The sequence below is a fragment of the Podarcis vaucheri genome, assembly GCF_965113315.1.
Source record: "Podarcis vaucheri genome assembly, chromosome: 11".
Taxonomy (NCBI): domain Eukaryota; kingdom Metazoa; phylum Chordata; class Lepidosauria; order Squamata; family Lacertidae; genus Podarcis; species Podarcis vaucheri.
In genome coordinates this window covers 61,728,397-61,800,485 of record NC_138749.1, presented here as the reverse complement: position 1 = coordinate 61,800,485, position 72,089 = coordinate 61,728,397, and the positions used below count along the sequence as shown (strand labels likewise).

The following is a 72,089-nucleotide window of genomic DNA, read 5'->3' as shown; positions in this document are numbered from 1 at the left end:
ATGGCAAAAACACTGGAATGTGGGTTGACATTTGAACTTTCTGTCTCCTTGGTGAAAATCCTGTCTTCAAATTGAAAAGAATTTCTCTACATAGGGAACACAGAGAAATTCTAATGCCTTAAGGTGGAGATGGGAGACTGAATTTTTAAGGTAGAGACTGTGATTATCTTAAGATAATTTCAGAATGGCAAATGCGTTGTTGGACACCCCACTGACTGTTGGCATCTTACAGCAATTATTGGATGAGCAACTAAATTACATCAGAGCTGAGATTGATAAAATGGTGAATGGAAATAGACCAGAGAAAGATGAAATGGAAAATGAAATGTTAGATAACACAGAACCTTTGGAGAACATCACCAATAAAGGATTGCCAGAACAGGAGAGTGAGAAAGTTAAATTGAAGGCCGTAGATGATGAAATGGAGAAGACCTTCACACAGCCAATGAAACAGCCAAATGGCAGAGCTACTATACTGGAGGAGTGGAATGAAGCCATGGATGGAGAGATTAAGAGACATCCTGAGCTGGCAGAGATAGAGCTGGGAGAGAAAGAATTCTGTGTACAATTTGGAGTGAATTCAGAACAAAAAGCTACCAAGTCTGTGGTGATTCTCCTGGAAAAAGAATGGAAGAAGCGGAAATGGAAGGATTAAACTTTATGAAGATAACTACACCAAAGTATGGAAAGAGGTTAAGGAAAATATGGAAAACTGGACAAGATTACAACTCTCTCTATGGGACAGAATCTCGGTAGTTAAGATGAATATACTTCCCAAAATGATCTTTTTATTTCAAACAATTCTGATACTGGGAGGGATGAAGTGTTTTCAGGAATTTAAAAGAGATGTGGCGAAATTCATATGGAACGGGGGAAACCCCGAGAATAAATACCAACTATTAACAGATAAAAAAGAGAGAGGCAGCTTTGTACTTCCCGATTTAGAAGTATACCACACAGCCACAGGTCTTCTATGGCTCAATGACTGGATAACATTAAGAGATTCAGATGTGCTGGATTTGGAGGGATATGATAATCAATATGGGTGGCATGCCTATCTAATTTATGAGAAGGTGAAGGTCCACAGGAGTTTACTGAATCATCTAATAAGGAAATTATATAAGATCTGGATAAAATATAAAGGAATATTGGAACCAAAAATACCTCTGTGGACCTCGCCGACAGAAGTGATGACAGCTAAGAAAAAGAACATGGAGGGGGTATGGGCCACATACAGTGGTACCTCTGGATGCAAATGGGATCTGTTCCAGAGCCCTGTTCTCATCCTGAGCAGAACGCAACCTGCGTCTGTGCGTCCGCGTATGCGTGGGTCATGATTCGCCGCTTATGCACATGCACGATGTCATTTTGAGCATCTGTGCATGAGCGAGTGGTGAAACCTGGAAGTAACCCATTCTGTTACTTTTGGGTTGCTACAGAGCGTAACTTGAAAACGCTCAACCTGAAGTGTCTTTAACCCGAGGTATGACTGTACCGAGTAATATTAGAAGAAAAATAGGAAAAGACAACCCTAAAAAGTATGAAGAAATTAAGGAATATCTGACACACTGGCTGCAATGTTTTCGAGTAAATCAAAGATTAATTATTGACAGGAAAATAGGTATTGCAAAAGAAACATCAAAATTTAAAAAATATATAGGAAAATATATCTTACGAGTCTATGATCTATTATTAGAATGGGAATTGAAGGAAGAACAGGTAAAGACTGTGATGGTAAGATGGGTGCAAGACCTAGGTTACAACATTCTTATGGAACAATGGGAAAAACTATGGCAAGAAGACGTTAAGTTTACAGCCTGTTATAATCTTAGGGAAAATACTATGAAGATGATGTACAGGTGGCATCAAACACCAGTACAACTTGACAAAATGTATAAAAGCAGGTCACCCATGTTGGAGATGCAATAAGGAAAATGGGTCTTATTTACACATGTGGTGGAACTGTGTGGAAATTCAAGAATTTTGGAATAATGTATATGAAGAATTAAAAAAATATATTTAAAATAACATTTTAAAAAAACCCAGAAATATTTCTTTTAAGTATATTGCCAACTGAAATAGGAAAATTGAAAAGACCATTGTTAATGTATGGAGTAACAGTGGCCAGAATTTTAGTGGCAAGAAATTGGAAAAATACTAAAACACCTAATATAGCAGACTGGCAAACACTAATGGTAGAATACTTGCAGCTAGCAAAGGTGATGGGAAGAGTTAGAGGCCAAACAAAACAAAAAGTCCACAAGGAATGGAGAATATTTAAAGAATATTTGAAGAACCATGGTATAAAGGGTAATCTCCTGGCAGACCTAGGCTGAGCCTTGTAGTATATAAAGGTAATTGACAATTTACATAGAAATACGATAAAAAAATAGAAGAAATAAGTAACTGTGCGGTAAAGTGTATTTAACTGATAACGTACAATGAGAATGTTTGGAAGTCTTTTTTAAAATTTCAACTACTTTTTCTTCTTCCTTATTTCTTCCCCTTTTCTTTCTTTTTTCTTTTTTCATAAATTGTAGTGTCACCTTTATTGTGAGGTATACAAAGTATCTTTGCTTCAGTCGCCATCATTTTCTCTTTTTTTACAACAAAAACAGAGTGTTGTATAAATGTTGTATAAATGTATATTTTTTAAAATAATAAAGACTGAATTAGGAAAAAATAAAATAAAATGCACCCAGAATTTAGCCAATATTGTGTTGTTCCTTGTTGACAAGATGCCAATGTCTTAAGACACAAAGCTTCTTTCTTCAACTTCTGATTGATGGCAATGAGTAAGACTGCTTGCCTTTGAGTTCCACGATTGGTTTTAATTTGTTTTTATTTTAGTTTTAAAGTCAGCTTAGTTCAGCTATTAATGTAAACTGCAGCATACAGGCAAGAAGCATACAGTGGTACCTCGGGTTACAGACGCTTCAGGTTACAGACACTTCAGGTTACTCCACTAACCCAGAAATAGTACCTCGGGTTAAGAACTTTGCTTCAGGATGAGAACAGAAATCGTGCTCTGGCAGCGCGGCAGCAGCAGGAGGCCCCATTAGCTAAAGTGGTGCTTCAGGTTAAGAACAGTTTCAGGTTAAGAATGGACCTCTGGAACGAATTAAGTACTTAACCCGAGGTACCACTGTATTTGTTTTATCTGTTTGATTTTTCCTTTTACTTAGGTTTAAAAGCCATATATTTTAATTGGAAGACAGGTGTTGGGAGAGCCGCTGTTTTGACTCAGCTGATAAGGAAAGATTAGAAGCTTATCTCCACTGAAGGAGACTGCAGTTTTAACAGTCATAATATGGTTACCATATGTGCACAGACCCAGGCATCCCCAACCTTCGGCCCTCCAGATGTTTTGGACTACAATTCCCATCATCCCTGACCACTGGTCCTGTTAGCTAGGGATCATGGGAGTTGTAGGCCAAAACATCTGGAGGGCCAAAGGTTGGGGATGCCTGCTTTAGATAGATAGCCTGGAACACCATTGCCAAATTTAATCCAGAAATCTCTGCTGGACTGTTGTGAATCAACAACTGGAAGAGCTGGAGCAAGGGAGGCAGAGGTAACTGCAAAGCATTTGTGGCAAGAGGCAATTAATTTATCCATTATGGACAGCTCTGGTTCCTCACATGGTGAGGAGGTTTTTAAACAAAGATTGAATTATCATCTGCCATAACTGCTTTAGTTGAGATTCCATCATAGCAGGAGTTGAACTAGATTACCCCAGGGTAATCCAACTCTATAATTCTAAAACAGCCACAAACTACAATACAGAGCAGGCTATGGAAAAAAAGAGAGCTATCAATAACAAGAAAATTATACTAATAAAAGGCCTTTCTGTATTAAAGAGATCAGAATTTTAACATGGTCTTCCTGGAGAATAACTGTTCTTAGGAAGCTGTTCTGTTCCCATAGTATTACTTTGGCAGCACCTGACTGCTGTGGCTGGTTTTCAGCTTCAGACGCAGACACAGCGTTTCTTACCATGAAACAGATTATTGTCTGCATTTCTGTTTCCTAACATTGCTACCTAAATGGCTTCTAGGATCCGAAAAAGGGAGAAGAGGGGAATGGGGGGGGGGGAGAGAGAGAGAGAGAGAAAGTGGAAGACAACTTTGAAAAATATAATTTTTCAATAACACCCATTAACTACAGGGGTCATTGTGGCAAAAAGAACAGGATAAGAAATCCACTAAAAGCTCCAGGCTATTGGATGTTGTGACTGACAGCCCTTTCACTGAGCAGTTACAAGTGGGACTAATGGTTTAAACTTGTTAGCTATTGTCAGAAGCTCTGATTCTCAAGTCAGCTATGGATGCTATGGCAGAAATCAATAAGGCATCACTTACATGGTGAACTGCCAGACCATATAGCTTGCCTGGAGGGAAATGCTCTGTACCTTCTGGCCTTCCTGATGGAAGCAGACAGCTGAATTTCCAGGATGACTGACCTCACGCTGCCGCTAGGACAATTAAATCTTTTGTCACTTCAAGATATGATAAAGAAAAAGTTTGTGTGTTGGGGCTGAGGAGAGAATGGAAAAGTCCTATGAGACAAACAGTGAGATGATGTTCAGTTTATGGAACTGCCCTCCTGCCGCCCTCCAGCTATATAGGACAATGAAATGTTGGGGAGCAGTCAATTTTGAACAGTGATGTTCAAAGTGACAAAAATCACATTTAAATTACTGTAATGGAAAGCTGGTTTGGGGTATGGATCATGATTATTCCTACATCATGCCTTCTTTGGGATAAAGCTCTGAAACCCATAAATTTCCTCATGAGAATAGAAATCCTAATTCCTAATTTGAATAATCTTATTCTAGATTTGTAATATGCAATAACTCTCTCTCTCTGCGTGTTTGTGTGTGTGTGTGTGTTATGAACAAATTAGTAGAATTAAAATGCACCTTCCCGGAATCTCTTTGTAAGCAGGTGAGAAGAGCCTTTGGAATGAGATATTGGACCTGGACTAGGGGACCAGTTATGTTAGTGCATTTTGTAATTTTATAGGCTGTGATACTTTATTGCTCAGTCTGTTCTATTTACATGGTCTTTTATGTATTGTTGTATTTTATGTATTGCGACTTCACTAATATTTTTATTAATTATCATCTAGTAATGATTTATTGTAATAGTTGAGAGTGAATTTCTGCTTTATTTGCTGATATTTTGAGTTAATTTTATTGTGTAATATATTCTAAATGGATTATTGAATATAATTTTATTTGATATCAGTTGCTTATTCTAAAGTAATGCTTTTAATTATGAGTTTTTGCATAGCATTGGATTGTTGAAGGATGCGAGATCTTTGTTGTATATTTTGTTGTTTTGATGGCTTGTAAACCACTATGTAGGGACGCGGGTGGCGCTGTGGGTAAAACCTCAGCGCCTAGGACTTGCCGATCGCATGATCGGCGGTTCGAATCCCCGTGGCGGGGTGAGCTCCCGTCGTTCGGTCCCAGCTCCTGCCCTTAAAGTGCAAGTAGATAAATAGGTACCGCTATAGGAAGGTAAACGGCATTTTCGTGTGCTGCGCTGGTGCCGGCTTGCCAGAGCAGCTTCGTCACGCTGGCCACGTGACCCGGAAGTGTCTTCGGACGGCGCTGGCTGCCGGCCTCTAGAGTGAGATGAGCGCACAACCCCAGAGTCTTTCAAGACTGGCCCGTACGGGCAGGGGTACCTTTACCTTTACTTTAAACCGCTATGTATCGGAAGGCAGTATACAAATTAAAAGTGAAATGGAACCTCTACAACGTATCAGGATTAGACTTCCAATAATTTTGTCCCTTGGCAATTCTGAAAAGAGTATATGTAATCGGTATATGTTTGAAACGACTGCTTAATGTAATGTTGGATTATATATTTATCCATCAATTCCCCCCCCCCAATAATTTTTATGGGGTTCATTGATTTTATATCCTGCCCCTTCCTCCCAAAAGTGCCCAGTGAAATGTTGGTTAATGTATTGCCCTCTAGTTGTGTCTCTCTGTGTTATTGTATATTTTATATAAGGCAGTTTATTTTAGAACTAGGTGAGGGTAGTTGGTGGGTCTCAAACTCTCCGTGAGACACGCTGCCCAGCCTCACAACCTGAAGATATTACTTTGGTGCTGCTATTGCAGCAGTTTGAATTCACCTCTGGAGGTGCACTCCATTGTCTCTTGAGACAGACGGATACCAACACATTTGAACCATTGTGTTACTGGTTTTTATGCTTGTAAGCCACGTAGAAACCTGTTGTGGCATTAAGCAGTATAACTAAATAAACATAATAGTAAATAATAATGGCCCCTCCCAGTTTAAGCCCCCACTGGGATGCCTGAATAGGGCTATGAATGATCACTGATTTCTTTGGCTGAGTCCACATACAACTGATTTTGCTATCCCAGAGTACTAATATTAATAAGGAAGAAAAATGGCTTCATCGGCTGTGCTGCTTTGATATTATTTGCTTTGCTATCATCCTGTTTAGAGCTCTTCTTTGGGGAAAAACTTGGTTTATGACAAGCAAGCTGGCAGCCATGAAAATGGCAATCAGGAGCAAACACTTGCCACGGTAAGTTCAGGCCCGTAATTTGGTATAAGAGTAAGATAAAAGAACAACGGAGGATATGAACAGAAAGCAATACTAAGATTCACCTTTCAGCTCATGAAGCACAGGTCATATCTCTTCTTTTCTTTCTTTTCTGAAAAAAAATAAGGATCAAGGAGTGCTGGTTAAAGAAAACAACTAGGCATCAGGTTGAGACAGAATCTTCAAAGAGAAAGGCCCTCCGGCAGAAGCCAGTGCCTAGGGCTAGGCCAAGAGACTTGCCTAAATAAATATCGAAATCACTTTAACTCTCCAAGTATAAAATGAGCCAGAGAGGAATGACTTCCTCTTGGATCTCAGAGGTTCATATTCAAAGTCAGGGAGTAAAAAGAAATTTGGGGTTAGGGTTGGGGTTGATACTCGTTCTCTAAGGATTGAGCAAAAGAAACGCTACTCCAAGGCAGTTGCTAAAGTACAAAAAGCTGTGAATGCAGCGAGTTCAGTGCTGGCGCAAAGATTTTGAGAACATAAAAAGACCCCTATCAAGGCAATGGTTTTCACCGTGGCCGACCAGATGCATGTGGAAAACTCGCAAGCAGGATTCCAGCAAAAGAGCACTCTCCACTCTTGTGGTTTCCAGAAACATTGCTGCTTTGCTGCCTGAACTGAAGCCCAATTTGCCCCACGAGGGCCAAAATTGACGAGCCCATTCCCCATCTTCCATTTTATTGTCATCTCTGAAACCAGTAGAATCTGCAAGCTGAGTTCTAGATGACTCAAATGGTAAAAAGCTAAAATAGATGTAGATCCTATAACCTCCAGGATCTCAGACCATTGGCCATGCTGACTGGGGATGATAAGTCTTCATTTGCAAAATCTGGTTTTCTCATTATTTAATTAATTTTCTGTATAGCATTAAATAGAGGGCAGCTTCCCAATGAAGAAGGGCAGTGTCAACTGAAGTTAATTACATTTCCCTGAGGCTTGTAGGGTGGTATTACAGCCACAAAAATGAGGGTAGCTACAAATCGAGGGTAGCTCTAAACAAATATTGATAATTGACTCCACTCAGAATATGGTCTGAACTCCCCCATAAAGTGTGAAATGTGGGGGTGCAAGATGAGATGCTATGGGGGTTGGAAGATTCTGCCTCACCTGTTTCTAGAGATTTATGTAAGGAAGGAATTTTGAGGTTAAATAAATATAAACACGCACACACACATTTCCTAGGCAAAGATTAAAGGTGCAATTCTGATCTCAAACATATGTGGAAAAAGGAATGTGATGTCCAAATAGAAGATACAGAATGGATAAACTCCCATTTATGTCTACATTGGCATGGGCTAGGGAGTTGGGTTTAAATGTTTTTCATAAATGCATCTCTCTCTACACCCTTTCTGTTATCAATGCTGAAGTCGGCGTTTATTTCACACTTCCTCATGTCTTGAAATTCTGTTCATAAAAACTGTGGTTAATTTTGGGTTGCCATATTTCCAACAGTGAGTTGTTGAGTTTTGGGTTTTTTTAGTTTTGTCCAAAGTTGTTAAGCTTTTTGGCAAAAAAGATTGGCTCTTTTTAAGGGAAATCACCAAAAACGACACTGCTAACTGCAGTGTTCCAGATATGTCCAGGAAGTTCTGGACGTATGCCAACCCTAGGTCATCTGCAGCATTATGGCATTTCCCCGTGTTCCCATTCATTTCCTCCTCCTCCTCTAACTGGGGTTTTTAATCTCTCGTTTCTCCAAAGTACAATAGTGTCACGCAGCAGTCAACATTATGGTGGTAGCAGGAGAAGCAGCAGTATCTGTGGTTCCAGTCTGTGGGTGGTAACTTGTCAGTGCTTATATGTGCATTCTAAACGGCCTCGGCCCAGTATCTTCACCCCCATCATTATGAGGTCCAGTTCTGAGGGCCTTCTGGCAGTTCCCTCACTGCAAGATGTGAGGTTACAACGAACCAGACAAAGGGCCTTCTTGGTAGTGGTGCCTACCCTGTGGAACGCCCTCCCGTCAGATGTCAAGGAAATAAACAAGTATCTGACTTTTAGAAGACATCTGAAGGCAACTCTGTTTACGGAAATTTTTAATGTTTGATTCTATTTTTAACATTCCTCAGCAGGTCTGTTAATCCTTTAGTCCGCATATGTTCCCACTGTTCCATCTGTATAGTATACCCAAAATTTCTCGCCCATTTAATCATGGATTCTTTAACTTGTTCTTTTTGCATATCCAGTTTCAACAATCATATATACATTTTCACAATACCATGTTCATCTGTATTTCAAAATTTGTCTTTTTCTTCTGTACCAAAAATCTTTTTATCCAACTTAAATCGCTCAGCTAGTTGTAGATGAGCAAACCGTTCTTATTTTGTTTCAGTCTGAATTGTACTTATTTATGTATTCATTGGTTTATTCAGATGATAAGTCGCTCTTCAACAATAGCTCTTTGGGCACTGTACTAAGTAAAACAGGATAAAGCTACATATGATTCCCTGGTCATTTATCTTGTTTGCTTGCCTAGGATAGTTTCCCCCACAAATCATACTTACCAGTAGGGAGAAAATACATTTCTGATGTGATTATCACATGATAATCACCACCTGAATGGGTCATCTGAATCTAGTTTATGGTCTGATTAACTGAAGATGAAATTAGATCAAGTTTAATTACACAATGCACATTTGCATTTGAAATCAATGAGATTTTCAAAGCATAAAATGCCTTAAAATCAAGTTACTGACTTGATTATTTTTCAATTTAGTTTTTGTAAGGCCGCAGACTGGTCTTAATTGGAAACATGTAATCACTCTAAATTTTTGTAGAGTAATTGCCCACATTCATTCATCACCTGGTTGCCATTTTTGAAGCTGATGTCAGTTGTATGAAAATGCTTTTTGTCTGGACTGCCTGCTGCAGATAGAAGCTCCAATCTAATAGGAGGTTTATGAATGGGAACAGCCCTTTGTATCTGCTGTAAGTGATGGGAAATTGTCAACGCCCAACAATATCAGGAGCATTTATGGCTAATTCACACATGCATCTTCTCAAGGGATGGAACATAGAAGATCAAACCAGAACAGACAAAATATAGACAATTATTGGAAGAGGAACAAGGGAAACTCAGATTAAAATCCTATGAAGAGATACGGCAATATGAAGTTGACAGATGGCATTATAAACAACTAAGAAGTATATTCTACTCGGATCAAAAGAAAGGCTTTGCAAAAGAGGCCTCGAAATTTAACGTCACAGTGATACAGAATAACAATAAATTGTTAACCAAAACATATAATCTTTTATTGGACTGGGAATTAATGGAGAAAGAAGTGAAAGAAACAACGATTAAATGGTCTCAGGATCTCGGACATACTATCTATCTAGAGCAATGGGAGAAACTCTGGCGAGAAGATATACGATTTACTGCCCCATATACAATTAAAGAAAATTTTGTAAAGATGTTCTGTTGGTGGTACTTAACGCCAGTTAAGTTGGCAAAGATATATAAATTGAAATAAAATAAAGGAGTAGAAATGTTTTGATGAATATATGGCAAAATATTGCTCAAAAAAAGATATGCTAATATGCCTAGATTAAAATGTGAAGTACTGGATGGAAGAAAAAATTGTGAGGAAAGATAATAATAATATATAGATGACTTGAGAAGACTGTAGAATGCAGAGATTATTGTAATTTGTATAATGTGGAGGAAATCGAGTGGGGGCAGAGGGAAGTGGGAGGAGGGAGAAAAGAATAGTATGATGGATTGAGGAAATGTAAATGTATGGGGGGATGGGGAGGAAATGGTGTTGGCTTTGGTACATTTGTATTGTAATGTAATATGTGAAAACCAATAAATAAATATATAAATAAATAATTGAAGAAGAAGGAGATGAAACCAGAATTGGCTCCAGGTGTGATGTGACACTAGGCAAAGCAGCTTTTGGTGGGCATCCTCCTCCACTGGTGGCCCTTAGCTGTGTATAGCAGTGGCCAATAGCGCTCTGAACATGCTAGGTGGTTGGGTCTAGCCACCATTTTAATCTCTCTGCTGTACCATGTTGTTCCATGACAGTGAGAGAAATTTAAATAGTTCAGCTGGAGCCTGCTGAACTTCTACTGGTGAGGAGTTCCCCAGGGTGGGGCTTGCCCCACTAAAGACTCAGTCGCAAGTGAAGGCCAACCCAGTCAACCTCAGGGGCATGATGTGCCCCATCAGAGGCAACAAAGGAGCAATCAGGAATTCACTTTAAGCTCCTGATTGTGAGTCGAGACCCCGTAACCCACCCCCATTGATGAATAAGACACAAGGACACGGATATTAGGTTAATGCTATGGGTCAAATTTAGGACACAACTTTATTGGTTACAGAATGTGAGTGGGAAGCTCTCTGGCTCGCACCTCAGTTTAAATGGGGCCCGGCACTCCCTGGCTGGCGAATGACGTGGCCGGGAACCTCCAGGTGACACGGGACTTCGTCCCCTGCCCCCAGAGGGGAGTGGGTGGCCACGTGGTCCACCACAACTCCTCCCCACTGGGAAGTGGAGCGGATTTGTTTCTCCACAGTCCCAATGGGTACCAGTCCCATAGCTGACAGATATGAGGCAGTTGGCTGTGGCTTGCAAGGAACAGACTCACAGACTAAACTGGGACTCCTGATAGGCCAAAATTTGGGTCACGTTTCAGAGGTTCCCCAAATTTGCTATATGTCACGCAGAAATAGTTGAAGTAGTTGCAGATAGAAATGTGTACCAGAAATACCCTCCCACTGACAATATCGGCAGCCGTATGCAACAGATGCATAGTCAGCCTCTGGTTCAGCCTTCCACATCATCCTTCACATGAGTTGGGCAAAAAATGGTGCATCTAACATCCCCCCTGATAATAGTCCACACTGGCAGTCAATAATCAATGTGAGAAGCAAATGGGAGGGATTTCCTTGAGAACCTCACTTCTTTGCTGCTAATTGAGAGTTTGAAGCTATGGCATTGCTCTAATATATATTTAGGAGTAACATTTTGGCTATTATTATTTTTGCAACAGGAGGACCTTCATACTTTTAAGATTTCATCACTTTGGCCAAAAGGCTGCAAAACCTAGTGTTTAAGTATTTCAGTCCTGTCAGGAGCTTTAGCCAATAAGAAGGCTTCTGTCATTCACAGCTGGGCACATTCACGATTTCTTGTGTTACGTACCTTCATGCTGACAGCTTCAAACATCTCAGGGGACCATAGAGCTTTTCTTCTGTCTCTCTCGTTATTTCTCTTGAAAGTATTTTGAGTATTAGAAGAAGCTCAAAGGGGGAACTGGAGAATGGGAGGCTTGTCTGTGTGCGGTTCCGCTAGTCTTTGCTTCATTTCAAATAAAATATTGGCAATTTGTTCAGCCTTTCCCTTTCTTGATACTATTTAAAAGCATTCAATTAAGATTTTATAATGCGTCCAATGAGTTAAACCACCCTGTGGTATTAGAAAAATATTACATATATAAATAAAATACATCAAAGCATTAAAAAGCTATTACACACTCTGAACATAAAATGGCAGAATAATGATGGATCCTGCCAAGCAGCAAACATATTCAAAAATATTATCTTCCTGGTAATGAAATGCCATCCGTTTCATTTTAAGCTAAATACATTAGACATATCAGTGGAGTCTGTGCTGACACAGCAGAGAGTTGAAATTGAAAATCTGAAATTATATATATGATTGGACACAGTGTTAAAGTAATTTATAGGAAAAACCACAAATATGCTGGGTCTGCACCTTCTGGTGAACTCATTTTATAGAATCAGATAGAAGAAAACGCTACCATTTCTAATATGCAGTTAGAATGGCAGGCCGCCAGTGCCCCAATATATATTCTGTATAAGGGGGTGGGAAAGGAAAGAGAGATGGAGACAGTGAAAGAAAAGAGCTAGGCAGACTTGATTCAAATTACAACAATTCTGCATAAGCCATCAGGAAAATGGCATTCGTTTTCATCACTCTGACCTAATATGATACAGCAGCTGTAGGAACTGTATTAGCTATCAAGACAAGTGGGAGATAACGGGGGAAACATTCAGAGAGGGACAGCTGAGATAGGGGCTAATTTCGGTGAGGCTGCAGAGGCGTTGTGTACATTGCCACCGATTGCAAAGTGGCAGCAGGAATCATTATGGTGATCATCTGATACACAAAGATCAGGCAGCTGACTGTGATGGGGCCTCGGTGTGCCAGAAGCATGGCAACGACACAAGGCGCCGACAGCCCCTTGCCTTCTTTATTTTTAACCTTTCCCTCTCTTTTTCCTAGTGACACCAGGTATGCAGGGAACAAGCTGCTCTTACAGAGGCATAATCACTCCAAAGGTAGCTGCAGGCAGCTGCTGTGACATCTCTTGTTATTTGAAACCTGGGGTGATTTTAGTTCTCTCTTGTAAACTGGATTCAGAATGTGAAGGAGTGTATGATTTGTTTGAGCTGGGCTTGGGTACTCATCAGTTGATGAGGGGAAGGGGAAGCATCCTGCTATGGACTTCCAAAACCAGATTCTGATTTGGGGGTCCAGTGAGAGTTTGACCTGATTCTGCAGTGGTTTGGAAGGGGGAAAGCAATTCCTAGTCCATGAACGGGGATAGCACCTGTGACCCTCTAGTTGCTATAGGACTACAACTCCCATCACCCTTGGCCACTGACTGATGGGAGTTGGAGTCCAGCAACATTTGAAGGACCCCAGGTTCCCCATTAATCTCCTAGGCAGAAACTCCAAAACTCATTCTCTTCTAGTACACAAATGACGTGATTTTGCACTCTTATAGGTTATCTTCATTGGTTGAAAAGGTTTCTTCATTAGTATGCACTGTTATATATCACCACCATGATCAAACTAATAAAGCTGAAAATACATCTGGGATTGGAGCTTATTTTTCTAGTGCCAAAACTGCCCCTCAAATCCACCACCCCCAGCTGGAAGCAGCAAATTTGGGAGAGCGTTTTGCCTGTTTTGCTAGGGGAGAGGCAAAATTTCTGGTTTTCTCTGGTTTTCTGGTTAAAGTCCACAAAGGCTTCTTGAATCACATGGTTAGAAAATTGCTATACATGATGTGGGCTAAGTATAAGAACTTGCTAGAGCCAAAAACACCATGGTGGTTATCCCGACGGAAGCATTCTCGGTAAAGAAAAAAAAAACATGAGAGGTAATTGGACAACTTACAAAGATTTATTGGAAGAAAAGGAAAATAGGTTAAAACTAAAAAAAAAAATAATTGAAGAAATTCGAACTCATTCAACAAACTGGTTACAATATTTCCAACCAAACTAGTCATTCCAGAAGGACAAACCGAAGGGCTTTTCCACAAAATTATCAAGACTTGAGGAAGATCTAATTCAAACTATAAAAAACACCGCTCTCTAAAATGTACAGACTCCTCCTAGACTGTGAGGTCAAGGAGGAAGAAGTAAAATCGGTAATGGGCCAATGGGCCAAAGAATTTGATTACAATATCCAAATGGAAGCTTGGGAAAGGTTATGGAGGGAGGACCTGAAATTCACTGTGTGCTATGACCTGAAAGAGAATTTCATGAAAATGCTTTACCGATGGTACCTAACACCTGTAAAACTGGCCCAAATGTATAAAACAAGGTCAAGCATTTGTTGGAGATGCAGAGAGATGGAAGGCACGATGATCCACATGTGGTGGAACTGTAAAAAAATAAGGGAATTTTGGGATTCAATATATCATGAGCTTAAGAAAATTTTCCTTCTCCAAAAGGCCTTTCTGCTGGGTATATTGAGTAACAAAATTCCAAAAACCTAAGGAGAATTTTTATGTATGCAATAGTCGCAGCAAGAATTTTAATTCCAAAAGGGTAGAAAGGTGATTCCATCCCTACCAAATTGGATTGGCAGACAAAGATGTTAGAATATGCAGAGTTAGCAAGAATGACCGCAAGATTCCAAGATGACACAGAAGAAATATTTAATAGAGGGTGGGATATTTACAGAGTAGATCTAAAAGAATATTGTAAAAATCTAAATTCTTCCTGCAGAAGCTTCCTTCGGAAGCTGTGCCTTGGTTTCCAAACGTTTTGGAAGTCGAACGGACTTCCGGAATGGATTCCGATCAACTTCTGAGGTATGACTTTGAACAAAATAAGTGTCTTGATGTGCACCCCAGCATTCAGTATGATTTTTCACTCTTCAATGCCCCAAAGGTGGAAGGTTGAAGCTAAGGTTGTGCCTTCAGATGCAGAATATTGCCTTGAATGTACGAACCAACATTCATTCTGATGTTCATTCCTCAAAGGAGAAATTACATTGACTTTTGTACCCATATTTTCCCCCCCTGAAACTGTAGCACCCCTGCAGTGACATTCTGATACCAGGCTGGAAGAAAAGCAGATGGAGTGCAGAGGTTTCAGTATAATGAGAACTATTGTGGTGTAGTGATTAGAGCATTGGACCTATCCAATGGTGGGACACCAGCATTCAAGCTCTGAGCGTCATTGGGCGACTTTCGGCCAATCACAGTATCTCAGTCTCAGTCTAAGGTGGAATTTGCAGCCCAAATCACAAATGCATGTTTTGCTAGACAAGCACAGGGCTAGTAAATTTCCTGAACTTCCTAGAAAGGGCTCTTTGTGTATGGTCACTTCCTTTGCCTCCTTTATATGTCCTTCTGCCTGTGTGGAGACTTTCTCTTCCCACCATGCCTCCAAGCTGACCAGACATGCATGACTAAAGCTCCTGCTTTCAGCCATGTTAGCTAAAAATACCAACTTTTATTTTACTGTAATTTAGAAGTACATTTCTCTATACTTCTTTTGTTTTATATGCTGTCTACACTGAAATGTAAGTAAATCCTTTCCTCATTTATCTTCCTAAAAAATGTGTGCTTCATTCTCTGCAATAGGGGAGAAGAGGGGGAAGGGACTGAAAGGTATAAATGCTTAATTCCTAAGCTTTAATAAGATACTAAATTTATGAGTGTTTTACGCAGACAGATTACCTTTGTAGTTCTCCCACATGTGGGATAGAAGGCTTCGATCTAAATCTACAGATTAAATCCTCAATCCATTTCCCACATACATAACCGGTCACGTGGGGCTGTTGTGAGGATGAAATGGGGAGTGGGAGAACCATGTTTAGCAACTTGAATTTCCTTAGAGGGAAGGTGGGATATAAAGTGGAGACAATGCCTAGCTGTTATGGAAAAGGAGCAATGCGGCAGCGAGCTGCAGCTGGCTGGAAAGCAAAACATGATGGGAATGTTGGGGACTGTACCGTGGGAACAAAGGGACAGTCTATTCACTGTGCTGAGCACCGGATTTAGCTCAGAGTGTAATTTGACCTGTACAGGAAGTACAGGAGGTGGAGTTTGTCTCTCTGCTGTTGGAGTTTGAAGAGAGCAGACGCATTTCTCTGTAATGCTGCAAAGACAGAAATAAAGGCATGTAAATACATTTCTGTCTCTCTCTTTCCCCTCCCTGGGGGGAGCAGGGAGCAGGGAAGAATGGTGTGTTCTTCTCACGTTTGAGGAGGATCGCCGATCGTGACCTAGCCTGAATCCTGCTCGGGAATGCAGACAGGGAGGTCAACCAGGATTCAAGCCGGGTGCCTGGAGAGTGGCCAGTTTCTCCTGATAAGGCTTGAATTTCCAACACTAGCATCCTTCAAGCATTCTCCCCTATCCTCTCTGTGGCTTTCAGCTTAAAGGGTGGGACTCGGAGAGCAAAGAAGTCACAACATTTAAAATGGGTAGCTCCTGTCCAATCAGCAGCCACTGAAAGTGCCAGCCAGCCAACAAGCCCAGCCTTCCTCTCCTATGCTATACCTTCAGGTCCATCATCCAACAACCAAGCAGACCCCACCATAAGGGCAGGCCCATATTGCACCAAGTGAACCCTTTTCATGGCATTGAAAAAATGAATAAGTAACAAAGCAAAACCTGAATGGTCATCTTAAGAACAAACAAACAAAAACTGGAAAAAGATAGCACTTTCCTGAATTCTTTCTTTGAGTGCCTGAAGAGCTGGGGATATCCAGTCAAGCAGCTGAAAACTGGGAGAAATTTAAGCAAACCTGTTTCTGCATGCTGGCAGTGGAGCTAGAGCAAAAGAAGATCTGCAGAAGGCAATCTTTTGCAGGGCAGGAGGTTTTAATGATGTACAATTGTTTGCAGTTCTCAGAAGCACAATAGCAATGCTAATAGGATACCCTAGTGATGAGAAAGTTTGAAGAGTTCTGTGTTCCAAAAAAGAAATGAGTCTTTGGAAAGACCTCAGTTTTGTATGAAAGAACAGAAATACAAACTATAGGAGGATTCCATGCCCCCTCCACCACCACATCAGGCGCTGACATCTATGGAAACCTGACCAAGTCTGTAATAAGACACACAGTGCAATTAGTATTAAGAGACTGCATGCTTAAGAAAAGACTACCGGACGATTCTGAGTTCGTGTTCAAAGACACCCTCAGAATCTGTCAAACTTCTGAAGCAGAAGAAAGCAAACTCTCTATGGTGATACAGTTTTAAGATTTCATCACTCCACATCATCAGTATCTTTACATGGGACTTTGGAGGAAACAGAGATTTGCTATGCAGGAGAAATGGAGGAGTCCTGTGGGAGATAAAAGAGCTGGATAGTAGCCATGTGCTACCCCTTCCTTCCTTCCTTCCTTCCTTCCTTCCTTCCTTCCTTCCTTCCTTCCTTCCTTCCTTTTCTTTTAAAAAAATCTTGCTGGATCTTTTTGCATATCATATTACTTATTTCACAACAACAAAGAGGTATATGGGCATTACTAAACAACAGAAAAGGCTGTTAGAACTGTTGCAGTAGCCAACCAGATGACTATGGGAAGCCAGCAAACAAGAACTGTACAATGAATCCTCACCCCCCCAGCAACTGTTATACAGAGGTATTCAGCCTCTGATGCTCGCCATGGCACACGAGGTAATATATAGCCATCATGACTGGTAGCCATTGTTAGCATTACATTTTTGTAAGGGCTCTCTGAAACACCACCCTTGAAATCTATTGGGAAATGTTTTAAGTCAATTTGAAATTACATTGGTTGAAAATGAAAGTGTAGAAAATTTTCTAACATGCAGCAAAGGTTGCAGAATTATCAAGAAAGACATAATAATCATTCAAATATTATGTGGATTCCCCCCCCCCCACTGGCATACTTTGTAGAAAAATGTAGGAAAATGGTGCTATGTAAGAATGACATTTGTACTGCCATTCAGGCAGCTGCCATACTTTATATACCAGCTGGTCTTCCTCTAACCCATTTGGTGAGAAGGCAATGTGGTGCAGGAAGCACTGACCTCGCTCTGAATTGACGTTGTGACATTATTGCGATTGATTTGCTGCATGCTGTCCTGATGTCATTACATAGCCTGAATGCCTCCCAAAATAAGAAATATTATGGGTCAGGGTCCAAGTAACAAAAAGTAGAGAAATGCAGGAAAGGTAGCTTTCTCTCACTCCTTTATTATCACATTTACATCTACACAATCTAATTATCACCTTGCCTGCAGGTAAAATTAGGGAACTTTTAATTAAAATGAATTATGTGTATATTTAAGTATGTAGCTTCTTATTTTCCCCCAAAATGTTTTAGAACGGCTTTTTCCTTTTATGCAAATGACATATTATATCCCTCCTTTTTCTTCCCTTGTTATATGACTTATGTCAACTCTTATTAAACATAACACGAACATCTACACTGAAAAGTTTAAAGGATCCCCCAAACACAACCCAAATAAGTACAATCCTTTGACAGAATTAATATGAAAGATAAAATGAAGTTATTTAATGAAGAGATGTAGCTATCGTCTCACTGACTAAAATGATGTGGGATTCTATTAGGTTATCTGTCAGTGGCACTTCCGTTCCCATCAATTGAGTCATATTGTTAATGCAGAACTCACCTCGCATGGTGTTTAAAGCTGACAGACCGTTATCTCTCATGGGATTCAGGAATTCAGAATAAAATAAATATCAAAAGGGAGCACAATACACACAGCTAGAATGGAAGAAAGGCATATTTACTTTCCAAATTGGTATTTGCACTTTTAGTTGTTTAGTAAACAGTTTTAGCCATTTATAGACAGGTGAGACACAAAGTAAGGCAAAGCAATGAATTCTCTTTCAATAAGGGAAGTCAGTTCAATAGGAGGAGGGGTCACACCTGCATGTGCATCACTTGAGTGTTGAATGATGGTTTCTGATTGGCTGATAAATATATGAGTGGACTTGTTATGGCATCAGGTAAAAGGAAAGTTCTATTTGGGCAGGGTGATCACCTTTGCGTATGCAAGTCATCATCATTTAAGTTGCACTCAAATAATAGGCACGTATACATGAACAAATGAGAATGAATGCTCAATAAATAGCTCACGTCATCGAACTTCCCAGCAAACAGATCAGGATGGATGTTCAATAATGTTAAAGTCATCTAGAATTGACTTAGTTTTTCTGTTACTTTTTCTTTTTACTTCCTTCTTGGAAATCATCCCCACATCCAGACCTCTAGTTTCAAAACATTCTGTTCTGTCATCTTTGACAACTGCAAATGAAAATAATAGTGGGAGGTTTTGGCAAAATCTTAAATCATAGCTGTATTTGGATGCTTGAATTATGTTATTTGATCCATTTGCTGAAGTTAGGCTTCATCATCTCAATACCATTACTTTTTGATAATAGCTAGATTATGCCAATGAATACTTTTCCAACACTGTAAGCAGACTCAGTAGTAAAGATGTTGTTGTGCGTCAATCCCTGAAACCCACCCCATGGAAATAAAGACACAGTGGAGACAGAATTAAGTTTAAACGTTATTGGGCAAATTTAGGACACAACTGTATTGATTACACAAGTGTGACTGGTATTGGCTCAGGCATTGGTATCAAGACTATACCTGACTCTTGCCCACCATGCAGGAAGCCTTCGAAGGGTAAAGAACCAGTAGGAGGAACTCCATCAATGGTTATTGACTGGTGCTCACCTCTGGGGTTCCTGGGGGTTCTGGCTTGGTCCTAGTCCCTCCCCGGGCTTCGGACGAGATCCAGACACCCCAAATTCCTTTAAAGCAGCAGTTCTCAACCTGTGGGTCCCCAGATGTTTTTGGACTACAACTCCCATCATCCCTGAGCTCTGGCTTTGCTAGCTAGGGTTGATGGGAGTTGTAGTTCAACAACATCTGGGGACCCACAGGTTGAGAAAGGCTGCTTTAATTAGAGGGGCAGGTGATGGCCACACCTCCCCTCCCCACATTCCCCTAAACCAATGCCTAACTGCCAAACCTTACAAAGTTGTGACGATTACTAAGAGGTAGGCAAAAACCAAGTGGCCACTGCCAATCTGCCACATTGGAAAAATTCCTACCCGACCCCCGTTCCAAAACAGGCGACCAACTGAAGTCCAAAGCAAGGCCAGACACAGCCTAAATAATGGGTGGGTGGGAGGGAGTTTGGCAGCGTGAAGCAAGAGGAGGTCCTTATGTCACGCTGCCGATTAAACACCCCCAAACCCCCAGCCCCCACCATGTTGCCAATTGGCTAAAGGCCAGTGGCATGATCATGGTGCCACTGGCTGGGGCAGGGCAAAGCCCCCCTCCCAGCTGGTTGGGGAGAGTCCCCGGACTGCGTGCAACATGGACCCTCTGTTAGGAGGATCCGCCTTGCTTAGTTTTGTTTACTAAACAACTAATAGTTCAATCATATGTATGTTTGCATTGTTCATTATTATTGCTCTCAGGGAAGTATGCATAGGGTTGCAGCCTAAAAGAAGCCTTCAATTTGTGTGTGGGGGGGAAAACACATTAGAGCTAAACTTACCTGTTTTACTAGATATGGGGAAAGTGCTTATGCTGTGAGAAAAGTATGTTGCCTCACTATAAATCTTTATACAGAAGATTGTGTCTCTCATTTACTGCCGACCTATCAAAAGTGGAAATATCAAGCATATAAAGAGCTTTGAAGGAAAAATACAGCAGACCTATAAAGAGTGAATGCTATATGAAAACCAGTATTTTTCTACATGTGGAGATACCTGGATGTCTGTCTGTCTGTAGTTTTATTTCCATGGAATAATATCCTAGAACCTTTGAGGTGTGCTATTTAGTGTCAAAATGTGTGGTTTTTTTAAAGAAAAAAAACCAAATATAATTGTTGTTCAACACAATGGCATGGATCCAGAGAAGTGCCAGAGAAAAGTGGTGGGTAGAAAGTGGCATTCATCCCCTTTCCTCTCCCCAGATCCCCCAAGAGCTTCTACTGAGTGTTGGGAGATTGTCCTGAATGCGGTGGGAAGTGGCCTGGAAGGGAGGGAGAAGGAGGTGGTTGCTGAAAGTCAGGGCAGGGGAGACACCTTCCATATGCCTCTTGTCCACAAATGAACCCTGAAACACTCAGATAAATGTGAGTGCTAAACATTAAATCTGTGTGCCAGCACAGTATGGAAGTGAATTTTGTTCAGTCCACATATTCAGCTGAGTCACCCTAATTTGCAAATCCCTGACGCATGCACTAATTGGGATGCAGTTGTCAATCAGGCTGCATACTCCTGTGAATTTTCCAAAAAATGTAGTGAGGAAGATGGGCATTTTAGAATACCCATACATACAAAATGTGTTTTTGTGGTTTTTTTTTTAGTTTTTTGTGCTTTTTTTGTAGGGGAGCATCCAGTAATCCATATGTTAAAGGGAAATGTGTACTAAATACATATTTTTGGGGGGGAGGGGGGTGCCTTAGAAAAATGTGTATGTGTGAATGTTTCATGTGGTTAAAAAAAAATCTTAAGTGGAACCAAATGGAGTTATGATAAAACACATTTGAAGCTGACATGGAACAGAAACAGGCTTATTTATTCACCACTCCTATTTCAGAGGTTTTATTAGATGCTAGAATTCTGACACAATTGCCTAGGTTGGGATGGCAGAAGGCAATATTTGATGATGTCACACATACAGTATTAATAACTCGCCATCCTATTGTTGAAGCGCGAGCTCTGTCCTGGTTTAGACAGCGAGAGCTGATAAAGTAAGAGAAGAAGCCATATTTAAACAAATGTTCTTTTCATCTGATGCACCACTACCATTGTCTGAGGCACTTCAAAGAGGAATCCTTCAAAGGTGAGTGATTCCTCAGAAAGATTAAAGGAAAAAACCCCACAAGCAGGTTAAGGAGTTCTCAAAAACCCTGAACTCAAAATGGAAATGCACCTCCAGTTTTGTGAGAGACTGAAGTCTCCTGTGGTTTGAGAGACCAGCCTTACAGTAGGTTGTCCTTTGTGTGAACAGCAAAAATGTCACACACTTGGCTTAGAAATAAGGATAGGAGGACAATCAAACTGGAGCTGATCTGCAGATATGTGAGGAACATTTTTAATGACCTTCCCTACCTCACCTGGCACTGCCAGGTCCACCCCCTTTTTTCTAGAGAGGAATCAGGTTTTGCAGCAAATTGGGGGGGGGGGCAAAATACAAGGGAAAAGAACCATTGAAAACCATAACAGACACCAAGTCAAATAATATATTACAAGACAAGTTTACTGATTCTCAGTGTGTGACACAAATATTTGTCACTTTCAGGAACTGATTTTAAACGCTAATCAGCCCATGAGAATATTTCATCAACCCTTGAATAGATGACCCAGAGTAATATTATAATATAAATGAAAAAGGAATCCTGGCTTTAACTTCCCAGAGTAACTTATGATGTGTAGTAGCAGGCAAAGAGAGCACATACAAATTTACATTTGCTTTCTTCTACATAGTTTTCTATTGTTTGTAGTGGCTGAAACAAGAGGGATGTATTTCAGCTTGCATGCGTACAAACAATTCTAAGCGTGTGTGTGTGGGGGGAGATATTTCCCCACAACCAAATGACTGGCACGCAATGACTGGCATGCTAAGTAGTCATATGATGTTGACTTGATTGGAAAATAAAACTGGAGGGTGGGTGGGAGTAAAATAATCTGTCCGAACACCTTAAATCTTACATTAACCTATGTTGGGTTGTAGAAGGGCTTAGCTCAGTAGTCAAGCACCTGCTTTTCACACCTGCTTAGTCGTTTAGTCGTGTCCGACTCTTCGTGACCCCCTGGACCAGAGCACGCCAGGCACTCCTGTCTTCTACTGCCTCCCGCAGTTTGTTCAGACTCATGCTGGTAGCTTCGAGAACACTGTCCCACCATCTTGTCCTCTGTCGTCCCCTTCTCCTTGTGCCCTCCATCTTTCCCAACATCAGGGTCTTTTCCAGGGAGTCTTCTCTTCTCATGAGGTGGCCAAAATATTGGAGCCTCAGCTTCACGATCTGTCCTTCCAGTGAGCACTCAGGGCTGATTTCCTTCAGAATGGAGAGGTTTGATCTTCTTGCAGTCCATGGGACTCTCAAGAGTCTCCTCCAGCACCAGAATTCAAAAGCATCAATTCTTTGGCGATCAGCCTTCTTTATGGTCCAACTCTCACTTCCATACATCACTACTGGGAAAACCATAGCTTTTACTATACGGACCTTTGTTGGCAAGGTGATGTCTCTACTTTTTAAGATGCTGTCTAGGTTTGTCATTGCTTTTCTCCCAAGAAGAGCCGGGAGATACTTTTGGTCTAAAACACTGAAGATTTGCTGTCAGTCAGTGGAGACAATACTGAGCTCAGTGGCAGACCTACATTTTGGGGGCCATGAAGCTTGAACTATTCTGGGGGGCCCTTTGCAACCAGCGACAAGATCTGGGTAACCTGTTATCTTCTTCAATGGGGCTGTTCCATGACAGATCACCACACCTTTACAACATCTGTGCTACTGACTCTCTAATTTTGAGATATATACTACAAAAAAATTAATCAATTTGAGCTGGGCGACTCCACTTGGGTCTCCTAAACCCAACATTTGAAAGCAATGTGGACTAAAGTTGCTTCTGGGGCCCCCCAGGATCAGGGGCTCTGAAGATTAAGCTTCATTAGTTTCCTAGCAGATCCACCCCAAATGAGCTCGGTGAACCGTTGGTGTGACTTGGTTTAAGGCAGTTTCCTCTGTTGCTCTGATCCTGGACAAGGCTAGTCTGGCAGAAACTCTGAAGAAGCAGTTCTGTGAGGATACAAGTTAATGTTTTAGTGGAGGTTTCACTTGTCATCTGTGCTACTGGTATATCAGGCATGTCCAAATGAGCCAACATACAAACAGGTCTAGAATAAAGACAAGGAAATTTACAGGGGAAATCTGGACAAAGGCTTAGTCTACAAATTCATCTGCTTCATTAAGTATGAATGCAAGAGAAATGAGATTAAAATATTGTGAGTGGGTGGTATTTCACACCTCTACAATTTAAACAATCTAAAGAATATAGATTATATATTTTTTCATCTCATTATATATCATTTCCCAATATTCTTTGACTATTCTGCTTGCCCACCACATATGAAAAAATGATCCTTCTACTTCTTTGCATTTCCAACACACATCAGATTCAGATTTATACATCTTTGCTAATCTACTCAAAGTTAAATACCATGTATGCATCATTTTCATATGATTTTCTTTCAGTGTTTCTTCCAGAGGTTGAATTCTATATTATGCCCTAAATCTCTTGCCCAGTGAATCATTATTTTACCAGTTCATCTTTTGTTTCCCACTCCAATAATAACTTATACATGTTAGATAATAATTTTTCATTATTTTCTAATAAATCTCTTTCAAATTGAGAGCTTTGGTCCATAAATTCATTTCCCCTCCATCTTAAATTGTTCATTTAATTAATAATATTGTAACCAGTCTGCTATTTGGTTCTTTATTTCTTCCAGTGTCTTCAATTTGGGTTCCCTCTTTGAAAAGTCCAGAAGGTCTCTGTATGTCGCCTATTGTCTATCCATATTAGTTCCATATTAGAGAGCCAGTGTGGTGTAGTGGTTAAGAGCGGTAGTCTCGTAATCTGGGGAACTGGGTTCGATTCCCCGCTCCTCCACATGCAGCTGCTGGGTGACCTTGGGCTAGTCACACTTCTCTGAAGTCTCTCAGCCCCACTCACCTCACAGAGTGTTTGTTGTGGGGGAGGAAGGGAAAGGAGAATGTTAGCCGCTTTGAGACTCCTTAAAGGGAGTGAAAGGCGGGATATCAAATCCAAACTCTTCTTCTTCTTCTTCTCTTCATAGCAATGTATTCTATTGGCGATAGTCACAAAGGCGTTTTCCTTTCCAACAAGTTCTTATATTTGTCCCAGACTCTATATAGATTCTTTCTAATCACATGGTTTGAAAAACTTGTATGTATTTAGCTTTTCCATACACTAGACATGCATGCCAGCTGAATTTAAGATCATGACTTTCCAAATCTAATAGGTGAGTGTTTTTCAACATAATCCATTCTCTTAGCCAAGACACACTGCCTCATAATATAGTTGTAGATCTGCCGAAAGCGAAACCTCTTCTTTCTTTACTGTCTACCATTGACCATTGGGATGGACTGAAATAAAAACAACATTTTAGGTAATACATTCATTTTAATGGCTGATATTCTACCCATAGGAAAAGCTTCATTCTTCCCCAAATCTCCAACTCTTTTTTAATCTCTTTCCACACCTTTATATAGTTATCTTGCAATAAATTAATGTTCCTCATGGTCAGCTACATCCTAAATATTTCACATTTTTACCAATTTTTAAACTGCTTACCAATTCCAGTTCTTTTTTCAACTGATCATCCGCGTTTTAAACCAACGTTTTTGTTTTCTCTGTATTTATTTTTAAGACTGCTACCTCCCCAAACCATTTTATTTCTTCTAATACGTTAGGGACACTATCTAATAGTTGTTCTAATGTTAAGGCCACATCATTGGCAAGTGCCTTTAGCTTATAAGTTTGTTGCCCCACCTTAATTCCTTTAACCTCCCCATTCTTTCTTATTCTCTGTAACAATACTTCTAACATCAATAAAAATAACAACAGGGATAATGGACAGCCTTGTCTAGTCCCTTTCATTATTTTATATTTTTCTGAGAGATTATTATTTATGATTATATTCGCAGATTGCTCATATAAATTCCTTGAATCACAAAGCCTCTCTTCCTTACAGAGGGGAGGAGTTGTGAGCAGGAGCCGTTTCCTGCGTTGGCGGGGCGTTCCAGCCCCTGCCCAGCTGGCTTGGCTGCCACGCCCCCGGGTAGCCAACCAATCAGGTGGAGGCTTGAGGGTGGGGTTTTGCTGCTCCAATGTGGCCGCGACAGCACTTCCCTTTCATTCCGCTGCTGGTTTTTGTCGGATCGCCCACCCTCCCTCCCTCCCTCCCTTTAGTTCATTGCTTGGTTCTTGACCTTGCTATGGACCTGTGGTTGGTCGCCTTGGTTGTCCAAGGTGCCTGGTAGGAATTTTTATCCAGCTGGCAAATTGGCACCGGCCACTTGGTTTTCTGCCTACCTCATAGCAACTTTTAGGTATTGGTGGTTAGGCATTGGAAAATGTTTGTGTATTGGAGGGCAGGGTATGGCCATCGCCTACCCCTCCTCTTTATGGGTATTCCAGTAAAGGAATCTGGCGGTCGTGGATCCTGTCCGACACCTTGCTGGTGGCTAGGGTCATGGCACGACCCCCGGTGACATCAGGGGGTGCTTCCAGTTGTATTTGCATCAACAGGCTCCTCCCACTGGTGGTTAACTCTTGTTAGACTCACCCCTCCCTCAGGGGGTGGAGTCACGCTCTGTTGTTTTATCCAATGCCTAAGCCAATACCTCTCAGATGCTGTAATCAATAACGTTGTGGCCTTTTTTAACCCATTAACCCAATATACTGTGTCCATGTGTCTTTCTTATCCCCAAGGGGGTGGCGGGTCCTTGAATCACAAGTTGCTTTAATTCCTGTTAAGAAAAAGTTTCCCATTTCCATCTTCTCTAATACCTTTGTCATAAATAACCAGGAGATATTATCAAATGCCTTCTCTGCACCTAAGAAACTTAACGCTGCTTGTTTTTCGTTCCTGACTTCCAGGTAGTCAATCAAGTTTATTACATTTCTTACATTATCTATTAATTGTCCACCTCGAAGGAAACCTGCTGGGTCCCTACGTATAAGTTCTGCCAAAACTCTTTTTAGCCTATTAGCTAAAATTGCAACAAATAGCTTATACTTCTAACTGAAGATATATGAGCAATTATACTTCCATTAAATTAAATCCCAAGTCCTCTTAGCATTATTCAGTTCATTCCGTACATAAGAAAGAATGGGGAAGAGTCAGCTCTAAGTTTCCATCGTAAACCTTTTGCAAAATAGAGCTTGCCTCCCTTTTTCCTATTTTTTCACACACAGTTCCATTTGATGTTATATGCCATATTTATAATCCAATTTCCTTCCATCCTCGCTTGTACAAATATAATTTGAACTAACATTCAGAAGAGGGTTGCTAAATCATAAATGTAGAGAATAAAACTTTAAATAAAGAAACTGTAGGCTCCCCTCCCCTCCACCTTTTGCACAGAATGAAGTCTTATCTCAAGATAAAACCTTAAAGTCCTTGTAGTTGGTTTTGTTCTACAGTTTGTGATATCATCTCTTCCAGCATGCGCCTGTACTTTAGTCCAATTAAGTTCTAATTAACAGGAAAACCTCTGTTTCTTAATGGCGGTGTTGGAGGGCTTTCAGCAGGCAAAGTGCTTTTGCGCTCAGTGCCTCCCTGCCTCCAGCAATCCATGCTGGAGTGAGAGCAAAGTACTGAGATGAACTACGAGTGAAGCCGTTTCCCCCTGTCCCTGGGGGGAATTTGCAAGGATACCTACCCTCAATCATCCTTGTTTTTCCTTCGCCAACAATCTCCTGCTGTCGTGGGGTGTGCCTCCATTAAGGCAGAGCAGAACCGGAAGCCCCTTTCTAGTTTTGTCTTAGTTTGCGATAATCCTACCTTCTTCATCTTTAAATATAAATTTTGGGTTTAATTTGGGGTTGACATACAATATCACCCCCCTCTTTTTTGTTTTATCCGAGGATATAAATTATTTTCTAAGTCCTTTATTTAATAATAGTCCTATATGCTGTCTCTTTATGCGAGTCTCCTGCAAACAAATGTCCAATCTCTTTATGCGAGTCTCCTGTAAACAATATCCAATTTCTGCTTTGCCAGTATATGCATTACTCTATTCTTTTAGCTTTGTTGTTTAGTCCATTTACATTCCCCCTTCTTCCCAGAAGCACCTTGCTCTCCCCCCAGAGCAGTTACCCTGGCAACCTTCCAAATCTATGTAACAATGAGTGGGGCCTGCAGCAAAACACTGGAGTGTGGGGTGCTTCTGATCATCATTTTTGTCAGCCAGCCATGCTGTCCTCCACAATATTCATTTCCCCCTCTCATTGGTTTTTCATGCTATCCCTCAAACCCAGTTAGCATTCTATGACCACCATAGGTGCCAACTCCAAGGGGTCATGGGTGCTTGGGCATCCAAAAGAAAAGAGGGTGTGGGCACCCACAAAGTCAATGAAATAAGCTGTCAGGCTGCAGTGGTGCTGCCTCCAAGAGAAAAGCAGCTCAGTTCTGTCCTTTGCAGCCAGCCAGCCAGCCAGTGAGGCATCCTTTTCCAGGGGTGGGGCTCAGATGCAGTCTTTCTGCCCCTGAGTCTGAACCCCTCCCCACGAAACAAGGTGGCTCACTGGCAGAGGATGAAGAGGAGTCGCCACCACTGCCGGCCACCACAACACTAACAAGTGACTGCGTGCAGGCGTGCACATGTGACATTGCACATCCATGTTGCGGTAGCGGGCACCCACAATCCTGAGGGTGAGATGGCACCCCTAATGACCACAGAGCCTGCTCATTCCTTACCAGGGTGTTTTGATGCCCTCCCTTTCAGGTTTTTAAAATAATTTGCTTCTGTACTTTTACAAGTATTTCTCCCAAGCCTGCTGATTCCTCCACTCTTGTGATTGGCTGCTGCCATTTTGCTTTCATTAAGCAATGGCATGCATAGCCTGGGCATTGCAAACAGAGAGAATGATAATGGAAAAATATCAAACATCCATAGTTTTCAAAAATTCTGGACATTGCTGTTGTGGAAGAACTTACCCATCAACATTTTAAATGGTCTTACAAAACATCTAAGTTTTTTATTTATTTACATGGACACCATTTATATGTTAAACAGAGCTTGGTGGAGGATTAATGGCTAATCCCTTAAATACAGCTGAACATACATTTATTGATTTAAATGCAAATAGGAAGTATGAGGAAGAAAAACTGCTGAAGAGGGTAATATGGATAGCAAAGGAAAAACTTGTTGCGTAAGGTATGCGTGATTTTGAAACATTTTAATGGGTTTCATAGCTTTACTTTATTTCTCACATTGTACTATATTTGTTGTAGTGTAACATATTGTATTTTATCTAATTATTTGTACATATTTATTACATACATATCGAGTTGTAATCACACGTGAAATTGGAAGACAGCTTTTGGCAAAGCACTAATTCTGAACATATAACAAGGTATGTAACTATTAATAATACCAAAATATATTCAGACTTCTTTCATGTGACTCTTTTGTGACTTAGACATAGACATTGTTTGCACAGAACCAATTGCTTTGCCTTAATTATTTTCTATCTTTAGTGTTTTATTAAATTCAGGCTGTCTCACTGTGTCCTAGTATAAGCAGGTTTTTCCCTTTTTATAGCAAAAGGCGCTTTCTTGTCTGTTTCTTACATTCTGTTAAATATTTCTTATTCCTTCAGACTACACCACAAGGACCATTTGACTGTCCCCTCTGGCTTTGGTATCTTGCTTCCAGCATGAACAGACAGGTAATAACCATTCAGCAGGGCCATTACCTCTTCTAAAGACTATTATCAAAATGGTCATTATACATAATGGAGATTATTATAGGCAGCTTGAGAGATTTTTTTAGATACATCTCCACAGAAATAGGTGGCCCTTTTTAGCCTTAGACGCTGGTAGAAATAATACCAGGGCACAAAAATACATGGCAAATGCTCCTTCTTACCCAAACTTTCTTCACATTGAATGCACTCACAGTACTAGTTTCAGCAGGTAAATTATATTTATTCAACAGATATATTTATCATTCATGTTAGAGGGAGGGAAAGGAGAGAAATTGGTGCTAATTATTATATTGAAAATAAAATGCTAAAGCCTAACAATGGTTCCCTTCTGCAACCTGAACCACTTTGTTCAATTTGTATGTGATTCTTATAATAAGCTGTGACGCTACTTTTTTATTATAAGGAACATTTCAATATTTTCAGGAATTCTCATCTTAAATCTATTTCATCACATTCCTACTCTGCCTATCAGTTATTAGGGTTCTAGTCCTCCTTCTTAAGGCTCTTCACTTTTTGGATCCCACACTATAAATTCTTCATTATCTCCCTGTACTGTCTATCTCACTTTCTGAGCCTTTGCATTCCTACACGTCTTTCAACCATTTTCGTTTACAACAGGCTGCTCCCACCTGTTCTCTATTCACTAGACTGCCTTTCTCCCCTGGTTCAAGCTTTTCTTTGGTCTACTCTGTCTCTACTCAAGCCTAATCATAGCTACTACTTCATTGCCTTTTTGTACTTCATTGTCAGTCCCCAACCTCTTCCTTCCATCACATTGTTGCGGTAGATAATGCAGATTACAGGAGCTGCACTGCTTGTGTGTTCTGCAGAATGCCTAGCAAAAACAACCACTGATACTAAATAAATGTCTTGTTCTTGTAGTTAAGTTCATTCAGTTGGTATTTCTGCTTTTTTTCTCAAACATTAAATCATATTGACTTATCTTAACATCAAAAGCTTCCTGTAGAAACTGCCTAGCATCTAGCATAATTTATTTGACACCAAACATCCACATATCCTTCCTCCATTGCTGTAGTCATCAAACTTTTTCAGTCTGTGGGTACATTTGGAATTTTGAGAGAGTGCCCTGGGTACCACTCTCATTGGTTTGCTTCTCTCCTCAAAGTCACACCTCCAAGAAGGTGTGCACACACACACACTTCACTTCCCCTGGGGTCCTAGCAAAGTCAGATTCAGTAGAATTAAAATATATCCTCTTGAAATTGCACAATTTTACACACTATTCATCCATCAAGCCATAAAATCAAAGCTTAAATCAAAGCAAGCGAGTGCACAGTAAAAAGAAATCACAGATCCACTACATACCAGCAGTAGAAAAAGCCATCCATTTTTCATTTGGTATTTGCACAACTAGGTCCATTCCCATGGCATTTTTGTGTACAATAGATTGCCATATTCTAGTATTATTAGACCTTTGAAAATTGAGGAAGCTATGCCCTGAGAGAGTGGAGAGAAGTTAACAAAGATGTGCTCTATTGCTGCTAGTTTCCTGTTTGCTTGAGTGGAAATGTCTGGGTTTAACAGGAAACCTAACAGCTGGTTGAAGTGGTACCATGCGGGTGGCGCCGTGGGTTGAACCACAGAGCCTAGGGCTTGCCGATCAGAAGGTCGGCGGTTCGAATCCCCGGGACAGGGTGAGCTCCCATTGTTCAGTCCCTGCTCCTGCCAACCTAGCAGTTCGAAAGCACATCAAAGTGCAAGTAGATAAATAGGTACCGCTCTGGCAGGAAGGTAAACGGCGTTTCCGTGCACTGCCCCGGTTCGCCAGAAGTGGCTTAGTCATGCTGGCCACATGACCCAGAAGCTGTATACCAGTTCACTCGGCCAGTAAAGAGAGATGAGTGCGGCAATCCCAGAGTCGTTCGCGACTGGACTTAACTGTCAGGGGTCCCTTTACCTTTATGGCTGCAATGAATTCTTTTTGTAAGGGGATACTGTTTGCATAAAAATCGTTTAGTCTATAAAGGCCCACCTGTTCCCAACCATTCCAATCTAAGTATTGTCCCTCTTCTTTAAAAGATGGGTGAAAGTGAAGAGGGATAAGAGGAGAAATTAGGGGAGCCAGGTTTTTTAAACTTTGTTTTCCATACATTTAGTGTGGTGTGGAGGAAAGGGTTCACAATGGTACAGGTTTTAGTGAGTGAGGAGGGATATGCTCCATATACTGGATCTAAAATTTATCTACTCATAGTTTACCTTTTTGCCTGTGGATCAGTGGTATCAAATGCTTTAGCTGGAAGGCATTGTAATAAGTTTGGAGATGTGGGATTCCAAACCTGCCATTTTTGACACTTCCATATATAATTCTGGAGCCTAGTTGTGCCCCCCCTTCATGAATAAACTTGTTTATTGAGCACTGTCAAATTTTAAATTGTTTGGGTGCAATCATAATTGACAGCACTTGAAAGAGAAACAAAAAATTTGGCAGGATAGCCATCTTTACCGCAGCTATGTGTCCTGACAATGATGAACGCAGGTCTTTCCAAAATTCAAGACATTGTTGTACCTGTCAGAATACTGGTGTGAAGTTTGCTTTCTTTAGAGCCAATAGATTTTTAGTTATCTGCACTCCCAAATATTTTATTACCCTGTGGCAGGTTTTAAAACCTGTCTTTGAATGATTAATTGGTCAGGTGAAGGAATGCCTATATACATTATTTTTTATTTGGATTTGTTGATTTTGAATCTGGCCACTTTACTATAATTATCTGGTTCTTTCATTAATACAGGTGTTGCAGCTTTTGGGTTAGAAAGCAATATTGCTATATCATCTGTAAAAAGGCTTATTTTATGCATTTCTAATGGAGATGGTGGTTCAATTGATAAGGGAAACAAGAGGGGTGACAGAGGGCGTCCCTCTTGCAATGGAGTCTATACCATTCACCCTAACCTGAGCATATGAGTTCTTATATAGTCTCATGATAGAATTCATAAAATATTGTCCCATGTTCATTTTTGATAACAACACTTCTAGGAACTGCCAGTTGACTCTACCAAAGGATTTACACACTTCTAGTGATATGACTGCTAGTGGTAAACCTTTGCTTTTGCTATGATGAATGGCATTTAGTAGCCAGCGAATTGGATCACAGATCTGTCCTTGGGGTATGAACCCAACTTGATCCGTGGTAATGTAGGAAGAAATAAACGTGTTGAGTGTTGCAGTAAAGATTGCTGTAAAGATTTTAGCATCTTGATTTAAAAGAATTATTGGTCTAGATGATTCTACTGACTCGGGATTTTCGCCTGGCTTAGGTATAACTATTATTTTAGAGTGTTGCCAGGAGGTTGGTACTTGACCACCTGAAAGATTGTCATTAAATAGAGAGGTTAATCTTGGGATCAAAATCTCACTGAATTGCTTATAGAAGTTTGCAGTGTAACCATCTGAGCCCTGGGCTTTATAGCCCTTCAATTTTTTGATTACTGCTGCTACCTCATCAGGTTCTATAGGTTGGTTTAAGTAGTCCCTGTGGGTGTAATTTAGTTTAGGTAATGGAATTCTTTCCAAGTATTCTGTAATTGTTGGGAGGGAGGGGATAGTATCAGCATATAAAGAGGCATCAAAATCTCTAAACATATTACACTTATCATTATCATCATATTTAAGGATACCTGTCTTATACCTTAGCTGGTTTACTTTCTTATTGTTAATTGTTTTCCGGATACGGTTAGCAAGCATCTTAGAGTTCTTATCACAATGTTCATAATATTTTTAGTTGAGGAAAAGCAAATTTGTAGAGATTTTTGATGTTTCCAAGGCTGCGAGTTCTGCTCTCTTAGCATTCAAGGACCTTAAAGTCTTCTTCCCTCCATCTCTTTTGTGCCTTATCTCCAGTAGTAGACGATCTGATTCTTTGGCGGTCTTTCTTTTGATTGCTGTCACCTTGCTAATGTAGGTTCCCCTGATGACCGCCTTCATGACTTCCCAGACTGTTGTAAGAAGCATTCTGTCTGTGGTTTTAATACCAAAGTACAGTAGTTCTTTAATTCTGAATAGAGGTGGTCTGTTCCCAGCTTGTTCTGTAGGAGAATTGCAGGAAATATCCAGCCAGGCGATGACTTGGGTTTTTCTTGGAGATGTAAGGTGGCCCACACTGGAGCATGGTTGGAAACAGTGGGACACCCAATCTCTGATCCAACAATTCTTTGAAAGTCATGACAAAATTGAGACACAAGTATGATGAGTAGCAACTTGGGGGGGAGTCATTTGTATTTGGATGGAGCTCTCTCTGTATGTCTGGTAGGCTGTGTTCGCGAAGTATGGATTCCAGTGCTGAGGGCATTTTATGTGAGTTGGTTACAGTGGGACCTGTTCTGTCCAGTTGGGGGTCTTGTACAAGATTTAAATACCCTCCTAATAGCACCATGCCTTCCTGGAATCCAGATAGTTCTTGCATAGCGAGTTGGAGAAATTGTAACTGTCCTTTGTTCGGAGAGTAAAGTGAGACTATAGTTAGTTGATGCTGTTACTTTGGCCTTTGACAAATACATAGTGGTCTTTCTCTTGTCTGTCAAAGTTCCCTTGAGGAAAAAATTATGACTGTTGGGAATTAGCACTGCTACCCCTCTTCCTTTTGATGAGCCAGGAGATTAGATCTGGACATCAAAGCCTTTGGGACGAATAATTCTATCCATTTGCTTCTTCGAGTGCGTTTCCTGTAGGCATATTATTTTAGGTTTTTCCCGCTTGAGCATTAGCTCAACTAGTTGGTGTTTCATCGGTAAGTTGAGGCCATTGGCATTTATGATGAGTATTTCTATAGTTTTCATATCAACCATTGGGCTAGCTTAGTGTAAATTGGCTAGGAAATTATACAAAACTCTTTAACTTAGTTATTGTTTTGATAGGTGACATGAGGTAGGTCAGAGCAATAGCATGAATGGGATGAAATCCAACAGTAAAACACAAACAAACAACTTACAAAGTTCTGCGAACATGGTCTTGAGAAGAGGTGATCTCTCCTCTCGATGTTTATCACCATTCATTTTTTGAGAGTAAATAGAAGTGGACGTTGAAGTAAAAAACTTAGTCAATTTAACAATTCTTTAAATTTCCCAGCGCTTGGTTGCTTCATTCACTTTGAGTCCATGTGTCTTGATGCTTCCTTGTTACACTTGCAGCTAACAATGCACAATTGTGTGTGTGTGTGCACGTGTGCGTGCGCTATTTCCCTGTTGTTATTTAAGAGACTAGGTATTCTGATGACTACTGCTCTGGTGTCTTCTTACAGCTCCCGGGACATGGCGAGTTTCAGTATACTGAAAGCGGCGCTTTTTAGAAGGCTTTTTTGTTGATCTTGCTGCTGCTGCCAACCTAGTCCTATCTCATCATCCGATGAGTCTGAGTTACTAGTGCTAGTTTTGGGGTTGCTTGGTAGAGACAGTTTTAGAATGCTCAGGAATTGTCTTGCCTCCTTGTGTGTTGATCTTCACGCTGTGCCCCGTCCAGCGGCACTCTCAGATGGGATGGGTAGCCCCATCTATAGCAGATTCCAGCGTTTTGAAGTATTTCTGTACACTATATGGCTTAAAGGCACGTCTGCATTTTAAGGTTGCCAGACACAAACCTTGCATAATAAGAGATCTTCTGGTCCTCCCATTCTAGACTGTCAAGTATACAAAATTCCTTTAAAATTGCCTGCTTAGTAGAAAGGCATGAAAGCCTTACAATAATGTCTCTGGGGCTGCAGTTGACAGTTTGGAAGCACTGGCCTGCTCTGTATGCAAACTCTAGATCAGAGGCCTTATGTTCAAGATTAGGGAATACTTGATTAAACCAGGAGATCATAAAAGAGAGTAAATCTTGGCTTTCCATAAATTCTGGTAGGCCTCTCACCTACAGATGGAAGTGGCAAAAATGATTGCCTGCTTTCTCCATATGAAGCTAGTTATGGTTGCTGGTTTTTTGATTTTTGCCTCCTGTCTGATTCCTAACTTTAGAGCTCCATTTGCAGTCTTTGAGTCAATTTTTTAAGGTTTTCAACTTATATTGGAGGTTTGATAGCGCACGGGTTGTTAGAGCAAAAGAATTAGGCAGCAATCTTGCTTGATGACATCACACACACACACACACACACACTTCCTCTTTCTTGACAAGCTGAGGGATAACTACATTTGTAGTTTGCAGCAGAAGTTAGTCTTCAAGATGCCATAAGACTAACATATTTATCATGGAATAAGCTTTCACAGGCAAGACTCAGAAGCCACAGCCAGTAGTTGGGTTATTTTCTTGCTTTTACAGCACCCCTTGGTTCTGAAAGAAAGGGGAAAGAATGCATAAGGAGCTGCTAGCTATTTGTGAAGAAAATGTTCCATTTTTTAAAAAAAGAAAATCAGTAGCAAGTGTAATTTTTGTCACATGCATCTGTTGCTATCACCTCTCACTTTGTGCTGAAGTGTTCACCAGAGCATTTACAGAAGTGATTCTTCCTCCCACCCCTGACATCTGCCACCCAGAATCCTACATTATTCATCAGCGTGCTAATGGCAGGTGATGAGATCTTTTCACGCTACATCCCTCTCAGTAGGTGTTTATTACTCTGTTCACCAGCAGCCCTGCTATTACTGCAGGGCCAGAAGAACTCTACATACTCGCTTGACAGGTAATAGGAAATGTGCTCTGCTCACTTGGCTCACGAGTGTAGATGAAGGTTATTATGAGGGCAGCCGCAATATCATGGGTCCTAAGATGGCGGTCACCTTAAATGAACAGCTAAATTTTGGAAATCCATACAAATCATGTCGGCAGCATGATAATCCATCTTCTTTACCTTCTATCATTTCAGCAGTCATCATGCTGTAATAATTTCCTTTTGCTTCACCTGTGGTCTCTCTGAATAAAGGGGGTGGAAGGCTGGGGGTGGAAGAAGCAAAGAAAAAGAGAATGAGTTTGGCTTAGTGTCTGAAGATGAGGCTGGCAAAAGCGTTATCTCTATCCAGTAAGCAGGAATCTACTGTGCGCCCGTGTAGTGGAGTGTGTTGTGTGTGTAATAGTCTAATAACCAGCAGTGCATGGTCTTGCCTAATTTCTTAAGAAATAGCTTGACAAGTGAGGCATTGTTTCTAATGATTTATGTGGAGCCTTGTGACAAAAATTACAGACTGGAAGCATACCATCTCATGGCAGCAGTTGAAAATGAGGAATTATTTTTTTACTTTAGTGAACACCATTCACTAAAACGATCTCCTGTTGTTGCTGTTTCTCTCAGTTTTTGTTACAGGTAGGCACACTTCCTAACCATGGAAGGATGACACATAAAGGGGGTTTCACACAAAAGAATGTGAAAATAATTTGAAATTTCAAAAAAATTGAAAGAATGAGTGGGGGCATTTGTGGGACTGCACAGGTTAGCCATTCCCACAGCTGTCACCCTCCCTCAGTGCCCATACATCTCATACATGTCGAAAGCAGTTCTATACATGTACAGATGCACACATCCACTCCTCAGTGTGAGAAAGGATACAAGCCAGTCATTGACTTGTTTGGGTCACTCTTGCATGTTTCTCTTTTTCCTTTGCTAGAATTTTCAAAGCAGAATTCTAATTTTATATGAGGGAACATTCTCTCCCACATCAAGGCCTCTCTGTCCACCGCGTTGGTAAGGACCTGCTGTGAACATAGGTTGTGCATACCATTGCTGCCCATGACTAAGTCTGGAGTTGTGGCTCCTAGCATTTTGTCCACAACAAACGTCTTCAGTGTTTGAAGCAGAATAGGGTATGGCATAATCTACACCTCCCCTTTTGTGTGATGAATGACCCACTTCTAAAAGTGTAGTCAAAATTAGGAGGTTTGGAAACTCAACCAAAGTCAGTTTTCATAAAAGCACATAAGATACTTTTTATTTTTTTTGAAGACCTTGTTAAAAAGAAAGACTTCAAATGATTACACAAATTAAGAGAGCTCAGAAGCCAAGAAAATAACAAAACTGACTTATCTAGCTGGCTAACGCAAAACACACAAATTGTAGCAGGCTGAGCAGGAAGGAAAATTTACGTCTAAGGCCCAAACAGGCACTGATCATCCCTTCACAATGAGAGCTTCTCTATACCAGCCCCAACCCAGATTTAAAGGGATACCAACTATGGGTGTTCATCCCCTCCACGCCAAAGGAATTAACACCTGTCCCCAATCATGGGTATTTGATTAATATTCAACACTGGCCTTGAGACCTTAATGAGGAACATCTGTGTTTAAACTCATTATTCCAGGATCTCTAACAACCTCCCACAGAACCCACATGCTAGCCTTAAAGGGGACTGTATCACAGGGTTGCCATACGTCTGGGTTTTCCTGGACACACCCTCTTTTGGGGCTGCCCTTGAAGCTGACCCAGAAACTCCAGCGGGTGCAGAATGCTGCAGTGAGGCTCCTCACGGGGTCTCTGCCATGGGAGCAGATTCACCCAGTGCTTTTCAAGCTGCACTGGCTCCCGGTAGAGTACAGGGTCAGATTTAAGGTGCTGCTTTTGACCTTTAAAGCCCTTCACGGCCTAGGACCCTCGTACCTACGGGACCGCCTCTCCCGGTGTGCCCCACGGAGAGCCTCAAGGTCCATAAATAGCAACACCCTAGTGGTCCCGGGCCCTAAGGAAGTCAGATTAGCCTCAACCAGGGGCAGGGCCTTTTCAACACTGGCCCCGGCCTGGTGGAACGCTCTGCCTCATGAGACCAGGGCCCTGCAGGATCTGATTTCTTTCTGCAGGGCCTGTAAGACAGAGTTGTTCCACCTGGCCTTTGGCTTGGGGCCAATTTGATTCCCTCCCTCTCTTTCTTTTTTCTTTTCCTTCTCCTCCTGCAATGAGGCTATCTTTTAATATTTTAATGCTCCATTATTTTAATGTTGTATTTTATTTTTGTTTTTAAGTTGTAATCATTCATCTTGTTTTTATTATTGCTTGCAAGCTGCTCTGAGCCCGGCCTTGGCTGGGGAGAGCGGAGTATAAATAAAAATTATTATTATTATTATTATTATTATTATTATTATTATTAGGGGGTGGTTTCTGTCTGGGTGGATTTTTAAGGTTTGGCTAAATGTTTGGTGCTGGCTGCCTGCCAATGCCGGCTGACCAATAGGAGCATGCATTGGATTCTAGGCCCCGCCTTCCTGATTGAATGCTCCTTCTCTGCTCTCTTCCCTCCCTTGTGAGATGCCGCTCCTTCCCTCCTTCTGGCATCACTCTGCCTTGTCCTGTTCGCTGCCTTGCATTTGCTTTGCCGTTTCCCCCCACCCCTTACTTCCAGGTGCCCTCTCTTGGCATGGCTATTGGCTGAACCACCTGCCACTGGCACCCCCCGCACCTTCCTGGAGTCTGATTGGCTGCTTTCCCCACTCTGGAGAGTTCCTCTGCCTCTCCCTGCTCCTTTCAACATGGCTGTGCTGGAACCTCTGATATGCCTCCCTCCTCTTCTCCCACCCACTCACTGACTTGGTCGTCCGTTGGCCGGCGACACTGTCAGTTGCGCCTGTCCTCCCTTCTGGCTCACCTCTGCCTAGCGGCGGGGGGTGGAGACGGGTGTCAGTCCTCGAGGGGTCCAGTGGGAGTGCCATTGTGTCTGTGGGATGGTGGGCGGGGGATAAGATGGCTGGTCTGGTGTCGGAGGTCACAAGGGCAGGGGGGATGTGGGCAGGCAGCAGTGATGGCAGGGGGATGGTGGCAGTGGTCTTGTTTCTGGTCAACATGGGGCGTCCTGCATGGGGTATGAAAATTCATCTTTGAGTGTTTCATGGCTGAAAGGTTGCCTATGGAGAGAGAAGAGAGATATGCGATAAGGATAGTGGCTGCAAAAGACAGCAAAAGATAGCGGCTTCAAAAGACACCTCTGTTTGAGGAAGGATGCCCTCACTAGAGTTTATTCTGTTTTGACTATGACTTGAATGAAGAGTAATTTTTGCAGGGGTTGAAGCTAAGTACCTAGACTCTGGGGGAGATATGTGGAGAGGTGAATGGCTTGCCAGATGGAACAATCTCCCCAATCTTCCTCCTTTGTGCTGGCCCAAGGGTTTTGGGGCACGGGTGGCACTGTGGTCTAAACCACTGAGCCTCTTGGACTTACTGATCAGAAGGTCAGCGGTTCGAATCCCCACAACAGGGTGAGCTCCCGTTGCTCAGTCCCTGCTCCTGCCAACCTAGCAGTTCGAAAGCACGTCAAAGTGCAAGTAGTTAAATAGGTACCGCTGTGGTGGGAAGGTAAACAGTGTTTCTGTGTGCTGCTCTGGTTTCGCCAGAAGCAGCTTAGTCATGCTGGCCACGTGACCTGGAAAAACTGTCTGCAGACAAACGCTGGCTCCCTCGGCCAGTAAAGCGAGATGAGCACCACAACTCCAGAGTCGTTCGTGACTGGACTTAACTGTCAGGGGTCCTTTACCTTTTAAGGGTTTTGAAGGGTGCATGGGTCGGGTGGGGGAAATCTCCACTGTCGAAGCCCTTGTGTAGGATTCTGCTGGTTTTTTGTTGTTTTTTAAATGTGCAGTGGTGCCTCGCAAGACGAAATTAATCCGTTCCGCGAGTCTCTTCGTCTAGCGGTTTTTTCGTCTTGCGAAGCAACCCTATTAGCGGATTAGTGCTATTAGCGGTTTAGCAGCTATTAAAGGCTTAGCGGCTATTAAAGGATTAGCGGATTAGCAGCTAAAAGGCTATTAGCGGCTTAGAAAAAAGGGGGGAAAGCGGGAAAAAATCGGAACACTTGCAAGACATTTTCTTCTTGCAAAGCAAGCCCATAGGGGAAATCGTCTTGCGAAGCAGCTCAAAAACGGAAAACCCTTTCGTCTAGCGGGTTTTCCGTCTTGCGAGGCATTCGTCTTGTGGGGCACCACTGTACACTGTTCTTCATCTGAAGATCACAGAGTGGTTCACAAAAAAAATAATACAAAATGAGAACACAAAATTATTATTATTATTATTAACAATAATAAACACCCAAAAACCCTTCCTGTCACAAACACATTAGAGACCATAGAATGTTAATCAGCCAAAGGCCTGGCTAAAGAGAAATGTTCTTGCCTGGCACCTAAAGATATGTAATGAAGGCACCAGGTATTGGTGTGATAAACATCAACTGTATTCGAGTGGTAAACTCCCCAGCCGCTGAGGCAGCCCTTTGTATAATGTGCTGTAGTAATCTGATGGGAAGTTTTTCTTCTGCACATGAGTCTGGCAAACTGCTCTAAGCTGAAACATCCCTTCCTAGAATGTTCAGTTCACATTGAGTTCATGAAACATACCCTGACCTGTTCTTAAAGCATGGTTGACCACATCTATGGAATACAATAGTTATGCCCTGTTAAGTTTTGCTATATCAATCACTAGTTATAGTTTAAGTCTTGCTATATCAGTCATTAGTAATTGTTTAATTACGAGGTCTTCACGCCTGTCCAACTCTGTGTTCCTTTTCCCAACCTTTAATCTATTGATGATTAATGTCTTATATGCAACCCTTGCAATGTATTTGTGTTAACCAATCAGCAACAAGCACATACGTGGCAATGCTGTAATAGTCAATAAAAGGGACTCCCCGAGACATGCTCGGGAGATGCCTCCCATATGACACTTGTCATTCGTCTGTCGTTTATTTCAACCCAACAGTAATCTAACCTAGAGGTTAGCAGAGCTTAGACAACAGAGGATAGGTTATCCCTGCCCAGATAGGGGTGCAGCTGGGCCATCAGCTGAAGCTGGTAGAAGGCAGTCTGTGCCACCAAGGCCATTTGAGCCTCAAGTGACAGCAAAGGACCCAGATGTTTCCCCAAGCTACGTACCCACTCCTTCAGAGGGAGCACAACCCCATCAAGAACAGGCAACCTCCAATCCATCCTGTCTAGGGAACCACCCACTAACTAACAGTGCCTCAGTCTTATCTGGATTGAGCTTCAGTTCATTGGCTCACATCCAGGCTATTGCCGAGCCAAGACAACGGTCCAGCATATCCACTGCCACATCTGCAGACAGAAAGCAGAATTAGCCTGTGTGACATCAGCATATTGTTGGCAACATACTCCAAAAATTTGGATAACGCCACTCAGTAGTTTCATGTAGATGTTAAACAGAATAGGGGGTAAAATTGAACCCTGCACAATCCCACAATGAAGGCTCCATGGGGTCAAAGAATACTCTCCAGGCATCACCCTCCAGTATTGACCATCCAAGGAGGAAAGGAATCACCAAAACAGTGTCACTCACTCCTAACCTGCACTGCTGCTCCAGAAGGATGCCATGGTTGATGGTAAAGAAAGCTGCTGAGAGGTTGAGGAGAATAACAGGGACATACCCCCCCACCCCCAACAGAAGTCATCATACAGGGTGACCAAAGCAGATTCTGCACCGAAACTGGGCCTATACCCCAAGTGTTTCCTCCAAGAGTGCCCAAATCTGGTCCATGACTCAGGAACCTTGCTCAAGAAGAGGAGATTGGCCATTGGTAAGTAGTTACTGAAGTTTTCTGAATCCAGGGAGGGTTCCTTGAGGCATGGTTTTACCACTGCCTCCTTTAAGTATGCAGGGACCATCCCCTCTCACCAGGAGGCATTCACCTCCATCGCCCATCCTGATGTCCACTCCCCCATTAGTTTTTATCAGTCAAGAGGGGCAAGGGTCCAGAGTGCAAGTAGTCACCCTGACTGATCCAAACACCTTATCTACTAACTGAAACTCATCCAGCACAACAGGACTAAACAGTGCTCTGGTCACCCATTGAGTTTCATTTGCTGTAATAGTGGAGTCAATATCCCTGTGAATGCAAGCAATTTTAGTCTCAAAATGCTTTGCAAACAAGGCAGTGAGCTACCATTGGTTCTGCTACCTTCTTCAGGACAGACTGTAAAAGATCTTGCACTACCCAGAAAAGCTCCACCAGATGGTACAATAAGGATGCAATGCAGGCAGCAAAGTAAGCACTCACCAGTGTTTCATTGCATTCGACTGGAGTTTTCCTCCAATCATGTTTGAGCTGCCTCCCAGTTTGTTTCCTCATTCTAAGCTCTGGAGTATATCAGGGAGCGAAGCAGGAGAGGGTGCTTGGGATGATTGTGCCATATCAACCAGAAAATCCCCCAGTGCTATCTGGAAGTCCATTGCATCCTTCATCCTCCATACCAATAGGTCCCCCACCTCTGAGGAGGGGATGTGGTGTTGAAAGCCTAAATCGCAACTGGAAGTGATCCGAACACAACAAGGGACTGATGTCACTATACCCACTTTTAAATCACCAGCCCAGTGAAAACAGGGTCCAGAGTGTGGTCTGCCAAATGTGTTGGGCGGGTGACATGTTGGGACAGCCCCATGGTTGTCATGGCAGCCATGAAGTCTTGAGCTGTATTAGAGCCAGTCTCCTAGACAATGAAGTTGAAGTCCCCCAGAACCAGCAAAATTCTCATCACTGCTCTGATTAGTTGAATTGCATCTGTGGGTGTGGATGGACACTCTCATCCACTCTAAGATACTGTTTGGATGTACAGTGGTGCCCCGCAAGACGAATGCCTTGCAAGACGGAAAACCCGCTAGACGAAAGGGTTTTCCGTTTTGGAGGTGCTTCGCAAAACGAATTTCCTATGGGCTTGCTTCGCAAGACGAAAATGTCTTGCGAGTTCCTGCGGGGTTTTTTCCCTCCCCCCCTTTTTCCCAAGCCGCTAAGCCGCTTATCAGCTGATCCGCTCAGCCGCTTAACAGCTGATCCGCTAAGCCGCTTATCAGCTGATCCGCTAAGCCGCTTATCAGCTGATCCGCTAAGCCGCTTATCAGCTGATCCGCTAACCCGCTAAACCGCTTATCAGCTGATCCGCTAAGCCCGCTAAGCTGCTAATAGCGTTAATCCGCTAAGCCGCTAATGAGCTTGCTTCGCAAGACGAAAAAACCGCAAGACGAAGAGACTCGCGGAACGGATTCTTTTTGTCTTGCGAGGCACCACTGTATCCCAAAGGTACAATCCAGTAGTAATGTGCTTTGTACCTGCCCCATTGGAATGAATGGGAGTGTTTTTACAGTTTCCCATTCATTTCAATGCAAATCTTTGCGCCTAAATCATTTTTTCATTGTCAACACAGTGATTAATAGAAGCCCCTATTTCAAGGCTTTCAAGAGCTCTACAGCAGGAAGTTTAATAAACCATTAAAAATGTCTTACTGGACTGCCATAAAAGTATTCAGAGGTCAAAGTAATTTTTTTATCTTGTCAAAGAAATGAACAGCCTTGTTTTTACCAGCGCAATGTTTCATTTTCTAATATAGTCTTTAAATTAGCATGATAGGGACAAGCTACATAAACATTCATGTAGACATATTTAGAAGCAGAAGCCCGTAATTAAATGCAATAAATGATAAAAGGGTGGGGGGAAAGAAAAGTGACAACTCATTGACATTAATGAAGGCTGGATGATCAAAGAAGGGAAATGTCTCGTTTAGTAACTGATAATGGGAAGTATCCACACAGGGGAAACTTCTTTGTTCTTACAGCTTTCGGTATATCTGAAATAAGACAAAACGTTGCATTTAAGTTGCTGAAGATGCCATTCCAAAATACAGGGAAATGTGTGACAAAGATGTCTTTGAAATTTTGTTGTTTTATTTAAAAACACCTAGAAAGGAATGCTGTGATCACCAATAGTCAGCATGGATTTCTGAAAAATAAGTCATGTCAGACTAACCTGATCTCGTTTTTTGACAGAATTACAAGCCTGGTAGATGAAGGGAACGCAGTGGATGTAGCCTACCTTGATTTCAGCAAGGCATTTGACAAGGTGCCCCATGATATTCTTGTAAAGAAGCTGGTAAAATGCGGTCTTGACTATGCTACCACTGAGTGGATTTGTAACTGGCTGACTGACCGAACCCAAAGGGTGCTCATCAATGGTTCCTCTTCATCCTGGAGAAGAGTGACTAGTGGGGTGCCACAGGGTTCTGTCTTGGGCCCGGTCTTATTCAACATCTTTATCAACGACTTGGATGATGGACTCAAGGGCATCCTGATCAAATTTGCAGATGACACCAAACTGGGAGGGGTGGCTAACACCCCAGAGGACAGGATCACACTTCAAAACGACCTTGACAGATTAGAGAACTGGGCAAAAACAAACAAGATGAATTTTAACAGGGAGAAATGTAAAGTATTGCACTTGGGCAAAAAAAATGAGAGGCACAAATACAAGATGGGTGACACCTGGCTTGAGAGCAGTACATGTGAAAAGGATCTAGGAGTCTTGGTTGACCACAAACTTGACATGAGCCAACAGTGTGACGCGGCAGCTAAAAAAGCCAATGCAATTCTGGGCTGCATCAATAGGAGTATAGCATCTAGATCAAGGGAAGTAATAGTGCCACTGTATTCTGCTCTGGTCAGACCACACCTGGAGTACTGTGTCCAGTTCTGGGCACCACAATTCAAGAGGGACACTGACAAACTGGAACGTGTCCAGAGGAGGGCAACCAAAATGGTCAAAGGCCTGGAAACGATGCCTTATGAGGAACGGCTAAGGGAGCTGGGCATGTTTAGCCTGCAGAAGAGGAGGTTAAGGGGTGATATGATAGCCATGTTCAAATATATAAAAGGATGTCACATAGAGGAGGGAGAAAGGTTGTTTTCTGCTGCTCCAGAGAAGCGGACACGGAGCAATGGATCCAAACTACAAGAAAGAAGATTCCACCTAAACATTAGGAAGAACTTCCTGACAGTAAGAGCTGTTCGACAGTGGAATTTGCTGCCAAGGAGTGTGGTGGAGTCTCCTTGTTTGGAGGTCTTTAAGCAGAGGCTTGACAACCATATGTCAGGAGTGCTCTGATGGTGTTTCCTGCTTGGCAGGGGGTTGGACTCGATGGCCCTTGTGGTCTCTTCCAACTCTATGATTCTATGATTCTATGAAAATAATCTGGAAAAAGATCTGAAACAAGCTGTGAAGTGTGCAGTCAGTCTAAATCACTGATGGTTGCATGTAAAGAATGCAGGCTTTAAGGGTTGTGATTCATATCTAAAACAGACCTGGGGCACAGTGTAATTGAAAACAAAAATTTTCAAAAACTGCAGAAAACTTCAGGTTCTCACAGAATGATAACATATGCTATGTGTCCACCATCACAGGTTCATCGCAATGCAACAGAATGGATCTTTTAAATTAACTCTACTGTTGGTGATCTATATATCTATTACAATGAATATTTGTTTCTCCTGCCACCAACTGGATGTACCCAGTGCTCTGTTTGTAACATTGAACAATACTTGGATCCTTTAGCTGGCAGATAGAGCAACAGCAAATAAACACTTACTGTATCTCCAAAACTCTGCTAGCCAAAGGTAGACAATCCCTTCTAAAGGAGACTTCTAAAGCTCTATGATAAACAAGTGTATTTTAAGCGTATTTGAAATATACAAAGCCCTACTCTTGGCCCCCTCCAATGATAGCGCTCCTTTTCACCAGCGGAGGCTAGCAGAAAGAAACATGAGGTGGTGGTGGGAGGGCTTTTCCTTATGCTGGTTTTGCAATATCAGAACATACATGCCAATATGTGAAAACAAACATGCAGAACACAAGTGTTCATGAGCCACAAGTAATCTATGCTTAAATCTCATTAATTTTGATCGGACCAAAGTGTATGTGATTGTGCATTGTAGAAAGATATAGCACTGCTTTTAGACTAAGATGGCAATTCAACTCCAAATTCAACTCCAAATACCTGGGAGTTTCTAAAAGGACAAATATTGAAGCCCCAAATGCAGACAATTCCAATAACAAGAAAGAATAGTGGGAGGCATCTAAGGCAACTGGTGTGGCAGCATAAGGAGTTTACAGATGAGCTGAGAGTTAAGAAGGCCATGTATAAGAAATGGAAGAAAGGGGAAATCACAAAGGAGGAGGATACACAAGTAGTCAACAGTTGCAGGGTAAAGGTCAGGCTGGCTAAAGCTCACAATGAGTTGAGGCTTGTAAAGAGGTTAGAAATAAATTTTAAAAGCTTTCTTCAACTATGTCCAAAGCAAAGAGAAGAACAAGCAAGTGGTAGGTCCTCTACGTGGAGAAGATGGGAGAAATGCTATTGGCTGACAAAGAGAAGGTGGAACTACTAAACACCTACTTTGCCTCAGTCTTCTCCCAAAAGGAAAGCGATGCCCAACCTGGTGATAACAGAATAAATGATGGGAAGCTGCAGCCCAAGATGGGGAAAGAGGTGGTAAGGGAACATCTAGCTACTTTGAATGAATTCAAATATTCAGGGCCTGGTGAGCTGCATCCAAGGGTACTAAATGAGTTTACAGATGTAATCCCAGAGCCTTTGATCTGGGATTACATCTGCAAGCTTTGAGAATTCTTTTTTTTATATATATAACATTTTATTGGTTTTTCACCAGAATTCTTGGAGAATGATCTTTGAGAATTCTTGGAGAAAAATCTTTGAGAATTCTTGGAGAAAGATCTTTGAAAATTCTTGGAGAATGATCTTTGAGAATTCTTGGGGAAAGATCTTTGAGAATTCTTGGAGAACAGGGAAGGTCCCTGCAGACTGGAGGCAGGCAAATGTTCTCCCCATATTCAAAAAGGTGAAAAAAGAAGACCCAGGTAACTACCGACTGGTGAGCTTGACATCGATACCATGAAAAGTTCTAGAACAGATAATTCAACAGTCAGTCTGTGAACATTTAGAAAAGGATGCTGTGATTTCTAAGAGCTAGCATGGGTTTCTCAAAAGCAACACTCTGATTCACAGAATTATTTTTGTATTCTGTTTTTATTCTTATTCCAAGCAGCTTTGAGTGGTGTTTTTATATTCACAAAAAACTCGTAATAGGCTAGGCCAAGACACCCAGAGGGAACTTCATTATTAAGTAAGATTTTCAGCCAGGGTTTCCCACATTCAAATTCATGGCTATGTGAAGACCATGCTGGGGTTGCCATATTTTACAGAACAAAAAAGAGGACACATTTGCCGACTTCTACATTTAACTAATGGCGCTTTGGTCTAAACCACTGAGCCTCTTGGGCTTGCTGATAAGAAGGTCGGTGGTTCGAATCCCCGCGACAGGGTGAGCTCCCATTGCTCGGTCCCAACTCCTGCCCACCTAGCAGTTCAAAAGCACAGCAAGTGCAAGTAGATAAATAGGTACCGCTTCTGCGGGAAGGTAAATGGCGTTTCCGTGCGCTGCTCTGGAAGCCGTCTATGGACAAATGCCAGCTCCCTCGGCCTATAGAGCTAGATGAGCACGCAACCGCAGAGTCGTCAGCGACTGGACCTAACGGTCAAGGGTACCTTTCTTACTTTTAACTATGGCTCACTATGACAATTTTACCCACAAAGAAGAGTATGTGTCTTGGAAAAAGAGGACATATGGCAACCCTAAATGGCACAACCCAACTTAGTATAAACTAAGCTTAAATCAATTTATTTCTGTTCTATTAGCTCTCCACAGGACCATAATCTTTAAAAAATACTTCATTTTGAACACAGAAAATGACACGGCAGAAGAAATAAAGGTGATTTATAATAAACAATGGATTGTTTCTAATTGTGCTCTTCTACAAATGTAGTAAGTTCTATCATCCATGGAAGATTTTGATCTAGTGGCCTCAAAACACAATGAATGATACCAGGGATAGGGATTAAGAAAAACTGGATTAAAGCCTGCAAATACACAAAAGGGATGCATTACGTTAAATAGGAAATACCGTTTAAAAAGAGTTACAAATGCTGTGGAGAGTTCTGTTGCAAGTTTCCAAGAATGGTTTGTTATATTGCAACTTGTGAAGGTTGCAATGTAAATACCATACTCTCGTTTCAGGCTACAAACCACCTTTCTCACCTCCCCAGTCAGTGTAGTGAAGCAGTATCAAATACTCCCTGAGGAAGTGACCGCGACACCAGCGCAGTATATGGCGCTGCATTCAATTGAAATGGAAAATAGGAGAAGGTGTCTTTGCATATAAACCTTGCCTATTGAGTTAAGAAAACGCAGGTTTGGTGGTGGGGAAATCCAGAGGAAGTATTTAAAATGTGCATAGTGCATGAAATTGCCTCACATTATAGGGAATACATGCCTTGTAGCAATTATGTCACTTATCCTTATACTAATTAAGTGTTGATGTGTGAGTACTAAGTTGCAATGATGTTGTTAACTAATGTACATAAATATTCCCTTTAAACTGTAATTGCACTTTGCCATAAGTTAAAAGGAAGCACATTCAATTTGGAAGCATGCAGATCAGCACCTTAAGAAATGGATTATACTCTTCAGGATGTCAGCACATACAACACGAGAATATCCATTAAAAATAAAAGCAAGTAGGGGAAGATTTCTGCCACGGGGGCTGGAGTTTACAGCCCTGTGAAGAAGAACATTCACATTTTCTGTATACACAATGGCAGAGCTGCTGGGCTGAAAATTACTAATTCTACCCACAGGGGTTGAATACATCATACCAGAAGGATGTAATGTGACTAGATCCACAGCTGTCTCCTCCCCTCTGCGCTGCTTTTCTGTTAAAAAATGACCTATGGAAAACCGGTAGTGTTCTATCCAGTTGTTCAGCTCAAGATTTATGATTGCCCAAAGTTAATGCAATTTTATTTTTCTAATATTAGAATGAGACTGTTTGCCACCTTGAAACATGTACTGTGGAACAATGAGGACACATGACAGAAGGAAAGGCTCACTGGCTCAGAGCAACAGCCCAGCATTTTTCTGCTACCCTGTACCCAAAAGTAGACTCAGTTTATATGCTTCAGGAGGAGTATAGGACAGCAGCGGACAATAAATTCAAACTCCTTCAATTATCTGCTTTTAACTTCTGCTAGGAAAAGGATCAGTTCACACATGGTAACTGGATATTTATTTTCTCCAAACAATGACTTTTGTATGTAGGATTGCATGGAGAAATATCTGCAAGAATCATAGCCATTTCTGAGATGGTTTAAAAAAAGGGCTGCTCCAAAGTGGTTTATGTGGTTCCCCTCTTTCCCACTTTATCTTCACAGCAAATCTCTGAAATAAAAATGGCTGAGAAATGGTGACTAGCTCAAGGTTACCCAATAATTTCACAGTTGTGGAGATTGATGCCCTGGTTCACCAGTTCTTAGTCTAACATTCTAACTACTACACCACCCTGGCTGCACACAATTGTAGTAGTCCAACTCAAACTGAGATTTGTCCATACAATTGCATCAGGTGGAATGGTGGGGTGGCAGCGCTCACCTGACCTCCTGACAGCTCAGTTGTCACTGCTTACTGGGAGGAGAGAGGGAGAGGAGGCCAGCATGATCCAAACACGCCAGCAGGAGTGTCAGCTTGGCTCTACCAATACAGAGCCCAAACTCCCTGTCAAATGCATATATTAGTAAAAATAGAAGTAAAAAATGCTTTACAAAAATGTGAATATTATCAAAATTGCACACACACATGCATATATTCAGTTAAGTTCATGCACACCAAAATCCTTATGAATTTTCATGAGGACCTAAAAACACAAGAATTTACAAATGTGGAGAACTTAAGATTGGAAAAAATTAGAAACTGAGAGAAACCAAAATGGTCAGATATGCTCTGCATATTAGTCAGGATATTTGATTTCACATAGGAAGCAGCAAAGACTAAATTCTTCAAACAGTCTTGCTTCATTTCAGTTCTTTTGGTTTCTCTTTCAGATGACCGCTGCCCCCTCCAGTTATCCCCAGGGGCTATGGCCAAGCCACATCCACCCACCCCATAGTTTTCTCCAGGAAAATTTTCCCCATATGAACATCAGTACAAATAAGCAAGTCCTGCCACTCAATGGCATAATGGAACTTCACAATATAGACTTTGGTGCATCTGCCAGAGGACCTCCATCAAAATAACAACTGCAATTTGCTTCTGTTGAGACCTGTTGGCAACAAATGCAATATCCACTTTGTATTTTTCTGCTTTCTGTCCTCTGTGTGATGCTTCTCATTTCTCTTCCAAGGTAGTGTATAATAACACTTTGTTTCAGCCTGTCATGTTAGATTAAAACAGAATGACAGTGACAACACTTTTGCATGCAAATGTTGAAGCTGCTTGCTGTACGGCCCTTGCTGAATTTCTTTCCAAATGCTCATTCTCTCCTCACTCTGCCTCCTGTCATATTTACTATGACTTCCCCTGGAAAATACATGAGAAACAGAAGCTCATAGCCACTGGACTTGGGGTAATTCTGAAAAAAAGATAAAGACCTTCAAAATGTCTGTTAATGTATGAAAAAGCAGTAGTTGGAACAGCTTGACAGCAGCTGTAAGTCGTGATGGAGGAGAAATTTGATTCAGTCATTATTCAAAGGCGAACTTACCTAATTCTCTTTCTGAAACAATACAGTAGGCGAACAGACACATAGTATTTTTAAAAATTTTCATTGAAGTAAGTCAAACAGAGCAGTACAATAAAAATAATAGAAGTACAAATTCAAAAAGAAGCAGAAACAGCACAGTATATCAAGAAGAGACTAAAGAAAGCTATTTTTTGAAATTCACGCTTACCTGAATTTTGCAATGCACTTTTCCAGCCAAGTAATGTGTACAAAAATTCACATGCTAGCATAAAGTGTGCATACAAACACACACCCCTCTCTCTATGTGTAATATGCATTATATTAGATGAAATTGCATTGCAAAAATGTGAATATTAGGCAAAATTGCTTATACATATGAGAACCTAGTTATGCCTTTGAATAGTGCCCTTGGGATTCATCTTCTCACAAAACCTGTGGATTCATCCAAACTGAGACCATGGTACAGAAAAAGCCTTTCCCCTATATCATTTCCTCACTGGAAATCTCACACACCGCAAAATAAAGTTACAAGGGGGAAGTAAACATAGCCAACAGTAAGTCAACAGTAAGAAAACAGCAGCAAGAGACTCTTTCAGGTGGTTTGCAATCTAACAGAATCACCTTTGCCATTGGGGCCTGGAAAGGACCCCCAGATCTCCTGCAATGATTTTGCAAAGTTTTTTGCAGATAAAGTCGCTCAGTTTTGGAAAGAGGTAGACTCCACTGTGGGAGCAGGGTCGCGGCGGAAGAGTGCTAGAGTCCTGTCTGGTCAAGTTTCATGGGATCGATTCCAATCTGTTACCTCTGAGGATGTGGGCAGGCTGCTTGGAGAACTGACCACCTGTCTCATTGACCCCTACCCATCCTGGCTCATGAAAGGGAGCAGGGAAGGGCTGGGCGATGGGCTCTGCGGGGTGGTGAATGCTTTCCTCTGTGAGGGAGACTTCCCAGACCTGCTAAAAGAGGAGTTATTAAAAAAAACATCATCGGACCCAGCCAACATGGCTAACTATCACCCAGTCACGAATCTTCTATTCGTGTGCGCCCGCGATTTTCAGCGTCTGCGCGTGCATGTCCGCTATTTTCGGCACCATGGAAGTGAGTCGCCACACCGCGCCAGGGGCGGCTCGTGGGCCAGTCAAACGACCTCTGTGGACTGCTTCCGGCCCATGGGCCTTAGGTTGGTGCCCCCTGGTCTACCTCCACTGCCAAAGGTATTCTGCTTCTGAAAAATGAGTTGGTAGGTATTGCAAAAGGAGGGCAAACTCTTGCACTCAGGCCGTGCTTGTTAGCTTTCCATAGGCCACTGTGGGAACCTGATGCATGTTGATCCAGCAGGGCTTTTCTTATGTTCTTATGAACAGAAGTTATCTTACTGATTCGTTAGAGAAAGATTTGAAAGATTTACTTCATTTTTTTCATGTCCCTTTTCATATTCTGATACATTTTCCACTTGACCACTAGATTGTGGGTCCACTGACGTGTAATTATACTGTATGTCTGAAAGTTCATACCAGTATGGCTAATCCCTAACAGCTTTCCATCACAGACAATAACAATTTATTTTTGAAAAGTTGTAGCACTAAAGCTATTTCTAGAGAAAGCAATGAGCTGCAAAGTTGTGCAAATCATCACAAATGTTATGGAAAAAACTTGAACATTAAAAAAAAATCCCCTGAATACAGGGAAATTACTAATTCAGCACCCCAATTATTTCTAAAAATGGATCTAAAGGCAGAGTGGAAAATTGGGCCAGTCAGTTTGACATCAGTCGTTTAAGATTCAGTTTTTATAGGATCAAATGCTGGTGCATTTAAGAAGCACAGCTTGATAAGAGACAATTAGTGTAGCATCAGGCCTAACCTAATGAGGTCTAAGCAGTGTGTGGTGTGTGTGTGTACAAAGAGCACATGAAAATCTTCGGGGATGTGTGCACATCCAACAAAAATGCTCAGATAAAATGTAGTAATTTGATTACATGTCTTTTCAATGCATAATAAGGATTCTATAAGACAGGAGAGAATGTAGCAAACTGAATTGATACCTGGGTAAAATTAGGCAGAAGAGCAAAAGTCCTGTCTGAGATCCTCAGTGGATTTGCTCCATTTCACAAAGATGAGTCATCCAGAGGGACCAGACAGCCTTGGCAGACATTTCTGATAGCATCACAGGCTTTTCAAAATCTTCTGTGACAGATCTGGTCTTGCGTCTCAGAGGTGTTAAACACAGAGTAGTAAAAAGGAAAAGAAAAAAGTGCCATTTGTTTCTGAGGAGGGGGAAAGTCCTACTGCAGTAAAAATCCATTTATCTAAAATGTTTCAGTGACATCAAAACCATTCTGATTAATGTGATGGGTAGATTTCATATGGAAGTGAGGGGTGGAGGATGGATTGAACTGGAAACAAAAACAGCATTATGCACCATTGCAGAAAATTGAGAGAGGGTGAATGCTTGTTTAGTTTGGGTTTATCTTGTTCAGGATTACTTGATTCTCACACTATCCATCGTCTATAGAAATATATATCCAGATCTAAGAAGAAAAACTTGCTGGATAAAAACATTTAAGATAAAGTTGAATATCTTCATATTTAAGTGTTATGCTCACATCTGTAACAGCCATATGAGCCAATTAAGGTAGCATTTGGGATTTGACCTAACGCCAGTGAGGCTTCAAATGGTTAAACTCAAGAATCAGTTTTGACTGGCTCTGGGGTTTGCAGCATGAATATGTAATATGAAATGACGAGCATGACTCTTTCCTCTCTCTGGCTACAGGAATTACCTAATCCAGGCTGATTTCCATAACACGTGATATATGTTTGTAAACTAACTACAGCACATACTTTATTTATTTATTTATTATTGCAAAAGTTTCTTTCCATTAAAGTGCCAGGCATACCAATACCAGCACAATATCAAACTTCTTACTTTTCCACATAAGTCTACTGAGATCCTGCAACACGTCTTCCACAGAACACCAGCACGTTGCAAAGGATAATTGGGGGACATATCCCAGGGCTCATCCTTAGCTAACACATAGGGCTTACCAGGCCCATTCAGCCTTATGGTTGTCCAGTACGAACTAAGGATGCAAGAAGACATCCTTTTCCATTCTGCCCTGTACCCATCACATACAGCACAGTTTCTGTCCAACTGTTCTGTTTCTGTTTGATTGCAGTTTGTCTTCCAGAAAAAAATGTCATTCGGCTTAATATCTGCTGTGGCAAAATTCTGTAACTTACGTAATTTATGTAATTCGTTGTGTAAATTATGTTGCCATTACATTATTCCACCCCATTCATTTCAATGTAACAGAAACTTAATGCAAATGGCAGGGGAAATAATCAATTACATATTGTCTGCAGGCTGAAAGCAGCAACAACAGTGAATGTATTCACTGGATTTATTTGGTTCCAGACATGGGATGAAGAAGTGAACATTGGCAATTCAGTCCTATTTCCATTGGAATTCTCTATCCTTTCTTGTTTGCTGTCCCTTGAGACTGTGATCTGTAGAGCAAGATTAGGTGTTGTGTCTGTTAGTTTCTGTTTCCTCACTGAGCAGCTGCTTGCAGTCACAAGACTGTGTTTACATTCCACAGTGTCCAGATACTGTTGGATTCTCATGGGAAAGGGAGACTGGATGTGACGTTCACTGGTTTCCTGTTTCTTTGTTCTGTCGTTCTGTTGTTGAAGTTGCTCTCTGCTCTCACAGAGGCAAGATGTACATTTGTGTGTTCTCGGTATAGCGTAGAAATAAAGTTTAGCAATGTAGCCATACCTGCTTCATCCTTTCGTTTGCGGACACTGGGATTTTACTCCACTGGGCTCAAGTCAAGATGAGCCGTATCAGCTCAAGGGCCAGAGCTGAATAAACTAACAGTGTCTCTCTCTACCTATCAATCTTCTTATGTCAAACAATTAACTGAACACTTATACACCACCAATTCTGCACACAAGGCACTTCCAATAACGAATGAAACAGAAAAAGAATCGAAAACAAATGCAAAATCAAGGAAAACATAAATCAGACAACAGAGAATCATATTTTCAACATGCCTAATGCCATTAAAAAGGGGGCTAACTGAACCTTTCTAGGAAATGAGTTTCACAATCTGGGTGCCATAAGAGAAAAGGCTTCCTCAGCCAACCACACGTCCAGTGGCAAGGGCCCAGATAATGAACACAGAAGGTGGGAAAATTCATGCAGGAGTAGGATTGTGGAGGAAGGCCTGAAAGGCCTGGTTCATTAAAAATCAAATGATTCTGTCATAGTGGCCTGCCTTCCCCAATACATAGCCTCCTCCATGCACAGAAACTGTTATTTCTAATGACCCTTTCTACAAGGGTAACTGTCAAACTTCTCCACTGATTCTGCAGTGGAGAGTGAGAATTATTTCCTATGAAGATTTGTTTTTCTTCTGAACATTATGAGAGACATTTGTTGAGCCATGTATCAAGTTGGAGACCTCTTAAGTTGCTCTCTAATTGAGGATTATTTGGAGATTTGCCCGCTTTGTTTCTTCTGTGTTGCCTGCCATATTTCCTTCTTCCTTTTCTATTGGCCCTTCCAACCCTAACTTTAATACACTTTGTTAATTCTGGGATTTGGCTGCATGGACGAGTCAGGGAGCTTCCCTCTGTGTGCTTTGACTGAAGGGAGATGAGGGGATAGCAGGCTGAGTGTGAAAACAGTGACTGGGTTCCCACCTCCCAGGCTGAAAGTTAACTTTACTTTCAATATTTTTACCCTGATCTTCATCAGCAAGAAATCCAGGGAAGGGCGCGTGTTAACAATAAAGCAAGTTAAGAAGCCTGCAACACACATCTGTGTGGGCCCCAAACTGTCAAGAAGCTTGCCTGCCATGACTGCTCCAATTCAGGAATGCCAACCAGCTTCCATGGAACTCTGATCTTTCTTGGAACATAGTTTACGCAATAGCACTACGCAGTACCTTACAGGAGGGTACTGGAAAACAAGGTTTTGAGGCGGTCTTTGCAATGGCTAGACGTTCTGCTGAATTTCACCCTGACCTGAATGCTTGAGGGGAGCCATATGGCTGCCCTCCATGACCGAGGAGGCTGCTGCCTTCTGATTCAGTTGAGTGTTCAGATTTTGAGTCGCCTAATTAAATCTGACCACTTCTCCTCATGGATAATGATCAGTTCTTTCTGTTACTCATGTTACAGCACAACTTCCCCTCTCAGTGACTTTATTCATTTCAGACAGAGACAGCAGGTGCCAGATGGCAAACTGTGCTATGTGCCGCGGCACCGTGTGCCTAGCGCTCACCTTGCTCCTGAGTGTTTGGGTGATGGGGGGAATGATTGCCTTGGTCTGCTCTAATAAGCTTTGGAGCAGTGGAAGCTAGAGTATGTCATAGCACTGAAGGAGCAGTTTAAAGGCTATGAAAGTTATTACTGTCTCTATAAAAAGAGACTGCCAATAGCCTTTTTGGATTTGGAATGAGGGGCGCAAAATAGCTATTGTCTGCTTTACACCAGTTTCCAGCCTGAACAAGAATATTAAGTGTTCTTTGGGTTTGACAGCAATTTACCTAAGGACCTACGGTCTCAAGGTTAATTATAGCCAATGCTTTTTTAAAATCTGAAAGCAACCTCCATGCAAATTGTCTTCATCCACTGGCTTGGTGATGTTGTCAGCATCAGGATGAATTTGTAATGGCTTGCTAGAAGGTGCATTTTGCATTTATCTTTAATTTTTCTTTTTCAGTCACAGAAACTGAGAGTGCAGGGGGGAGGATGATCAGTTTTCTTACTGAAATTGTAAATTACACAAAAAAGGCGACACTGAAGCCTGAATAGACAAATACTTTGTTTATTTATTGCCAGGAGAGACCCATTAGGATTCAGCACTGGTGTTTCCATGGTATCGCAGAGACATAAACAGAAAACACGGGCTAATGCATTCAGTTAGACCAAGATTTTAAAGTCTAATGCGCAATCTAAATATATATCACATATAACCGCTATTTATTTAATCTACTGTATATACTGCTCTGTGACTGGCTAACTAATCCATTTATGAATGTAGCTACTGAAATGCTTTGGTACTTGTGGTGGAAAGTACACAAATAGTTTTCATAGGACCACTTCTTGGTTACTTGTGTAGCCTCACTTCAAAAGGATTCACCTGCATCATTCACTCTACCCCAAGATTTGTATTCAGTCAAGGAACCCAAATCTGGTCAAATCAGAACCAGTGAAGGCGGTGAAGGTCCTGTGTGAGTGCCTGGAGGCGGTTGGAGGATGGATGGCGGCTAATGGATTGAGGTTGAATCCTGACAAGACAGAAGTACTGTTTCTGGGGGACAGGAGGCGGGCGGGTGTGGAGGACTCCCTGGTCCTGAATGGGGTAACTGTGCCCCTGAAGGACCAGGTGCGCAGCCTGGGAGTCATTTTGGACTCACAGCTGTCCATGGAGGCGCAGGTTAAATCCGTGTCCAGGGCAGCTGTGTACCAGCTCCATCTGGTACGTAGGCTGAGACCCTATCTGCCCGCGGACTGCCTCGCCAGAGTGGTGCATGCTCTGGTTATCTCCCACTTGGACTACTGCAATGTGCTCTACGTGGGGCTACCTTTGAAGGTGACCCGGAAACTACAACTAATCCAGAATGCAGCAGCCAGACTGGTGACTGGGAGCGGCCGCCGAGACCATATAACACCGGTCTTGAAAGACCTACATTGGCTCCCAGTACGTTTCCGAGCACAATTCAAAGTGTTGGTGCTGACCTTTAAAGCCCTAAACGGCCTCAGTCCAGTATACCTGAAGGAGCGTCTCCACCTCCATCGTTCTGCCCAGACACTAAGGTCCAGCACCGAGGGCCTTCTGGCGGTTCCCTCACTGCGAGAAGCCAAGTTACAGGGAACCAGGCAGAGGGCCTTCTCGGTAGTGGCGCCCTCCCTGTGGAATGCCTTCCCACCAGATGTCAAAGAGAACAACAACTACCAGACTTTTAGAAGACATCTGAAGGCAGCCCTGTTTAGGGAAGCTTTTAATGTTTGATGTATCACAGTATTTTAATATTCTTTTGGAAGCCGCCCAGAGTGGCTGGGGAGGCCCAGCCAGATGGGCGGGGTATAAATAATAAATTATTATTATTATTATTAATTAACATACCATTAGTTAAGAACAACATAAACTTTCCAAAGTACAATTTACTGGCATATTACCGCTTTAAAACTAAGGATCAAGGATGCATTTAGATGCATGTACACACCGATGTGCAAAAATGGCTGTATAAAAATATGAAAGGAGAATTATTTAAAAGTTTTGAAAAATGTGTATTATTGTCCTTGTGATTTTTGGATACAGTTTTAACACATGAGGCCAACATGGGGAAGGAATACAATAAAATGTAGCAGAAGGTATTCCTTCAGCAGGAAATGATGCTTCAAGAAGAAGAAGAAGAAGAAGAGTTTGGATTTGATATCCCGCCTTTCACTCCCCTTCAGGAGTCTCAAAGCGGCTAACATTCTCCTTTCCCTTCCTCCCCCACAACAAACACTCTGTGAGGTGAGTGGGGCTGAGAGACTTCACAGAAGTGTGACTGGCCCAAGGTCACCCAGCAGCTGTATGTGGAGGAGCGGAGACACGAACCCGGTTTCCCAGATTACGTGACTACCGCTCTTAACCACTACACCACACTGGCTCTCAAGCATAATGTATTCCAACTGCCTATTATTTTTAAGAGGAAATGATGTTGTGTATGTTGTTTTCAGCTAAGGCGAGCCTCTTCCATGTGGAAGTGAGACTTTTTTGGCTTGCTCTTTGCTTTTTAACAAGATAAATCTTTTCACCCCTTAGGAAAGTGAAAGGGCATGAAGGTGGCACCGGGCAAAGAAGGCAGGAGAGCAATCCTATTTTAAGTTAGGCTTAGTTAGGCTGGACCCAACATGAAATGGTGCCAAAGTTTCTGAGTGGGTGGGGTTTGCTTTTCAAGTTCCCCACCTTCAAAGTCCCATACTATACCTAGTCCTTAGCAGCCATAGTAAGCTACTCAACAATCCAACATGTTTACTTTCCTCCTTACTTACCTTTTAGATAACAGTATGACTCCATTGCGACGCGGGTGGCGCTGTGGGTTAAACCACAGAGCCTAGGACTTGCTGATCAGAAGGTCGGCGGTTCGAATCCTCACGGTGGGTTGAGCTCCGGTTGCTCGGTCCCTGCTCCTGCCAACCTAGCAGTTCGAAAGCACATCAAAGTTGCAAGTAGATAAATAGGTACCACTCCAGTGGGAAGGTAAACGGCGTTTCCGTGCACTGCTCTGGTTCGCCAGGTGCGGCTTAGTCATGCTGGCCACATGACCCGGAAGCTGTACACCGGCTCCCTCGGCCAATAAAGCAAGATGAGCGCCACAACCCCAGAGTCGGCCATGACTGGACCTAATAGTCAGGGGTCCCTTTACCTTTACCCATGACTCCATTATGTACAAGTTGACATTTACCTGCAAGACAGAGACATACTTGTTATAGATCAACTATGCTCCATTAAAAAAAAATATCTTGCTACAAAACTCAGATTAAAAATAAAAGATAAAAATGTAAGCAAGTAAAAACCATGCTTAAAATGCTGCTATTATTAGACTGCAATCCAATCCTCCCTTGGGTCCATAGGATAGGCCAAATTTCCTCCTCTGATGCCAAGACAGAGCTCTAACATCCAAGAGGGGATCCAGTATCAGAGCACCCCTTTTCACCACTGCCTGATCCCCTGATCCTCTAGTTCCCTGGCCCAACCAATGGCAGAGCTTTGAAACTAAGAAGGCTAAAAGGAAGGGGTGCTGGGGGAAGAATAGGAAGCAGCTTAGATCTGCAAGATCCAAAGGTCCCCTTACATCTCTCCCGCCCTCAAAGTGGGGAGATGGATAAACTCAGGAGTTCTCCAAATTCCTTCCCTCTTGACCCTAGTGGGAAGGAATCTGTTAAAAATACCCCATTTTAAAGACACAAAAAGGATGGAGGAACCTTAGCACAGGCATAGGCAAACTTGGCCCTCCAGGTGTTTTTGGCCTACAACTCCCATGATCCCTAGCTAAGAGGACCAGTGGTCAGGGATGATGGGAATTGTAGTCTCAAAACAGCTGGAGGGCTGAGTTTGCCTATGCTTGCCTTAGAGCCTCTGTCCTCAGTTGAGCCTGGTAGGGTGCTTAGACTGCCTTTGAGCTTCACTCACACTGTAGGATTACAGCTTAAGTATGCTTGGTCATTTTCTGTTGTTCAGCTTTGTTACCTGTATTGGGTTTACAGACAGCTTTAAGGTGCATGAAAATCCAGGTAGCCATCCACTGTAACCTAGACCTCCCCAGTGATTAAAAAATATAGATACTAACATGAATTAAATAACAGTCTGCTATCTGAGGCAGATGGTAAGGTTGACCTTATCGAACTGGCAAGGTGATTTAAATGGGCAATGTTAATGATGGGTACCTTCCCTGGTGAGATTTGTCTGTTCCTCTCTTTGTTAACTTTCAGGAAGACTTTAAAAACATTCCTGTTTACCCAGGCAGCTGAAGGTTTCTGCTCCTGGCAACTTTGAAACTATTTGCTGCGAGTGTGTGTGATTCTTATTAGTTTTTAATTTTTTAATTTTTAATTGTATTGTTGTAACACTGATGTGATTGCCACACTTTGCAAGGAAGGGTAGTATATAAATTTCTCTCTCTCTCTCTCTCTCTCTCTCTCTCTCACGCACACACACACACACACACATACACAGAGCAAAGTAGATGGAAATTAACTTACTTGCCTACATGCCTGCCCCACTTTGTGGACTTTGTTGTTGTTGTTTAGTCGTTTAGTCGTGTCCGACTCTTCGTGACCCCATGGACCAGAGCACGCCAGGCACTTCTGTCCTCCACTGCCTCCCGCAGTTTGATCAAACTCATGCTAGTAGCTTCAAGAACACCATCCAACCATCTCATTCTCTGTCGTCCCCTTCTCCTTGTGCCCTCCATCTTTCCCAACATCAGGGTCTTTTCCAGGGAGTCCTCTCTTCTCATGAGGTGGCCAAAGTATTGGAGCCTCAGCTTCACGATCTGTCCTTCCAGTGAGCACTCAGGGCTGATTTCCTTCAGAATGGAGAGGTTTGATCTTCTTGCAGTCCATGGGACTCTCAAGAGTCTCCTCCAGCACCATAATTCAAAAGCATCAATTCTTCGGCGATCAGCCTTCTTTATGGTCCAGCTCTCACTTCCATACATCACTACTGGGAAAACCATGGCTTTTACTATACGGACCTTTGTGACTTACAGAATTGCAACTGAGGAGAAGACACCCAATGTTTATAGGCAGTTCTCTTTTTCAGGGGAGACGCAGGAGTATGCATGCCCCTAAACATTTTGTGAATCTAAGTTTGGCCTCATTGAGGGGCAGTATTTTTTAAAGAAAAAAAACACTGTTTATAGGTCCAACTGTTAGTATCTTCGCTCACAGTCAGAGGTACCTGGCCTCCCCCAGGCAATTGAGCGAGATACTGTGTTTACCTTCCGTCTGCGACCCCCGGCAGGCGTGAGAAAGAACACACCCTCTGCTTCTCTCTTTTTCTCTCTCCCTCCCTGCATTTTCCCAGGGAGGGGAAATGAGACAGACAGGAGTCCTTTTTACATGTTTTATTCCTGTCACTCAGCAATACATAGAAATGCAACTGTTCCCTTCAGACTCCATCAGAAGAGAGACAACTCCTCCCCTGTACATCCAGCACAGGTCACATGACACTCTGAGCTAACATCCGGTGCTCAGTACAGAGAATAGGCTCCACCTTTTCTCCAACAGTACATCTGCAAAACACAACATCCTGTTTTGCATTCCAGCCATCTGGAGCTGGCTTTTGCCTTGGTGCTTTTTCCTGACACCAACTGCAGGTTTAAGTGTCCTATTGTATGCCTCCAAGCTGACTTCCTTGGCAAAAACAGCTACATTGATTTCCCCTAGCAGCTCCAATGTAGTGTTGTTCTTCAGCATTGTTGGAAATTTAAACAGAGACTCACTTCCCAGGCACCGACTGGTTGGAGGGCTTAGGGCAGGTATCAGAAGTGAGCTGGAGCACTAAGGTTTTGGCAGCTCCTCAAGGATACTGCCTGCTGACACTAGGTAGGCATGGCTGTTTAAAAGGAAGGACTATATGACATTTGATCCAGGTGGGCACCTGTGGAGGCCCACACTCAATGACAACCCGTAGATTTATTGTTCGCTTTGCTCTTGCTATTCGCTGCCTGTTCACCTGTCCCCTACAGTGTGCCCTTGCCTTGTCCCCTCTCTCCGGACGGCTGTGTGGCCTGGGCCAAAGGGAGAGGGCAAGTGGCACCACAGAGGGCATCATGCCCAAAGCCCCCCATGCCCACCCACACTCCAAAATGTGGATCTAGCACTGGTTCTTGGATTTGTAGTTTGGTAGCTAAATTGTTCTTACTTCTCCAAGTTGAAGGATGACTCATTCTCTGAAACCTTCTAATGACAATGTACATGCATTATTACAATGAAATGGATAAAAGAAGCAAATCTATGTTTAAAAGCTGAGAGCCTGTGGGAGACTGGGGAAGAGAACTCAAAATCCTTCCCCTCTTCAGCACTTCCTTTTGCTGCTGCCATTCTCCTCTGCAAGGAGAGATGAAGGAGCCAAATGAGAATTATCTAGCCTGGTGGTGAGAAGGCTCTGCAAATTCTGAATGATATTTAAGCCAGGAGTGAAGTACAGTAAAACTAGCACCTGGAACTGTATATATTGTCTGTTAAGTTGCTTTTTTTGCTCTATTTTAATGTATTTAAGTCTAGGTTCTTTCTTTTGTAATACTGAGTTTATTCTATGTTTGTTGAATGGTTCTTTTTGTCCTATTTGAATTTACTGCTATGTCAGTATTTTGTTGTTTCATAAACGAGTGTTTGTTATAAACCACTTGGGGCATAGTTCAATGTGGAAAAGTGGCTATAAATAAACTCAACCAACCAATAAACCTATCAGTCCTTTGAGGAAGAGGATGAGAATCAGAATTTTACTACCTGTCAAATAGTTTTGGGTTTGATTTTTGCTTGTTTCCATAACTTTGTTTACTGAATTGTATGACATCAGCATTTCATTGGCTGCACATTACATTTCACTATAACAATGATATCCCATTTCACAGAAGAATATTCTAGAACGCACTGCTAAGTAGGCTTCTGGAGAATGTCAGGGTTCAGTGTAGAAGAGGTGAAGGAAATAAAAAATGTTGATGTTGATGCAGAATATTGTTTATGGACTGTATAATAAAAAGAAACCAATCCTGCCTCCAGACAGAACATAACAAACATAAAAAATAAGGGGGACGTGAACATGCACAAAGAGCGTTTGTTCTAATATTGAACCTAATAATGCTAACGTTTTCTAAGGTCCATCTAGTTCAGAATAGACAATAATTACTAGTAGCAGTTCTCCATAATTTCTGGCAGAAATATTTCCCAATCCCATTTGGAAATGCCTGGGATCATACCTGGGAGCTTTTGTGTGCAAAGCGTTTCCTCTAGCCCTGAGCTATTGCCCGTTTTGTAGATCAGAACCTACAAAACTGAACTCCAACTCCCACCAGCCATACCAAGCATGGCCAATGGCCAGGGATGATGGGAGCTGTAGTTCAGCAACATGGGAAGCACCAAAGGTTCCCCACACCTGCCACAGCTCTTGGCCCTAGAAGATGTGAAGCAAATGAAAGTAAAGACTGGCCCTTAGGATGTGCAAAACACATGTCCCACATTGCTGAGTATTCACAGCAAGCCCATTTTCACACTATAACTTCCATTAAACTTAGAAGGTGTGGCTTTCACATAAGCTTTTGAGTGCTCCCCTTCTCTCTGCAGTGGACCCACTTAGAAGAAACTAGCGGTGTATCCCTTTAAAGAGGCAGCGGCAGCGTTTCATCATTTAGCTTGTGTTTCATTTCTTCATATTGGCTCCTATCAGACATCTAACAGCTCAGGTGTCTTCTGAGCAGTGGGTAACAATACCGCTGTCTGCACATCCAGTTCCTGGGGGCTTTGAGATCATGCTAGCGTTTTCTTTTCTCAGGGAGAAATGGTCTGACCTTGTGAACTGACCGAGTCTAAATAGACAAATGCTTTCACTTACTACAGGTTTGCCAAGTTTACAGGGAGCCCAGGTGCATGCAGGAAAATGACCCTGACACTATCAGAGGAAAAATTACTTTAGCTGCAATAAACCATGTAGCTATTATTAATCTGCTTTCCAAATGAGATCTCTTGGATGCCGTTAGCTTTCTGCTGTCTGAAGCTACGCCAGCTCATGTAATATTGGTAGTTCTTTATTCTCTCTCTCTCTTACCCTTGAAGAGAGATTGTTCGCTAGGATTACTTTACTTTATTGTCCAGAAATATCAGCTATGATTAATACCCTGCCTGAGACAGTACATCATATTTTCCCTTTGGGGCATGGTGTGCAATGTCCTTTCATGCACCTTCCTGTCCCAACAAACAGGTTCACCTATATTGTGTTTACAGAAGGACATTTTTTCCCAGTGCCTATTGGCTGCACATATTATCCCACCAGGCTGTGGGGGCTGGCACTTGAGATAAATCCTGTTCAAGCAAGACAGGACTATTGCATCTGCAGAAAGCCAGGATTTGAGAAAGGGGGAAAGAGAACAAAGTTACTGGCAATGAAACAAATAGAAAGCCAAGGTCTGAATCAGATAAGCTGGGAAGGGAAGGTCTACTGCTTATTGCTACAGAAAGAATTAGAGAAGTATTTCTGCATCTGTTCTGATCTGGTCTTTTGAGAGACCCTGACTATGGAATGTCCGTGTGCCCTTTTAACTGACACACCCACTTCTTCCAAAATGCTACAATATAGAATCCATGTGCGACAACTTTGGGAAGGAAGAAGTAGGCACATGTGTATCCATATCTTTCATCATCTTACTTAATCCTCTTTGGAATAATGTGAAAACACGAGCAAATCCTTTAAAGAAGCATACGATTGCTTTAGATATGCTTTCTGAGGTGATACTACTTAGCCAAAAAGCAGCTACTATAAATGTCCAACTCTATTCAAGCATGCAGCCTTATTACATTTAACTATTTACTGGTGAAGACATGTCTGTGTGACCTGTCCTAGTCAGAACATCTATCATGTAGGTGCATGTTTAAGACTTGAGGGCCACATGGCACATCATGGAGGGTGTTATTTCATGAGTCTTTATTGTTTCTCCGTTTGTTACCTTTGTTGAACAAGATATGAGTGAGCTCTTTCTTGGGCATGGAGGTGAGAAGTAACTGGAGGGTGTTGAATTGATGATGGGATGCTGTTATAAGTTGCTCCTATCAGTCCCAGTACAAAATTAAAATTCCTGACACCCGCAAAGTTATTGAGCTTTTTAAGGAAATCTGTATGTATGTATGTTCAATCAGCCAATGCCAAAGGATGTATTGGGTGGATAGAAAATGGTAAAAAGGTAAAGGTAAAGGACCCCTGACAGTTAAGTCCAGTTGCAGATGACTCTGGGGTTGTGGCACTCATCTTGCTTTACTGGCCGAGGGAGCCAGCATTTGTCTGTGGAGTTTTTCTGGGTCAGCATGTGGCCAGCATGACTAAGCCGCTTCTGGCGCAATGGAACCCTGAAACCAGAGCAGCGCACGGAAATGCCATTTACCTTCCCACCACAGTGGTACTGATTTACTTGCACTTTTTGGCATGCTTTCAAACTGCTAGGTTGGCAGGAGCAGGGACCGAGCAACAGGAGCTCACCCCATTTTGGGGATACGAACCGCCGACCTTCTGATTGGCAAGGCCAAGAGGCTCAGTGGTTTAGACCACAGAGGTTGGGGGTTGGAACACGATTTATCTGTATCTGTTGTCCTTCCACACCCATCTGTCTTTTGCATTTGTCTTATACATGCAAAAAATCTAATGTTGAACTCAGGAGAAATTTGCACACGCACATATATTTTTCATTAACATGGCCCTTAATGTCTCGTCACTCTGTGACTTGTAGCTGAATGTGTGAACTTTCTCCATCAGAGACAGTGAGAAATAACTTTGAGGAGGTGAAATCATGTGACAGTTGTAACTGTTTTGCCTGATATGTGATTATTTGATCTGTGACGACTATTTCACATATGCAAATCAGCACAATGCTCCAGTCACTGAGCAATGAACATGCATATGTGAGATCTTCCTTAGGCTATAAGAATGTGGGACATCAAACTCTGCCTCTATTACTTACCTATTGCTGGTGGGATAAGCCAGGTCACTGTATTATGGTGTGGGGGAAGAGAAATTTGATTCAGTTTGCATTTAAAGGTGAACCTCTCTAATTGGAACTTTCTGAAACAGAGAAATCCATCCTTTGGAATTCACACTTTTATTCATATTTCCATTCAGTTCAACCACGTTATGTGTTCAAAAATGCATGTAATGTGTGCATAAAATGCATATATTAATGAATATAACATACGAAACTGCATTATATTATGGTATGTTGGTGATTTTTCATGGGGACTTAAGAAAAGATAACAAACTGATGTGGAAATGTAGAGCAGTGAATTTAAGAATGGAAATTGAGAAACTAAGAAAACCCAAAATTGACAGGTTTGCCTGTCCCTAGTCAGGAACAACCAGGGTCAACTGAGAACCTCTGGCTCCTTCTGCAGCTGTCTCATGTGGAAACTATTCCAAACAGATATGGAGCATTTCAACACAACCCCAGAATGAGATCCCAGCATTCTGCTGAAAGAATAGGAATGGCAAGCTCACATTTCATTGCTTTTACAGCAGCAAGCCCATGATTTCCTGCACCACAACCATTTACACTCTCCACTCCCTGCCCCTGGAAATCTGGTTGGCTACTGTGTAGCTATAGGTGTGTGTTTGTGAAAAAGAGAGAGGAATATTAGGGAAGGAACAAAGGCAAGGCATCAGGACAGGCAGTGGCATAGCGTGGGGGGCCGGCCGCACCGGGCGCAACATCTGGGGGGGGGCGCTCACACTCGCAGCTCTCTGCCCCTACTAAAATCCATGGGTTAGGGGGCACAAATTACTTGCCTTGCCCCGGGTGCTGACAACCCACACTACACCACTGAGGACAGGGGATAACTGTGCTGGTGCCATGGCCGCGGCAACGAAACCATTGGCCACTGAGTTGCCTCTGCTTGTTCTGCCTCTCGGAGACCCACCCAACACAACCCAGCATCTGAAAGAGAAGGAAACATGACTGTAATGTGATCACGTGATGCCAATGTTTAAATCCTCTCAGCTCCTCCCTCCCTGTGCCCCTCCTCTCGCAGCAGCACTGTCACACACACAGTTGGGACCAGCAACCCCCTTTGCCCGTCCATAACATTCCTTGTTGAGTCCCCCCCCCCCCGCTGAGTTGCCTTTCTCCCTCCCCCACTTCCTCACTCTCTCCCCGTCTCCCTGGCCAAGGGAAGTGACCTTTCATCACTTGCACTGCCGCTGGGGTGCAGCCTCTCCCAGAATTTATTATTTTTAAAAAACCTGAAAAAAACACACACACATACACAAAAATCCAGGTTGCCATACATCCTGGAAATTCCTGAGATCTCTTAAAATTCAAAAAATTTAGGCATCTGATTTCCTGACATGTCTGGAATTTTCTGGACATATGGCCACTAGTTGGAATGACAAGTTGTAGTTCAACAACTCTGAAGGGCATCAAGTTGGAGAAGGTTGGCTTACAGGGAGTTTTTACACTTTCTATCCCTTCCTTTTCACCCACATGTGTATATGTGCACACACTCTCTCTCACTGTTGCACATGCATGCACAGACAATACTATTTCATGTATTGGCAAGCTGCATGATGTGACCCCTAGGCGTGTGTGCAAGCTGGTTGGTCTTCTGGTCATATACCCCACCAGGGTAGGTGGTATTAGCCTCACACGCTACAGAACTGCTTGGCAGACAAGCCTGTTGCTCAGCTTGGTCAGGGTGCTATTCATCTAGTGAAATGTAGGGTCATCATATTCCAAAGAGCAAAAACCCAGACACACCCCCTTCCACCATTGGGACAATTCCCCATCACACATCTCCATAGTTTGCTCCCTCCCTTAGGGTTGTTGGAGGCGGAGGAGGGGCTGCGGGGGCTGGTGTGCACAAGAGAAAGAGAGAGCAACATTGGAGGGCACTGGGGAGGGATACGGCTGGCACGAGCCGACCCCTGCTGCCAGCAGGAAAGGAAAGTGACTGCTCTGAGCCTCTTCTGCTTCCGGGCCACAGAAACCCCCCCCAGACATTTTTGCATATTCCAAAACAACAACAACAACTCAACCCAAAATGGACAGAATTTTTTACTCCTAAAACCCAGAAAAATGGAAAATCCAGATGATTGGCAACCCTACAAACGTATACATTGATATTTGGCATCATTGCATAATAAATAACCAAACCTGAAACACAGGTGGTTTTAGATGTGTACAATTAGGTATATATTTTCTAATTCTTGATAATGTTGAGGAGTTAACTATGAAGTGGAGCTGTCTTTTTATGCGAAAGCATATTTAGTGTTAAAAGGGGGCATTTGGGGAACCCCGAAATATTATCCAAAAGATTTTCCTCACTCATATTTGCTTGTGGAGTGGAGCAGCAGTGCTTGAATCTGCTCACCATCTTCCATGCGTGGTGGAAGTTCCTGGTTTGACTGCAGCTTCTGAAAACAGTTGGAAAACAGCTGGAAGTCGAGAAGGAAGAGAAAGAGATGCTGAGGATGAGGGTCCTTGGATGGGGCAGCAGGCTACAAATAAGAAGGTGAGGAAGGAAGAGGAGGAAACAAGAGCTGAATAAGGGTATAGAAGAGTAGGGCAGAGAGAGAAGGAAAGAAGGCACTGTGACATCAGCAAGACCAACAAAAGCAGAGCTTTCCAAACTCTGTGTGTGTTGGCTGCATTGTGTAGGTGTGTCACACAAACACGCCCTATACTCCCCCTGGGGCTTAAAAGGGGGTCATTTAACCTCTGGTTTGCTAGTAAAAGGGACACGGGTGGCGCTGTGGGTAAAACCTCAGTGCCTAGGACTTGCCGATCGTATGGTCGGCGGTTCGAATCCCCGCGGCGGGGTGAGCGCATGTCTTTCGGCCCCAGCTCCTGCCCACCTAGCAGTTCGAAAGCACCCTTAAGTGCAAGTAGATAAAAGGTGTTTCCATGTGCTGCGCTGGTGCTGGCTCGCCAGAGCAGCTTCGTCACGCTAGCCACGTGACCCGGAAGTGTCTGTGGACAGCGCTGGCTCCCGGCCTCTTAAGTGAGATGAGCGCACAACCCTAGAGTCAGACACGACTGGTCCGTACGGGCAGGGGTACCTTTACCTTTACCTTGCTAGTAAAACTGAATTACAGTGGAACCTCGGTTTTTTAGCATCTCGGAAGCCAAACGTTTCGCTTTTCAAACGCCAAAAACCTGGAAGTAATTGCTTCCATGTTTGAACGCACCTCGAAAGTCAAATGGCTTCCACTGAGGCCCCCCCCCCCAATTTTATCCATTGAAATTGCAGACAGCCCTTTGTGCCTCAGTTTTTGGGTCTTCTGGAATGGATTAAGTTCCACTGTATGTGTTGTGAAATGATGCATGTCTAAAAAGTGTGTCACCAACATAAAAAGTTTGGAAAGCTCTGGCTTAGAGACTGTAGGAGCTCATGAGATAATGAGGAGTTAGAGAGGCTGGTGTGATACCATAATGGTGCTAAGTAGCTAATCACATCACAAAGCCCAATCAGAGTGAGGGCAAGGCTTCCTGCTCTCATTTTCAATGGGAGAACTTTGTCAACCCATTTTGCAGTCTCTTCCCCTCCCAACACATGATTATTGCAGATATAGGTGGGAATAACAGTGAGTGAAAATATGCTCCTCTCTTTCGCCTCAAGACTACTAAATATCACATTGCATTGTAATAGTACTTTTTTTCACTCTCTCATTCCTGACACTGCTCTTCCTTTACTTTTAGGTAACAAGTTAGCTCATGAAAGATGCATGAAATTGAGCCCCACATGCTCTGGTTCAAACAAGCTTCTACTGCAATTTCTCCTTTTCCCTTCAAAACTGTTTGCCTAGTTGCTGTATTCTATACAGTGTATAGTGTCTTTTTCTTACACTTGAAGTATAAACAGCTGTTTTAGAATTAAGTTTTTTGATGCAGAATGCTGACAGACTCTCTTCTCTAGTACTGCTTAAGAATGCTGTTAAAATAAAACTAACCAATTTTTAATTCTTGCAAATTATATGTACACCTCTTACCTGTGGTGATATGATGGTGTTCATGAGTTGGTATTGCTAAAAATAAGCCCTTTAATTTTTGCAAATTGTATACACTTTGCAAATCAATAATGATATGACAAAAGGTAGGAAGCCTATTTAATCACCACCATAATCAGGATGCATGCCTGTGCTACAGAGGCCCAATTGGCCCCAACTAAAGTCAGACATGGCAGGTCCCATACAATGAAACACTCTTCCAGCAGAGATTTGGCAGGTTTCCTTGTTTTTGATTTTCAGGCATCTTTGGAATACAGTGGTACCTCGGGTTAAGTACTTAATTCATTCTGGAGGTCCGTTCTTAACCTGAAACTGTTCTTAACCTGAAACGCCACTTTAGCTAATGGGGCCTCCTGCTGCCGCTGCGCCGCCGGAGCACAATTTCTGTTCTCATCCTGAAGCAAAGTTCTTAACCCAAGGTACTATTTCTGGGTTAGCGGAGTCTGTAACCTGAAGCGTATGTAACCCGAGGTACCACTGTACTTGTTAATGTTGACATACTTTTGTAGCTGTTCATTACTTATTTAAATTAGCTAGTCAGCTTATTGATTACCTGAATTTTTATTTTTTTAATAGTGCTTTATGTTTTAGCAATGTACACTGCCATGATGCTATATGATATCGTGGTATAGAAACAATTTTATAAATAAAAAATAAAATAATAGCAGTTTCTAATAAATAATATTGGGGAAGGGCTTCAGCAGCCCAATCATCTTTATACATTCGATATTTCTATTCAATATTGCAATGGTTAGTTGTTTGTCACGGAACAGGAGGGAGACAATTGTTTCCATTAACACACTGGCACATCATGCCTACATTGCTAGATGTCCTTTTAGAACCAGTGATGGGGCAGTCTTGACTAGCTCTACCTAGCACAGTCAGGGAAGTTCCACTCTTTTTGGTCTCCTCTTAGTTTGCACAAATGCTGTGGATTCCAAATTAGGCCTAAAATATATGAAAGGCCTCTACAGCTCTCCATGCTCAAAAATTATCAGTGCATACTGCTCACCTCCAATGGAGATAAACATAGAACTGTAGAGTTGGAAGGGACCCTCTGTAATGCATGACTTGATCTGCCCTAGGAAGGGTCTTTAGAGTTCAGCCCACTTCCTGATAAGATGAAGTCCTCTTTATCTCCATTAGGTGATTCAATGGAGATGGGTAGCAAGGAGGTCCAAGTTCATGTTGGAAGACATACCTCAAGTTTCTAGGTACCTCTGCACTCCTTATGACATTACGGGGAGGGGGTGGGGCCCTTACCAAATTTGGAAACAACGTAGGATGAATGTATTCCCCTATCCATTCAGTTCTTTTATTGTTCCTCTTGTTTGCTACGTTCTTCATTTCACTTCTCCTAAATGGTAGTTTAACTTGAATACTCCAGAGAATTAATTTCAGGGTTGGAAATGGAATACAAAAGTTTTCTACAGTTTTATGTTCCTTTATTTCATATGCATCATCTCCCCCATGTTATCCATGTGTATCTGAATTGATAAAATAGTGCAAACAAAATTAAAATAGAAGCAATCTTGACGTGATGGAATGCATCAAATTGCTTTTGAAGTGTTTACTTTTTTAAAAGTATATTTTTATTCAAATGTTATAAAATATTACTTTTATCCAAGCTAATAAAAACAAAATGAGAGTTTGAGTGCAAATAATACATGCTCTTAGACACTGATCAAACATTGAACAAAAAGAATATTGATCAAATACCACACAAACACACAATCATGATAAAACAGTTTAGCAGACTGCTAGAAATTCTGCTTTCTCAATATTTTTGCCCTTAAACATTCAAACTGATAAAGCAGTTCCAAAGTGCTGAGGTTTTCCTTGCCCTGAAGGTTAATCCAATTTGGAGGGGCATTAATAATAATGTCATTATTTGTACCTCACCCATCTGATTGGTTGCCCCAGCCAGTCTGAGTGGCAATTTTTGTCTTACTGCCCAAGAGTGGACAATGAATACCCTTTGGCCCATCATTTACTGAATCACACCTTTTTTTTTTACGTGGAACAATAGACAGTTGCCACAGACCCTCTTGTGCACATGGAGCTCTTGAAAGCATTCCCATTCAGTTCTGTAGCTTCATGTACAGATCCAATTGCACATATGAAGTCGCCCTTTCTAATGCATTGCACAGGAAACTTTCAGATGTGGAACTCCATGTTTGCAAGGGCTTGCTGA

The 72,089-nt window shown here is 42.1% G+C and overlaps 1 long non-coding RNA gene across 1 annotated transcript; it reads left to right on the top strand.

The window, feature by feature from the left end:
• Positions 1 to 28,925: 28,925 nt before the first annotated feature.
• On the top strand, positions 28,926 to 50,026 carry LOC309542798. Its single transcript, XR_014224445.1, has 3 exons — positions 28,926 to 28,996; positions 29,243 to 29,311; positions 49,989 to 50,026. It is a non-coding gene; the product is annotated as an uncharacterized lncRNA (long non-coding RNA).
• The last annotated feature ends 22,063 nt before the right edge of the window (positions 50,027 to 72,089 follow it).